General features: G+C 38.3%; 1 protein-coding gene across 1 annotated transcript; it reads right to left on the reverse strand.

Annotated features, from left to right (window-relative positions):
- Positions 1–7,833: 7,833 nt before the first annotated feature.
- rtn4r (reticulon 4 receptor) lies at positions 7,834–58,422 on the reverse strand. The gene is made up of 2 exons (XM_042000653.1): positions 57,872–58,422; positions 7,834–9,950 (listed from the first exon to the last, which is right to left on the reverse strand). Exons 1-2 carry the CDS (start codon positions 57,891–57,893, stop codon positions 8,569–8,571), a joined length of 1,404 nt encoding a protein of 467 aa, XP_041856587.1. The 5' UTR covers positions 57,894–58,422; the 3' UTR covers positions 7,834–8,568.
- Positions 58,423–72,089: the final 13,667 nt, after the last annotated feature.

A 72,089-nucleotide genomic window follows, 5' to 3' on the forward strand; every position in this document is an offset into this window, starting at 1 on the left:
TTAAAGTATTTTCTTCCATTATTTAAAAAAAAGACACTTAGCCAATTGGATCCAGCTCATATCAGCTGTAACTGACAGATATAAAAGAAAAATTTGCATTTTATTCATAAATAATAGCGATATCCTTTAAAAAAGTTCCTTGATCCAGACTGGGATTAGGACCACCTATAAAATCTAATCACTTGTTTCTGATTCCATTTCTGAGATTTCCTGGAAATTTAATCTAAATCCATCCATAACTTTTTGAGTTATGTTGCAGACAGACAGACAGATAGACAAACACCACCACCAAATACACGACCTCCACCATACTTTATTTGACAGACTGAGATCAGTGAATCAATGCCCATGAACCTAAAAACTGAAATTATGAGCGATACATTAGGCACCATGGATCACATTTCACACAGAACAACATGCTCATCACAAACGTGGAGGAACTAACCTGTACAGGTGCTCTTTAATGGTGCGTTCCAGTTGTCTCGTAATTCTGAGTGGCCAAGAGTAGGTGACATCATTACTGGAAGCTGGTTGGTGTTCCAGAAAAAAATGAAGCATCCAAAACAGCCAATTTGTGAGCATCTACCAAAAACTAGAAAATCCCTATAAAACTGGAAAAACACAAACCCATTATAAAAATGTGCACCATGAGAACACCAGCCAATTTTAGTGATAATTATTTATAAACCACACATATTTACACACTTTTTCCACACACAAGCCCACCCTAAGAACAAAATTATCAATATAAACAACTCGTTACTGTTTACACTAGAAACTTAACAGACAGACTAAATATATTATCAAGAATTTTAATACAACAATGGACAACAAGTGGTACTGGGTGCAGCCATCTATTAATCTAGAATCTCGTGGACCTCTGAAACTTATGAGTTCACCGCTTGGAAAAATGACATCACTTTGTCATTTTTGGTAAAAATTGGAACACATGAGTTCATTTTAGGAAAAGCTAATACAGCTCAAACAAGCTGATCCTGTTTAATTTGTGCAACTTACTTCAAATCTGTAAAACCTCAAGGAAACATCTGCAGCAGACAAAAACCTGACGTACTAACCTAACATTATCACTTACTACACTTAGTAAGGATGAATCGGACTGAGTTTAATCCAGCTGCAGATGATGTCTCCAGAGGCAGAGGACGAGGAGGGACGCCCGCCTGGTTGCTGCAGCAGTTGCTATCTTGCTAGGTCTTGTCACATTGCTGGAATCATCCAAACTGCTGGAAGTGGTTGGTTCTTGCACCTGACACATGTTCCTTTCTTCATGTTATTTATGAACCATTTCCTTATGTCCGTTGTTAAAAGGTATCAGTCTACTACTGCTTCATTAAACTTACAGAGCGTAATGCACCCTTTAAATTGGTTCAAGGTTTGATGATTATTTACACACATAGATTAAATATACAGACACACTCAGAACTTTCAAATATCTTGAGAGATACGTTTTGTCAACGCGAAAAGAGCAGAAATAGGAACAGATTGTAATTATGAAGATTTAGTACCACTATAAAAGAGCTGTTAAACAAATGAAAATGATACTTAAAAGTAAACAAATTAAAATAAAAAGGCTAGTTCCTGGATGGGGGGGGGGGCTAGATTTGTGAATGGGCAGGCCGTGCCCACTGATTAAGGCATCTCTCTGGTTGGAAATAAAGTGGGACAATCAGAAACCACATGCAAATCGACAATGTCCAAAAATATCCATTTTCTTTGTACCTTTTGGTTGTTTCTCATCTTTGGATTTCGAGTTCCTTTGTGTTAAAGCACCTTTGTTTAAAGGGAGCTGAAGAATAAAATGAAAGGGTAGATTTGGAGCCCTACAAACCCCATCCAACCTTGGTGGCCATGTTGGGGAAAAAAACACATAGAGAGAAATATTAGAGAAACTTTCAAGACTTGATTGAAGAGCCACCTCTTTTCTTTAGCATTTAATTTGGATGGAGTTTATCCTTGATTTCCTCCATTGTGTTGTTTTGTGTTTTAGTTGGAAAGTTATTTTACAACTTTTAGCCCACTGAATGTGATTGATTTCTCTGGCTCTGTTTTACTGTGTTTTTATTGTTTTATTGTCCTTGGTTTACTGAAGTTGCTGCATGGCTCTTTGGTTTAAAAATTGTTGATTTAAAAGTGCTTCATAGATCAATTTGATTTTGATGCAAACATTGACATACTTTGGCTGTTGGGATTGATTAAGATGCCAGCCTCAGGGAGCCAGTTTAGAAACTAGTTTTAGTGCTGCAAAAACTATGGTACTACATAGTACTGTAGCTATAGTTATAGTTTTACTGCTGCCACATACTCCGCACTGCAGCCTCTTTCTCAGGTGGTCACATCAGATTTTTATCTGTTTACCAAATTTTGGATTCTCAAAAATTAAATTATCTTGGTTTCTAAGTGCAAAAATGTTGAATACTAAAAAATACTAATTTAATCAATTAAAAACTCTTGTTATGACCTCATTTCAAAACATCTCAATGTTAAGGAAAGGTGATAGTAGAAACTAATAAAGATTTAGGAAAAGATACACTAAGCTGTGATGAAAATTAAGAAATAGTACCATTTATCAAGGTTGGTCATACAAAAAAAAAGAAAGAAAAAAAAAGAATTTAAAAGCCATAAAAGTAAAATGCCTACTTATTAAAGGCTGCTCTCACTCAGCTTTATTTTATTTATATGAATCACAATTAGTTTGACAAGCAGAAATGTTGACTGATGCTCCAGGCTGAATGATTCTTTAATAGACAAAAATATCCACATAGTTAAGTTAATAAATCATGGCAAACAACTGAGGAAGAAATCAGTTTTTTTTTTTTTTTAATGATTGCTTGTTGATATTTTTTACAGATGGTCTTAATAATGATGGCTGTTCTACAACTGAAGCCAAGTACATCATCATAATCATTATAATAACATGTCTCCTGATCAAGGTGGCAATTCTATCTCTTATTATTATTTTAAAAATGCTGTATTTTCCCTAACCCTGAATAAAACCTAACTAAACCTAAACCACTGGTAGGAAGGAGATGGTTTATCAATTAGACCCATTCATTTAAGACGTACAAATGCTTTCAGCTTGCATCTGAGCAGTTTCATTTTTTTCATTTCATGCCAGTTTTCATGAGTCTGTCCTCAAAAACCTCCACCCCCTCACCTGCCAGCCAATCACACGACTGCATCCTGTCCCCAGTCAACAGCAAAGACATGTTGGGAACTAAGAGATTCACACCACTCTCCCTGCCCTTTCTTTGTTACACAAAAGATAATGAGGAAATAACATTTGAGCAGAGCATAAATAATTCACTGAATTATTTCATTATTGGTTAATTTTTAAACATACTTCTGTATTAACATAATTATTTTATAATGTTTTATTTATACATTTCAAATTTGCTGGCTCTGAGCCTCAGCAGCCAGGCCGCGCAGACTGGAAACATAACTTGGTTTCTGGGTGTATTATTGTTGTGATTGTGCAGATTCTCTGTCATTCACCGGTTCACCACCACCTTTGTTATTCAGCCTACTTTGGAAGTGGTTGTTTGTAACATCTCCTTCACTCTTTTAAAACTATATAAAAAAATATTTTTATCTTTTTACAGTTGACCAAATTTGTTTTTATGCTTTCATTCAAAACCCAAAAGACCTAAATTCTTCTGAGTTTAATGAAGAGATGTGCCATGAGGTCCATAAACTTTATGAATTTTACAGTTATGGCAGTTTCAAATATATGGTGACAATTGATTCTTCTTGTTTATCTTCTTTACTTTTCCAGTGCTGAGTTAAGAATAAAAATTAGTTTCTTCGACTGAAACGTATTCACCTTCCAACCTATGCCTGTTGATCTTCAGACGTAAATGCAGTTTTCAAATCAGGCTTTTTGAATATTTTGAAAAATAACATTTGGCTGTTCATGTTTTTTTAAACCATGACTCTTGAGGATGTCAGCTGCAGAGTGCAGAAAAACACCAAAACTCAACAATATGCTTTGCTTATTATTTCCCTCTACCAGAGTTTCTTCCATTGCCTGCAGTCTTTATATATATATATATATATATATATACATATATTCGCTGCCAAAGATGCTAATCCATGCTGCATCTGGACCCTCGCTGCAGATGGAGTGCCCATAATTAGCTTCATTTCACTTCATCAATGAAAAGGAGCTTAAAGACCTAGAAATACACCCTGATTGCTGAGGTGTGGATTACAGTTGCTGTACTGACTGATGAGAAAGTTCTTGACATTCAACAGAAGGCTGCAGGCCCCAGTCATGTGGTTGCTTTTAGACACTGTTAAATGGAGTTGTGGCCTCAGCAAGACCCAGTTGTCAGATCTCACAGCCCCGGTTGGAAACTTTAGGGTGTTCGTTAGAGCCAGGGTTAATGGGTTTCTTGTTTACGTGGTGGACAGCTGAGTGGATGTGTTGTAAAAATGTGACTGTGTAAGATACTGTGTGGGTATTTATGTGGTAGAATCAACAAGAAACAAGTTCTAAGTTTAAGTTACTTTTAACTTTGAATAATAGCAGCCTTTGCTTCTTTTTACCTTATCTCTTTTGTTTTTGTTCCTGTATTTGTCCTCCTCCTTTCTTCTTGTTTGTAATTTTTTAGAAACTAGATTCAGACTCAGTTGCCTGTTTTCTCGACACTTAGGTTTATCAAGTTATTGTTATTTTACCTTAAACTGCAAGCTGAGGTAGGAACACACCCTCTGTGTGTTGTTATTGTTGTATATACTTAATATATCTTAAAATTATTTAAACATGACTCAGAAATGTAAAAGTAAAAAAAACAAATGCACAGAGATGAGTAAGAGGTATAAAAAATTTTTATAATCATTAGCTATGTGTGATTCTAAGACAGCAGATTAGACGTAAATGTTAAACAGGAACAGTGAATTGTGCTTTTTAAAAATTCCAGGTTCTTCTTAGCACTTGTCTTGTTTTCAAAGTTTCAAACTCACCAGCCTAACTTAAAAATATGCTATTGGCTCTAAATGATTTTTTTTTTTAATCAAAGATATGCATTTTTAGCTATTATTCAGGATAAAGACCTCACACAGAGGTCACAGAGCTCAGTGATGATTCCTTAGTGAGCACAAGATGAATTTAATATTTTCATAAACAGATATATTTCTAAAATGAGAATGCGCAGCAGGAATTTGTTTGAAATACCATATTATCACAACAGTGTTGAATCACTGCTGAATCAGAGAGAAAACAAACATAGAGTCATCATTAGTGATTCATCCTTTCCTTCCTGAAGGGACATTCTCAAGCAAGAAATAGATTTAGCTGGCTTTCTTCTTTGATGACAGAAAATCCCAATAAAGCTGTAGGGTTAGTTCCTAAATAGTTGTTAAAGCTCTTGTTGGTACAGAAGGGACTTCTTATAAGTTACATGCAAATTCTATTAAGTCTTAAAATACACTACTGTTCAAAAGTTTGGGGTCACTTCCCTATTGAATCCCATGGCAAAGTGACCCCAAACTTTTGAACGGTAGTGTAAATGAAAGTTTTCTTTTTTTTTTTTTTTTGCATGTGATTCTTACATGCAGGTATTAATTTTTACCTATTATGCAAAGCAAAAGGAAAAATGTTATTAAAAACAAGATAAAAAAAAACTGAAAGGTCAGAAAGACCTCCTGCTGATAAATTTTCAGGCATATTTAAAATAAAAAAAATGCAGATTTTTTTTTTCTTTTTTTGACTATATTAAAGAGATATTACTTTCTTTCTACATTAAGTTATGAGTCCATTCTGCCACAAAGTGCAGGATAGAATAGTTTCCTATGACACATCTGACATGACATGTCATTTGAACACAGGAATGGGATTCAGATTGTACTTTTCTTAACGAGAGTCTGAGCAAATACACAGGGAAGGTTTAAATGAGTCATACACAATTACCAGCATCCTTGTTGCTTGCAGACTGTGTATCAGCGGATGGTAGTGGGACTATGTTAGAAGTAGCTGTTGATTTCTATTTAAGATCAATATCTTCTCAGGGCCCCTTCAATCTTCTTACTTTCCATGGTTTATCGACAGCAACCGAACGCTCCAGGGATTTTTCGAGACCCGGGTTTCTATTGCTTTCACTTTGTGCGAGATAAACTGAGGGCTGTTGACACGAACTTGGCATAATTTGGTACCGATCATAACTCTACATTATCTTGGCCTGTGGTCATTTCAGTTAAGCTCTATCTCAGAGAACTTGCCCTAGCTGAGCTTTATCATATAGAGGCATTTCAAAGCCTTAATTTTGGTTTGAATATTTTTAATCTAAAGAACATACGATAGCAATTTTTATTTATTTATTTACTTATTTATTTATTCATTCATTTTGACTGAATGCCTGGCTGCTCCCTGCTATTCTGAGACTCAAGGTTATGTTGTTAAAATGTTTCCATGTGGTTTTCATACACTATCAGTCAGAATGTGGTGATGTTTGCAATATTTAATCTTACTCTGAGAGCTTTATAAATTTCATAGTTTATAGTTTTATTCATTTTATTTGTAGGTAATTCCTTTCTTAATACACTACCGTTCAAAAGTTTGGGGTCACTTTGCCATGGGATTCAATAGGGAAGTGACTCCAAACTTTTGAACGGTAGTGTATAACATTGTATGACTTTGTTATGATATCGAAGTTAGAATAAGTAGGTAAAAAAGGAGGAATTAAAAGTTAATCCTAATAAAACACCATTGATAAATACTGTCTTGTAATTGTTGCTTCTTACTTTAATTTAAAAAGTTAAGATTTAGGAAGAAAAGCCTAAATCTGCACACCAACAGATGTGAAAAAGTTGTCACAGCTGTCCCAGAAATCATAAAAACTGTGAAAATGCCACCATCTGTTTGAAATTGAGTGTTTCTTTGCACTCAACATGATTAGTGAGACATGTTATGAGCTGCTGCTATTCCTAAATTAAAAAGCATGTTTTAAATTATATCCATTTGGTACTCATTTAGGACAGTTTTGCTGATGCAATCTTTGACTAAAGTCTTGTCTAATGTAGCTTTTCTGCAGCTCATTAAAAAAGTGCAGCAGTGATGCAGAACAGATCTTCACGAGTTGAAAGATTTCAGAGCGAGAAGTCCACTAATAGGCTTTTCTTCTTTCTAGAGTAGCAGCAGCAAAAAATGGTCATTTTCATTAATGATTAGTCATATGTTCTTGTGATTGTTTATAATAAACAAAGAATAGATCGTCCACATTTCAAAATATAGAGGCAAAGTCTCAGACTTGAGTAGCTGGAGTCCATGTGTCTGTCGTCAGGAGCGTAACACAAAACTATCTAGGTGAACCCCCCTCAATGCTCATTTAATCACTATCTCTCACGTACATTTTCCCATTGTTTAAGACGATGGTAATAAATATAACCTCAGTTTAACCCTTACGTTGAAAAAAAAATGCCCAGTTGCCAGCATTATTAAAGTCAAAATGGCCAGACTTTTCATAAGAAATGAGTAAGTAGCTTCTTCCTTTCACTTCCTTTTCTCTCCATCTCTTTTCTTTCTTTTCTTTTTTGGAAGTCTGATTTCCCTTTCTTGAGAAAAAAAAAAACAAACAAACAAAAAAAAAAAACATGACTTTTCCCTGCCCTATGTGTCTCTGACTGGCCAATTACTTTTTACATATGCCAACCCAGCTGAATTGACTGGTGCAGGTGTGGACCAAACCATTTTGCACCTTTTAATGGGGTGTAAAATTCAGTCTCTCAACCTCTTCAGTCAGTCTAATGAACCCCTCCCCCACCAGTGTATCAGTCATTTCAGAGTCATTTTAGAAAACACCACATAACATACAGAAGATGTACGAAATAAGAACTTTTATTCATAATATATTCATACTTGTACACAAGTAAAATAAAATGCATATCTATGGTTCAATTGCAATCTCCATGAACAAACGGACAGCATTCTTTTAGTAATGCTCCCCATATATCCTTTCTCTCAAGAAAATAGAACTAAAGTCCAGGGAGGTAAAACATTTGTTTTTAAAAATATAAAAAAAATCCAAAGCAAAACCAACAAAACAAAACAAAAAAAATAAAACATTACCCAACAAATGCATGATTGAATAAATAATGAGAGGGTAGGATTGTTTTTTTTTTTGTTTTTTTTTTTTCCTTCATTAAACAGACCAAACATTCTTTGTGTGTATTCAGTCTCTGATTTCCTGTATTTGTTTTTTTGTTTTTCTCTTTTTTCTGTCCTTCGGTGGTCTGTCTAAGCAGTAAAAGCTTTTGAAAGGGAACAGGGAGGAGTCTCCAAAGTGTAGCTTAGACACAGTACAGTTGAGTACATAGAGAACAAACAATTTTGGGCACCAATTCATTATTTACATTAGATCTGTAGTGTTCTGTAAAGGCATCCATTTTGTTTATTGTACTCTTACTTTGTCAATATTGTTTGTCTCCAGCATTGGCATGTCAACATGACTTCTCTCTTCTCAGTCTCTGCCTGTTGTAGATGTCACTGCATCTTCTGTATCATTGTCATTAGCATCAACATTCTTGAGTCCTGTGTGCAGAGTGTCATCAGGAGTCCTAAGAAATGGCTAGAGATATCCAGGTCATGGGAATGATGAGAAAGTGTAGCACTTGCAAAGTAGAGCCTCGGCCTTTGATGCAGTGGGTGTCTGATTTGGGCTTTTTGGAGCACTTCTTTTTCTTTTTGTTTGATGCTGTTGATGATTCTGGATTATCTATAAACTCAGGATTTAGGTTTTCCAAAGTCTTGTCCAGGTTGTTGGACAAGGTTCCCAGAGGTCCATCATTCTGCTTGTTCTGGGTCTCATTTTTTGTTCTCTCCTGCTGCTTGTATTTTGTCTTGGACATGTTCTCCTTCTCCTTAAGGGGGTTGTTGGTGATTTGTCGACTCTTGCCGGACAGGATAGAGGACTTATCATTATCTCCAAGACAGCATCTGGGAATGCCATCCCCCAGTGGGCTTTCAGTGGAAGGGAATTTTCCTGACTGTGCCTTGGAGCTGAAGAGATTGGTCTGAATTTGTGGGGTTTCCACACACCCCTCCAGGTCTTCGCTTTTCAGTCGTTTCAAGTCCTTTCCAACCAGGAACTCAGGGACATTGCACTCCAACTCGGAGCTGGAACCTTTGAAACGTTTGAACCACTCCCACAAGGTCCTCGCTCTGCAGTCACAGATCCACTGGTTCCCATTTAAACGCAAATACTGAAGGGAAACCAGCGGGTCCATGGTCTCCCCTGTCAAGACCGTAAGATTGTTGAAGAACAAGAACAAGGATTTCAGCTTGCCGAGATCACTAAAAGCCCTGGGTTGGACAAAGATAACTCGATTCTGGTGTAGCAGCAGTCTGTCCAGATTGATTAAGCCTCGAAACATGTTGTCCGTTACTATCTTGATCTTGTTATTGTGCAAGTAGAGATAGGTGAGGTTGGCAAGGTCCAGAAAGGTGTCATCATGCAGCGTTAGAATATTATTGTCCTGTAGGTAAAGGTACTGCAGGGAGAACATTCCTCGGAAAACGCCAACAGGGAGCTCTGACAGGCCACACCTGTGCAGATGGAGAGTGTGCAACTTTGTTAAGCCCCGAAAGGCTGTTGGGCTGATGGTGCGGAGGTTGCTGTTGTCTCCAATGTCCAGTTCCTCTAGTTTTTCAAGGCCATAAAAAGCTCCAGCTTCAATGTAACTGATGTTGTTAGAGTAGAGCCAGAGGACAGTAAGATTATGGCAAGAACTGAAGCTGGTAGACCTCACTACCGTCAACTTGTTGCTCTGGAGGAATATCCGTTGGCTCCGTACAGGGATCTCAGTGGGGATGGAAAACAGTCCTTGTTGTTGGCAAGCCACAGTGGGTCTGGGCTCACTGTAGCACACACACTTGGCAGGGCAGCTGTCAGTTTGAGGCACAAGGTTCAGACACATCACCAGGAAAAGGAGTCGCCCCCCTACGGAAACACAAAAAAGACATAAGTGGATTTGTAAAATGATGTAAGTAAATACCGGAGCAACTGAATCCTGGTTTTAAAATAAGCAGCCTGTCTGGTTGTCACCGCAGAAGAAGCATTTTATATTGACAATTTAAAACATAAATAGCACACCAATACAATATATCAAGTTGCAAAAATACACTGTTTAATGCACAGAACATTGGGTTAAATCCTGTTCTTTATAGGGATTCAGAATTTGTATTAGTTGTGATGTTCTTTGCATCGAAGGCAGCAGGGGTCCTCCCTGCTGTAGGCTAATTCAAAATTAGGCGGGTGGCTTTTTTGTGGAATTTGCTTGCTTTAACAGGCTGAACATAATTCATGCTGTTTTTGTGTTACTTAGCATGACATTGGGCCCGATGATAGGAAATAACATGCCAAGCAAAGACGTTATTGGCTAAAGGCAAGGTGAAAATTTGGTGAAGGGTTTCCAAAGCACAGCTAAAACTAAAGGATTTTTAAGCCAGATGTATTATGTTCTCTCTTTACTGTTCATCATCTCCTGACTGTTAAATCCCACAAGTGCCCAGAAGGAATGTCTACATTTATATTTAGATATATACATGGGCTAAAAACAGATTAGGTTCTGATGTTCAAAATTGAAATTCCCTAACTAAACTATTTTTTCTAACAATAATGGTGTAAAAACATTGAAAGAGCCTTCCAGTCTAAAACAATGAATAAATAAATAAATAAAGATTCTGCTTCCTCTTAGTTGCCCAGATGTGGGAAACTCATGTGACATACAAATGGAGCCTATGGGAAAAACTAATCTGTGACTACTGTCCTGGTGAGTTTACGCTTTCAGTCATTCATGCTATGTGTTATCAGTTAAAGCATATGATTTATAAAAAAGTCTCTATTTGAAGTCAACGGCACAAAAGGTAGGTAATTATTTATGAGGTGTGGCGTTTTTAACTGACAAGCAATCCGATGGGAATGCACACTTCCACGGCTGTCAATCAAGTGTACGGCTCACTCGTACCATATGGTTTCAAAAGAACATGATGGCCACCAGAAAATGTTAAACTTAAAAGTCGCAGACCATAAGCCAGTAAGAAAAAGGAATGAGATAAAACAGCATAAAATATAAATAAAACTGAAAAAAAAGGTCAAGGACAGCTTAACTATGGCAACACAATGGTATGAAAATATTTCTCTGCTCATTGCTCAAACTTATGAAGAGAATTGGGAACGCAGCTCAAATTTGGTTGGGAATTGCAGTGGTGGTACAGCTAATATGCTGCTGGATTAAAAATGTGTGTTATGTTTAAGAATTTGTTAATCTTTTATACAATGCAATGGGGCCAGAACCAGCTTTACTGACTAAAAATAAATGCCTTTTATCACATTTCTTAACTAGAAACCCTCAGAGCAGAGGCCTCTGCCAAGCCTTGTCATTTTTTTTATTATTATTATTATTGTTTTTATTTTATTTTACCAATGATTGTGGGCATTATTTTTGAGTTAGGAGCTCTAATAACAAAATTATCCCTGTCTCCACAAAGTAAAGAATCCTTTGAAAAATTCCCGGATCCTGTAATTTCCAGAAAATTTCATCAAAATCTGTCCATAACTTTTTAAGCTATGTTGCTGACTGACAGACGAACCAATACCGCTTAATAAATGACCTCCACCTGGACAGAGGTAAAAATCTTTATGATATAAATCATGCATGTTGAAGTGCAACAGGAATGGTAGGCAGCAGCATATAACCCCAATTCTAATTTCCAGGAACAGCATGGAAACAAGATATATGGGAGATGCGGTGGCACTCAGAGCAAGGCTTATAAAGATTTTTGCCCTGAAGGGGTCCACATTTAAAAGAGGGCATATCCAGCATTTGCTTGCATTAATTATTTCTGACTTGTCCTCTGTCACAGTTCAAACATTCTTGCTAAATACAACCATTACAACTGAAATAGGCTGGACTACCACACATGAATGATCTTTTGCACTGTTACACAGCTGACTGAAAACTGAAGGTTATCTACTGCTGCTCATGCATCCTTCTTTTAGAGATGAAGGTGTCAAAATGTGACAAGCATGCCTGGAATCATTATATTACAGCAGGTACTCCTCCAAATCTCTGAATCCTCTTCACCTCCTGTCCTTACTGAGGATCTCCAGTCTCTGCTCCCATGCACATATGAGGAATCCAAGGCTTGCAGGCATGACAGGTAGTAAGTCTCTGGGAAAATGCATGAACCTTATTCATCTTTCCATACATGCCCACACTCCCTTTTCTCATTCCCTCTGCAATGTGTTGTGGTGCAGCTCATCTCTGGACCTTGTTAAATGGAGCTCTGGTGTGGCCTGACAGCAGCCCTCTGCTGCACTTTCCCTCCAATCTCCCTGCTCAGCCGTCAGACTGCCACTGGAAAGCTGTCAGGACTTTCCACTCTTTCTGCATCGCAGCACTTTTCCCTCAGCGCTGCCTAACAATAGCAATATTTTACCGCACAGCACGCTTCATGTATTTCCTCTGCCATCTTCTCTCTTTTTTTCCTCGTCTGCTGTCTATTCATTAACAGGCTATTTCCACCCACGCATTGCATGTCAAAGCCTGGATTCCTCAGCTCTTGGCATTATACATCTCGCCTTTGTTAGCATCTCTTGAATGACAGCATAAGCCCCCGATGTCATCGACCCCAAGCCAGTATTTTCTCATTAAAGCATCTTCACATCTGCATCACACTGATCACATTAATGTATGTTACCAGCAAAAATCTGGCAGTCACAGCGTCATGACATCTTTGTAATAAATCTTTTACAATCACATCCCTGACATCGTGACGTCACAGTTAGACCTTTCACCACTCCCACAATTCACTACACAGTTGATCTAAGAGCTCACATTCTGGATGATTAGCTATGCAAGCATTCGGCCCTCTCCTTTTAGTCATAGCAAAGATTACAAAAATGCACTAATGCTCTGCAGTTGGTTCTTAAAGTTGCCTTTGAGCGGTAGACACAAACAAAATCTGACAAGGTTACAAAAAACAAAAAAATAAAACAAACATAAATAAATAAAAAAGTAATAATAAAAAAAATAAGGAATCCAAACTCCTTCTTTTTGTTCTGCCAGCTTTGGTTTTAACACTTAATCTTTCCCAATCTCTTTGGGCAAAACATGGCTCAGAGCATTGTCTCCCCTCTTTTAGACTCTGACAGTGACCTCTTTTCTCAGAGAAAAATCCTTGTATAATCGCTTCACTCTGCTCAGGAGTGGCAACAGTCTTTGTTTTTCATTTCCAGACTTAGTTTTAGAGAATCATCAGAAGCTCAAGGGAAGATATTCATAAAAAAAACATTATGTTCAGTTAAGTGGTTGTAGGTGGCAATTTTCATTGATTATTAATAATTTTTCACTTCATGGATATTTTTCCCAAATAATTTAAAACAACTCAGGACACTGTAGTTATTGGGCCGATACAGTTTAAGAGCTAAATGGTTTTCAATTGTACTCCAGACTTTTTGGGCCAGTGTCCTGCAGGTTTTAGATGTTTCCCTTCTGCAACACACCTGACTCAAATTGATGGCTCATTAAGCTAGTGTAGAGCTGGTCAACAAGGTTTTAAAAAGCCATTTTATTTAAATCAGGGACACACCAAAAACCTGCAAGACAATGGCCCAAGAGGTTCAAAATTGGTGATTCATATCCTAAGCCCTCTTCAGGCATGGGATATGCAGCAATAAAGTGTTCATCAATCGATTATTGTTACAGCATTCGGTCATTCAGACATACAAGGCACTTTTATGTTAAAGTTAATTTCTTTAAGATGGAGCTAGCCCTGTGAAGAAGACAACCACAGTAATACTTTGCATTCACATGAGACCAAGCAATACCTTGTATGAGCTATAACACCAAAGTCGTTTTAGTCATAATTTTCTTCCAGCAGCACAGCACAATGACTAAGAATCAATGCTGTGACTGCATACAATGCAGCAGTGATGGATCAAAGCAGTTAAAAATATCACTTTTCCACATATTGAAGCTTATTAAACAGATGATGTGATGTAGAAGTCTTTGTCATTTTTCCACTGCATGTTTGATTCAACAAGGCTTGCCTCTGCCTCATTTTCCACTTCAGACAGAATCATTTGAATGTTGGCAGGAAAGGCTTGAAGCTGCTGTGACAAAGAGACAGGTCACACCGCTTTTTTGAGTGCAGAGAGTGGCCATTGCACAATATGAGCAAATGATAAACTCTGAGCAAAGAAGTGTTTGGCATGTTTTTAGAGCAATCCGAACAACTAAGGGCTACAGATCTCACCTTCAATCAGCATACAGAGAGAAAAAAAAAAGAATTGCCACAAGTAAATCTGTATTGTTGGCTAATGATAATGCACTTAAAGTCATAATTCGTGGAAATGGATATGCTACCTGTGCACACATATAATAGGAAACAAAAGTCTGAGTAGCATCGACTCAAATTGTGCAGAACTGTGCAGTGGAAAAGGTCCATTTGGCTTAGTAGTGAAACAAGCCTTGTTTCTATCACTTTAAAAACATATAATATTTCACTTTAACTGGTGACACAGTCTCCAACTTCACCTGTGCCTGCTGGGTTAGTGAGAGGGGATGCACAGACTATTCATTAGTTAACATTTTCTTTCTTTGGCTTAAGTGCTGAGATAAGACGCTCAGGCTCTGCATTTAACCCTCTGAGCTTTGCTTAGTTTGGGCCTCCAGAGAAAAACTATATGTACACCAATAATGAAATGAGTATATCTCTGCAACCATAAGCTGTCCATTCACACCAGGATAGTCCACTAGACTCAGTACAATTGGGAACTTGGTTCAAGTTGGGGGGGTGCAACATTCTCCCCGACAGAGTTTGCGTTCAACTTGCACAACTCAGACCAATCAAAACTTTTAAATAATGTGGTCCACTCCCTGCCAGAGATGGCGCTGCATCAAGGATAACTTAAGGAGAAGGCAAGATACACAGCAAAGAAGAAAACTTGTTCATCTTTTGGTTGATGCAGAATAACTTTTAGTTTCTAGTTCCATGTTTTGCTGTCCTAGCGGTCTTGAGTTGATCATATTTCTATCAGAAGTTTTACAGAGTTCTTCCATTTCTGACCACGAGCTATTTTTTCTCAGCCAGAGCCACCTACCATCCCACACAAGCAAGTGTTTTGGTTGTGTTTACCCACAATAGTCCACTTCCTGCATTTCCGTCCGCTTCTCTGAGCTGAATCAGTTTGTTAATAAAAAAATTCCCTAAATGAAGCGGACTTTCTGAGAAAACGGATTCAAATCAAAAAGTGCTGGTGTGAATGCACTCTTAGTTGAATACTTTAGAAATAATAGTAAAGGAGGAATTGTCAAAATGTGTGAATATTAAGATATGAGTTACTGGTGAAAAAAAGGGAAGATGGCACATAGCACAAATGAAAAAGGGTTCTAGCTTGCCTAAAAAAGACCAACACTTGCAGAACGATATAAATATTTCTTTGGAATGATTCAGCTGTAGCTCTAAACCTCAATCAAATCATAGCACAACATATAAGCATTATCTCTGCAAATAACTGATAAAATGAAACAGAACAAAATTAGTGAGGTTTTACAACAGACGGTTCAGGTGAGGTCTCTGAAATGGCTATTTTTGGCACAATGTGGAACCACAGTCTCATAATAGGGAGGTTCTCAGATTTTAATAGGTTAATGTTAGGGAAAACACTGGGAAAGAAAAGTTTGGTCAGTGTGTTTTTTTATTAATTTAATGAGGCATTCCAATGAAAAGCAGACCCTAAACTAAAATAAGATATCACCACTGTGCCCTTGCCTGCCACTGTGCTGTCCAACCTTGTGAGTGTGCTTATAGGGATATAATGCTGGGACAGCACAATACATTAACAAAAAGAAGTGCATGGCTAGAATAAGCTCAAGTTTCTCTCAGTGGTATCAGGTGGAATGACTTTATTGTCCTATTTTTTGATGTGACTACAAAGGTTTAGGAGAGTTTTATGGTAAAAAAGGGGGGGAGAGAAGAAAAGAGAGCAGTTGGTGTTGTGGATAAATAACATCAGCAAAGAGTAACTTCACTGCAAAAGTACTGGAGTCATTGGCTTAGCCGGAGCTAGAGGACACTTTATTCAGCTGCAAAAACATAGAGATGTCAATGTAAGTGGTATGAGTGGTTTGAGTGGGTGCAGAGAGCTTTGTTTACTTATCAGTGAATCACTTAGCCAGATTCCCCGCTTATTTGCATATGTCCCTGGCATGTTCGGAGCTTTAAGCAAACACTCAGTGCTGCTCATTTTTCCAGTGAAAATGCATCCGCTTAAAACGCTTTCCTGCACCCTGAAACCCACAAAAAACACAGAGAGTTTGTTGGGACAGCAAATTCAGGGGGCCTGCGATTTATCACGCTGGCTTAGCTTTGAAGGGTTGGGGATTGGGCAGGGACAGCTAACATGACAGTCTTATCCTTTTGGCCCATAATGGAAGTGATGTCTCTGTCAGAGATGAATCACAGTGGTTCTCCAGAGGGACGTCCTGGCCTCTTTCTAAAATTATACATTATTGTGTTGCTCAGAAGCAGGCCGTCATTTAATTCAGTTATAATTCCTCTTTGTAAGGTCATATATCTTGTGTGAATCCATCCGTGCACCCAGAAATTGTTTTTATATCAAACCGGAATGAGGAACTTAGAGAAATTGTATAAGATATGACAGCTGTGTGTAGTTCAATTTCAGCACAGCCAGTGCAGCTATAAATGAGTTTGTGAGCCGAGAGTAATAAAGGGCAATAACACTCAAAGTCACAAACACAAAGTTATTATAAGAGCAGCCTACAAAGTACAAGTCATTTTTATATTATTTTAAGCACAAAGTTGAAGTTTTATGCTTAACTTTCTAAGGTCAAAATTCAAGTTTTTATTTTGATACTTGCCCTCATTTGACAAGCAGCAGTGTTGCAACACCGTTACTTTGTGATGTGACATTTATCACTAGTGGGTGACTGCTGTATTTATTTTACCTTGAGATGTCAGAGCCATTTTTCACTGAAAACTAGTTTAACATGCACAAGCAAGCTTTAGACTGATGTGAAATTATTCAAAAATGTTCATTAATCTTGCATTAATCCCTCCCGAGGATGCATGAGGGTGACTTAAATTCTCAGCATGAGAGACTGAATCAGACTAATGAGTCAATGCTATCTGTTGGTTTTATTGTATAGACTGTTTCTTGTACCAACTGGCATTACATAAAGGTGATTATATAGAATTATATTCTATTGTCTTGACTGAGTATTTTAAATTTGATTGTATATCATAGATTTGAAATTAACTTGTTTTCTTTATGTCTCCTGTATAGTTTCCTTGTAAAGTATCACAATATAAATAATACTGAACTAGATTAAATAAATTAAAATTGTTACTTAACTACCCTCAACCATAATGCAAATGACTTAGTCAAAGTTAATGACCACTAAAGGCAATTGTGATTCATTTTACTTGCAGGTGCAGACTCAAAACAGAAACTTCTGAAAAAATTAAACAGATTTTTTTTTTTATGGTCAACTTAAAACTTTTTTTTAGGACATTCTAAACGCTTTGCTCCTGCTTTCCCTTATGTAGTTTGTCATAAACTTTTGGAAAGAGGTGAGACTTAAAAAGTTCCCTAAAGTCAAACCGTTATGGCAAACCAGGAAAATATTCCATTTTAGGTTGCTTTGAACCTCTTTTCCCTCCATAAGCCAGTGAAAAGTTTTATTAAAAGGAAGAAATGGTCGTGATTTTCAAGCGCACCACCAAATTGCAGAAGGGAATGGTTGAGACATATGGAGAAGGTTATGATAAAGAAGCTCACATTGACCTTTTTATTACATTTAACCATCATGGGCAGTACAGTTTGCAATAGAGCGACTTTTCCTGTCGCACTTGGTTTTCACTGTAATCTTAAAAAGAAGTTCTAACTATATTTCAGTATTATTTCAACTACTTCTACAACATTTACTGTTGACTTATAAAATAGATCTATTATTCATTTTTGAAAGCGCTCCCTACATTTCTATATCTCAATGTGGACCTCTTAAATATTTAATTCACTTCCCAAAAGACAGTCAAGTAAGACACAAACCAAACACACAGACATGCCCACAAAAACAGATTTGTGCTTGTCCTTACAACATTGATGAACCAGATGCTATGATCTTAAATAAAGATGCAACCATCAGATCAAACAGGTTATTTAGGACATGATGGACCAGATACTTAAGCTGGAGTCCCTCGGCTAATCATGGTGTCTTACAGCGGCATTGGTGGCTGCTTCAGCATACAGACTAAGACACAATTAGAAGACGAACGGGAGGGACAGATGAGGTCCTGTTTGACACACATCTGACACAGCCCCTGCCCAAACAGATGGCTCATGAATAACTGAAGGAACCGGAGGTCGCCAGGCAGAAGGAAAAACAGGGCCAGCCGACAGTGTGTGTATTATAAAAAGGATCTATGCAGATTTACATGTGTCTGTACATACACAGAAGTCTTTTTGTCTGTGAGCAAGATTAAATCAAGTTTAATGCAACATTTTATGACTTCTCCTGGCTCAACATAACTGTGGTAGGCAGATAGGTGGTCATGTCAGACTACTGGGAAGTGACAGCGGTAACAATCAGCAGCAGGCTGGTGATATCCTGACAGTGACTGAATGAGCTCACAATCAGAGGGGTGTCAGATCGAATCCCTGCTCCACTCTCGAGCAGTTTGGGAGAGTTCTTCCTTTCAACAACTGCAATCAAATTACCATTGATCCTTTATTACACTGACCTTCCAGCTGCTTATCATCTCTCAGTGGGGTTTCACTTAGGACTGTGTTCTGCTCAACATTTACAAACTGATCCTATAAGATACAGTGCTGAGAAGTACTCCATAAATAAAGCTAATGCAGTGCAAATGTATTCATTTAAAAATAATAACTACTATTTTAAAGGCATTGGTATGGTATATTGCTGTCTTTGTTGGGGTATTTTATTTTCTCTAATCTTTATTATTCTCATAGCAATCCCCAGTTAAATGTTTATTATTCTTATCATTATTACATTTTTCATTTATCACTACTATATTACGGACGATGTACTCCATATATTTTCTATAACCCTCAAGATTGTGAAATACCTGAGCATGATGTTTATGGGATGATCGACTATCAAGGGACATTTTGTATTGCCAAGACAGCTGGAAAATTATGTTGCTGTGGGGAGGAAAAGTACTGGAAAACCCAGGGCTGTGGTCCAACTTGGCAGCATTGCCTGTGCTTCGAATTCTATCCAATAGAAAACAAAGTAAACACATCATACAGTGAAAAACAACTACCCAGCCTGAGAGGAAAACATGAACTATTTTATAGTGTCAGCAAAAAAAAAAAAAAAAAAAAAAAAAAGAAAAAGTATTTTGTAATATCCAAACTTGTCTCTATGGGTCACAAATGTCTTCACTTTTTCCAGCCATAGAGGGCCATTATTTTTGCTCATTTCAGACAAACATGTAATTTGTCTCTTGCTTATCTTTGTCTGCTCCTGATTGGACATTGCTGTCAATTTAAGCAATCTGATTGGTTGAACTTTTGACAGGAAGTGCCTTCATCACAATTTTTGGGTCAAACTAGAGGTCTTGTAACAGCATAGTAGTGATAATTATATTTTTTATTACGGAAATGTGATAAATAATAGTGTTATCATAGCTTATTCATTGTGGATTTACCAAATAGTCTCTGAATAGACATTACATTTTGAGGCAGAATTGCAAACCTCCTGGATGAATGTCTGAAAAACTTCAGTAGTTTACCTAAAGGGTCAGCTATCAATCACAATTGACACCCCCAACACACTACTGTTCCTGAGAAACCGTTAATATTATAAGCAATAAATATTACAATGAAACTTCCAAAACTTGTTAATTGCAACACAAATATAATATAAATACCAAAATAACCACATGGATCATCCCATTAATTTCCATTTTTTTAAACCTTCAGACAATAATTGTATAACAATGTTAAGTAAAGTATGTAATTACTCTTGAATCCTTCCTCTAATCTGATTACCAAAGCTTTATCATTGATGCATAAAGCCCACTATAGTGAAAAGCTAAATTTTCACCTATATGAAACAATGAGAAAAGTATCTGGGTTGAAATACTGCATAGCTCATCTGAAAATATACATGTGCCCACAGTAGTCGACCTCCTTCATCACAATGAGCAAATTAAGAGGTGCATTATATGTTTTCTGTTTATATAAACTCTGCTCTTGCAACTATCAACTGATTCAGCTATTGAAATAATAGTTGTTTTTTCTTCTACTGCATCAGTAATTGTTGAAATAGAGTTAGATACACCTGCATGCTGCTAAAGTGGATTAATTATCATATGGTGGCAGAGTGCCACTGGATTAGGAGGCAAAAATGGCATATTACTCACAACTCTTTTGTAAAGCTGGCAACACACCAAGAGGTTGTTGGTGTTGATGCTGCAGCTCACTGTGCAATGTTCCACGCAAGGCCTTGGGAGTCAAGTCTGCCCAAGCGGTTTTGCAGAATGTCTCAAATGCCAGCATTACGTCCGCCTCCACATGTCCACAGACATGGGCAATTTCCACATGCGAAAGCATGTAAAATGCATAATTCAAGTAATATATGCTGAAAATAATGCCTTCATCTCCAGAGCGTGAGTGTGTGGAGGTGTCCAGATGCAGTCCTTGAGCCACAGAAGGCCAACATTTCAGAATGCCCTACTTTAAAGTTTCGTACCATGCGGGCTGCCAGTAGTGCAGCCGAGCCGTTTTGCTTAACGGAGTGCAAAAGGCTTTCTCTTATCTACACATGGCTGGGAAGAAAATAACGAGGCTGCTACAGTACATGCCCCTTGTGTGTAGATGTTGCTTAGCTCTGAGGCAGGCTTTAACTCAGGTGTTAACATTTACACAGTCTCCTTTTTTGTACAAAACACAGAGTACTACACAGGATTTGACTTACAAATTATCATGCAAAGGACAGACAAGCAGGATGAAGCTATTCTTAACCAGTTGAGGCTTGAACTTATGTAGTATCAAGCTTTCCAAGGGTTTTAGCAGAACTCTAGGCTATATTTGTTTTATGTATGGAAATGGTGCCATTTACTATTATTTATAAAACAGAGCACAGTACTCTGAATGGCTTGGTACATAAGATGCATCCCCTTCAAAACATAAATCTATGTCAGACATGTCTTCATTGACTGGTTTAGAAGCAAATAAACTAGGCTGAAGCGTATCCCAGCAACCACTGGGCAAGAGGCATGGTACACCCTGGACAGGTTGCCAGTCCATCACAAAGCCAACACAGACAAATGAGGCTCACAATCACCCCTATGGTCAGTATAAGTCATCAATTAAGCTAACATGTATGTTTTTGGTCTGTGGAAGAATAATGGGGTAGCTGGAGAGAATCCAAACAGACATGAGGAGAATATACATCACTACACCATTTTTTCATGAGTTAATTGCATATCTAGGTTTTCTGGGGTTCTTATAACATATGGTAAATATATCGTGTGGCAGTCCAGCGCAGAAACAACTGGTGAGTTACATCATTCCCAAAATAGTTTCCATTCAGTCTCAAATCTTCCTCAAAAACAGGCAAAAACACCTCAGGTGAACATTTAAACCTTTTCTTTAGACAAGTGGAAGTTTTGCATTAACATTTCCATCCATCTTTTCTTATTCACTTCTTCTAATGCAGAAATAAACCAGCAACAGAACCTGACTACGCTCTGATTGTAACAAAATATTTTGGACCCTACAGTCAAACCCTTTTGGTCACTGCAATTAATCACATCCAAGTACAGAAGTGGTATAGACCATGTTATTTAAATATTTGTATTTTTGCCTTTGCAACATAATCCAAGCTCAATATTGAGAGAGAAATTGATTTTTAAATGTCTATTGTAAGCAGATACAAAATGAGTATAACTTGCACGTTGATCCTGTGGGGTGTATCACGTTTTTATTGGACGCCCTTACAAGTCAAGTGCTTTAAAATGTGTGATTCACCACTACATACTAGCATGTATTGTGCTGGTATGTGAGCAAAGGAGGTCAAATGAATCACCCTTGTACTATTTGAAAATGATAACAGCCCTGGTAAATATTGGATGAAAGCTTCAGATGATGTTAACACCTCCTCATGTTAAGTGTCAACTGGGGAGTCAGTGAGCAGTGACAGCACCCACAGGCATCCCCGAATGTTTGTGCATGTGAAGATGAGACAACACGCCGAGGTGGTCTGGCCAGAAAACATGCTGTAATGAGTCAGTAAACATTTAGATGCAAGTTTTTTCTCATTTGAGCCTGCCTTGCTGTATGTATACACAGGCTTTCAAAGACTGCTCTATATTTTTTTGTTGTTGTTGTTGTTTTGCTGCCCTGAAAGTAGAGTGGCTGCAAACATTATCCACTCCAACATCGTTCTGACAGCTTCATTACTACAAAATTCCTGTGTTTGACAGCAGCTCTCTTTGAACTGGCACTTGTGCTTGTCAAAAAAAAACTTGCTCTGGGTGAAGTGTTGTGTTTGTGTGAGTCACAACTGGGGGGAAAAATTACATCAAAAAACATTTAATCTTTGACCATTCTAGACTAAACCAAAGTAATTCTTTCAGTAAACTACTGAGTTGGTTTGGAGAATTGCTGGGTTGTTGCTGTATGGGAAACAGAAAATGACTCAATAGTTTTGTTTTGTTTTGTTTTTTTAATAAAGGGGAAAAAATCAACTTGAATTTGAGGTAAGAAAAACAAGTGTAACACAGGGACACCGCTGCATTGCACTGCAGATTTTAAAACACTATCAACACCTGGGAACTTTGGAAATTAATTGCTGGTATTTCTGCTGTTTAATGAACCTCCATTGTCATAATTTTTTGTTATTGTAGGTTGGCCATAACTTGCTGAAAGAAGAACCTTTCCTGAAAATATGTTATCTGGGTGGCAGCTTATGTTGTTATTTGGAGTCCATGATTTAGCATTCACTGATGTGTAAAGTTTCCCATCACATTTTCTCTAATAAACTGAAAGGTGTGCTAATGACAAGGCAGATGGCCCCTTAGCTCTTGAGCCTGAGAGAAGTAGCATCCATTTTAGATTTAGATTCATCACACCACAGGGCAGTTTTCCATTTCAGCTCGGTCCATCTTAAATCAGCTCCGACCCAGAGAAGCTGGCATTGTTTCCAATTCTTATTATCTTCTTTCCTTTTACAGAGTTTTAAATTTAATATGCTGATTTAGAGAAGAGCTGCGTTCATTGACAATAGTTTACACACGTGTTCTTGAGTTCATGCAGTGACTTACCCTACAGACTTATATATGTTTAATACAGTGCTGCCCTTTGGCCCCAAAACAACTGCCATTCATAGCTATTTTCTGCCATGTCCCCGTTTACAGAGATTTCACTGGATTTTTAAAATTGTAAATCTCCCATGAAATCATGATGTTTGAATGCTTCTTTCACTGTACATAAACAATATAAAACAGTAGTGATAATCTTTAGATTAAAAATCATACTCATAAAAATCAAAACATTATTCATTAAGAGATTTAAGGTTTTTTTTCAAATTTTACCTCCATATTTTAATGTTCTTCAACTGCGTAAATGAAAGCGAAATAAACACAAAAATAAAGACAAATTGGTCTTTTGGCAAGATTTCTATTTATATTTTCTGCTGATATTGCGATGGCATCATTATCATAACTGTTTTTGAGCATAGTGAAAGTCTAATATGATGCGGACTTTCACGAAGTGACAAACCCTTTCCCATCTTTGCTTCTGAAAGATTCAGCTACTCTTGGATGCTCTTTTTACATCTAGTCATGCCAGCGGCTCAGTGCCAGTTAACCTAATCAGATGTTAGATCCACAACGTTTGAATTTGTTCGATTGTTAGTCCACCAACTTAAAAAGAAAGAAATCTAAGCCTGATTTCAAATTTAAAGTTGGTACCGATTGAAGTAAATGAATTAATAAAAACTTTCTCAGTTTTAGCATTTGATGTGCCATGTGTGCTGTGTTAGTAAATGTACATATTAAGTTGTTTGAAATTTGTCTTTTATGCACATTTAAGACAGCATCCCATCTTTTTTGTAATTTGGATTTCATGGATGTTCAACCTAACCTTGGAAAGCCCTCACACAGAGCATAGAAACAACTGAAAGAAAACACGTAATGCACGCCATTGTGTACAACACAGCAGGGTACATTGAGTAGCATTTATGTAAAAAGAAATAATTGAATGGCACATGCATTTTTCATTGCATGAGGGTAAAAATGAGCTTGAACATACTTCACAAGACAAACCATTATCGACACCCTTTTCACAGTAATAATAGGTCATCCAACCTTCCATAGTCCTCTCCTGTTTTGCAGTATTGCACTTTGATAGACTGTCCAGCTGACTATGCAAACTGGCTGCAAAATGTGTCATCTACAATCACCTCCACCTGTCTGAGACTGGGCAAGCCAAGGGAAAAATTCAGCCTGTGCAGCTTCACACACAATGAAAATATCTGAACTCATCTGTACTGTAAATGATACAGTGCATACTGTGCACATACAACATGGAAAATACAGATATCTGTATTTGTTTAAAGGATCTGGATACACAATTGCATCATCTATCGCAACATCCAGCCAAAAAATATCAAACATGTTTTGCTTTTTTTCTTTCTCTCCCAATTTAACACGGTTGAAAATAGCACTGCTGTCATGCGAAAGTAAAACAGATGGGCTGTCACCACACAGGTCGCATAGCCATTTGAAAATACAAAAATCTATATTTTTTAACAATGTGAAATGTGAAAGGGTCTTGTTGTGATTCTCCAACAAAGTATGATCACCCATTTGTGTGGTTTTCCTCATCTCTACAGAGCATTTTGGACCATTTTGTTCAGTCTCCCTGTTCTCATCAGAATTGTTTCCAGCCACAGCAGGCAGCTAGGGCAACACACAAAAGCACCAAGCGACTAAAAAGACAAATTTTCTCACCTCGGAAATTGGCAGAGAACAAAACAGAAGTAGAAGGAGCCATAACTGGACCAAGAATTACAGATATAGCCAGTCAGTATCAGTAAGTGTAGGTTTACATATTCAAACTTAATGTTTTGGTGGGGGTTTTTACCACTGTGTTGATGACTCATATTCATTTTGTTGTTGTTTGGTAGGTTTTAATGATAAAGATCAAACTGTAGCTATTGATTTTTTAATGTATTTATCTATTTGTCTTTTTCATCATCTAATCTGATGAATCCAGATATTATTTTTTTAATTAATGAAACTATGTTTTGCCCGCAGTTTTAAAAAATGTTGGCTAATTTTCAAATTCATAGTAACCATAACTCTCACTAATCTATTATTTTTTTCTGAAAATACAGAGATCCCAACAAACATAAATTAATAAAAACTGGTCCAAATGCAAAAAAGACCTAAATGCAAATAAAGATTTTAGTACTATGATTTTAGTATATTATATCTAAACCTGCTGAGTGTTAGCAAACATAAAACCTCCGTACTTGGGGAGGTCTGTGGGTGCAGATTGGAGGGCTCTCCTGCATCCCACAAAAACTGCACTGAAACCTGAACTATCTGGGGACCACAGCTTAACCTGTGTGAAAGTCTCCAGAAGTTGTTATGACTCTCTCTGTCTGTCAGGTTAACTCAAGCTGAACAAAACATCCACAAAGCCAGACAGAGTAATTTTTAGGCTTTAGTGGTAAAAACACGAAGAAATAGGTGTGCTGGATTCATCACAGAGGACAAAAGAGTGTTGTGTGATGAAATGCAGCACAATAATCACTTTATGTAGATTTTTACTAAACACACACACACACACACACAAACACAATCAATTAATTTCTGAACCTTAGGCTGAAAACATTTTCCTTTAATTATGCGTATGTGTGTTTATCGTGGCTGCCTTGTGTATTTTGAATGTGTATTTGAAGCATTGTTCAGGCATGTCCTCAGAAATTAACACTATGTGCTAGAGGCAGTGTAGACTAATTTGACCAAATGTACGGTCCGAGGATCAAGAGCAGTAAAAATGGTGGAGAGTTTCAAAGACAAGACCTGGCATGCTTGTTTTAGGGGCTTTACTTACATCTATGATCCTGCTTTTGTAGTTTTTTCTTTCTTTTTTTTTTTTTTCTCTCTTAAGCATAAGTATATTCTTGACCCAAGTTTATGTATGCATGAAAAAAAAGATGTCCAACACTTGTAAACATGATTGAATGTAGTAGCTTGACTAAACTAACTGTTTACCTTTGGTGGCTTAACCTTAACGTAGCACTATGGAAGTTTCTGTATGTGTTTCTGACTCCTTTTGATAGCACAACGACATTTTTTATTTTCATCCCTGGAGCATTATGAGCCTGAGAAACCACACTTCACAAATTTTGCTCTCCAGCCAGTAAAAGTCAGTCCAATGTTTTAACATTTTATTTATTGTACTGTCCCTTTCGTTCTTTGCTTTGCTTCCTCTGATAATATCCTCTTGGGTTGTTATGCTATCAGCCACACTGCATGTCCAAAACTACCAGTGTGTTGATATCCAGTTGCTGGCATGTGACATGGTGAAATAAAGCAAAATGCTGCTGTAAAGTGATGCAAAGGGACTGAAAAAAAGTTGTGTAGTATAATTTCTCAGCTTCAGGACACTGCTGGTCACCAGCGGTTCCAGGAATCTGCATAGTAAATGTGTTTGTGCCATCAAAACATGTAAGAAGCACAGAGTTTCAAAGACAGATAGTTATGTAGCTCTACTTTAAGTTTGTTTCATAAAATGATGGCCTGGCACTAATAATAAGCACCCACTTAACAGAATGCAGGTGTTAATAACTAATGTCACTGTCATGTTTAAAGATTGAAGAGCCCCACAATGATTTCTTTTTGGATGTTTTTGCATGGTAAGTAATGGTAATGGTAATGGTAAGTTTTTAGCAGGGTCATTTTTATTTTGCAAAAGACTTCAGTTAAAAGAAATTCCTGCCTTTTGTCTGGTTTCTTTTACTTTAATTTTTTAAGTTCCCATCAGTGGGTTGGACATAAAAAGTGTGAAGTGTCAACATGTATGAGAAATTACAGAAATACTAACAATGACAGCCTGACATAAATCCTAATTTCTGTATTTGTGTCTCTGAGGTAGTTTCAGTCATTTTCAATGAGGACCTGTAATGTCAAATTTATTTGCTGACAGTGAGACATTCCTCAGACAACCATTTGCATGACTATCCAGTTAAGATTATGAAAGAACTATATTTTATTCATTCTGTTAGGAAACAAGTCAGAGAGGTTTTGCTACACTACAATGTGACATGGCTCTTCATTTAAAGGGGAGGATAAATGGAATCATGTGGGATATAAAGCCTGTGCATTCTAAAAGACTGCGACACTTTAATGACGTGAATGACAAAGAGTGACTGGACTGCCGCCTTGGAAGGAAAATCGATGAGATCTCAAGAGGAAGAAGATGAATGAGACAGACATATGCAAGGAAGAGGGCATCCAGTTTTTTAGTTTGCAGTAACTGACTGCCTTGCATGCTTGTGGGTGGTATTTACGCGGTCTATCCTATTACATGAGAATGTCGGCAGGTTTAATCCCTCAACTCATATTTACAGCAAATTTGATTATTGCATCTTGCAAGACACATATGGGTGCCACCTCATAATGGAGCCAATGGTAATCATTATCTCTAACAACGGCTGTTTAATTCCTGTTTAGCAGCTATGTGACTCATCAGACACACAGTGAAAGGAACCCAGAGACACAACATGCCCACAATCATCCATAAGAAATCACCAGAGGAAGAAAGATATCCTGAGCATAGTAGAAAATTAAAATAATAATAAATAAATGTGGTGGATCATTGTGCAGATATTTACTAACTCTGACCAGCTTTCTTGTAGATCCATCTATTTTGAATGTGTAGGGTGCCCCCGAGGCATGTTGACCTGGAAAAGACAAACCTCTCCCTTCTTTCCTTTCATCTTTTGAGTCAGTTCCTGCAAGCTAATGTATTAGGGCCAATATCACGAGGCCTACTTCTGATACTCTGCCCTGTAACAACAGCGGGGTTCTCAGCAGTGTTTTCCTTCTATCACATTGGTTTTTTTAACAAGTCTTTCCAAAATAGTGTTGTCAAAGGAAAGCACTGGGATTTTATTGCACAATGAAAACTGTTGAGAATCCTGTAAATATTTGTGGAGGCTGTAATACTCTGTGAACATATGTGGGAGGATTTTTGACATTAGTGAGGTATAGGATCACATACTGTTGCCTGCCTCCGCTTACATCTGATTCATTCTGTTTCTGAGACCTTCTATTTCAACCCAAAGCATGTGAAAACTGGAGCTTTGGAAGTGAGTTTGCCTGGTTTCTAACAATCCAGGAATTTATGATAAAGCTGAGCCAAGAACAGAAACCTTTATGCACTGATAGATTTAAATTCTCCATTATGCTTTATCCATTCTGCTTTAATGATGATCATTGAAACATCTTGTCATAAAATGGAGTAACACTGATGAGGAAATATTGAATAAGATAAATAAGAGTAAAATTTTTTCATTATGAGACACAGAAGAGAGAAAAAAAAAACAATAAAAAGCACTTGTCAGAGTAATACTCAACCCTTTTATGTCAAGGTTACAGCGTTGCTTTTGAGGAGAGGTGAGCAAGCCTGAATTTCCTCAACCATCTGCTTCTCATCTAAAATTATCAGATGTAAATGCCATGAACCGAAACTTCCAACATCAACACTTTCTGGGAATCCACAGGAAGGTCAACCATCTTTTCTCTCTGCAAGGATTCAGGTACAGACAGAATGCAAGGCTACTTCAGTGCACTATACTTAGTGACCGGAAGAACATCCTCCATTTGGGTTCTGCTTTTAGCTTCAGTGAGTAAGGGTTGAGAGAGTTGGATAATGGGGGTTTGCAACAGAGGGACATTCTCATCTTCCCTTCACCTTGCCCCCGAAAAAGGGAAAGAAATGGCTGCAGCCATGTTGATTTAATAAGCCCACTTCAAAAAGCCTCTTTAAGTGTGCAAGCCTCTGTTGGAAGAATAAAAGCAGAAAGACTTGTGCATTATTTACCACCCAACTCAGTACCACTGCACCCTGTGCAGACAAAGCAGCCCACTGCAGGAAAATGGATTTTTCTACAGAGAAGCTCAGATAAGAAGTGTAACAAGATGAAAAGATAGAGAACAGACAAATATTGAATCAACACAAAGTGACATTAACTAAACACAGAATCAGTTAAATTTCTTCATATCAGCCAGTCTGAAATTTCCTCGTTTTTATCCCAGTTGGTCTAATAAGAGCAGTTCTTTGCTTCTTTTTTTTATTTTTTTCCATATTAGAAAGGTCAAGCATTGGCCCAAAGCTCAATTCATTCAGGGATGCCATCCTTCTTCCTCTTTATCGGTGGAGAGAGGAATGATCTATTACAGGGTGCCATGCCATTCTACTCTCAACATGCCCCCTGACCCCTTCAACATCTCCCCCATACCTGCTTGTGCTGCATCTTGAGCAAAACCAACACCTGACAGCCGCCATCAGATAAAAGAAGCTCCAGTATTGGCAATCCCACCATGGCCTTGCCCTGTCTGACTGCTGAGTTGGTCTGGTTATCTTTTAACACCACTCTCTTTTAAACAAGTAAGTCTGAAGGTGAGTAGAAGGGATAAACATGGCAGCATATGGCAGCCACCTGAGACGTTACCCTGCCTTCTAGAAAACAAAAACCTCCTGCAATTTACACGCATCACATAACATAACCAATACAGGTGTCCATGTTTATGTTAGGCTATGTACAAGTATGTTTATGCGTATACTGCTACTGTTACAGTCCCCAAATGACGATAGCACTGTAAATGATGTGCTGGCGCTATTTGAGTGCCACTGTGCTGTGGGACGACTCAGCTGACAAGACTTCCTGCTTTGCTGCCTGGGTAATGAGTCATTCCAGCCCCGGAGAAAAAAACAATCTGGTATTTTTAAGCTGTTCCTTCCTCCCTGGAGCTCCAGCTTGTAAGCTCTTGGTGGGTAGTAAAATGAATGCCATTTCTTGTCCTAGTACTAATGGTCCTGATATGTGTGAATAATATAAATGCATTACAAAGCTTTTAATGGTACTCTTGGTCCATCCATGCCTCACTGGTTTAGACTTAGTGCTCAGCACAAAGCAACAAAATGCCCCATACATGCCAGCTCAAGCAGAAGACTGGTGCTATTAAGTCTTTTTAGCTTGTAAAACTCTATTGTCATAAAATAAAATGAAAAGAAAACACATTTGCTCAGTCCCAAGAGTGAATTACTTTAATTTCTCTTTAGATAACAATAAGAATCTTACATGTAATCCTATAGTTACTGAGATAAAGGAGACCAGTGTTTCTCGTGCACTTTCACACAACCATAATGTAAAGAAATGTGCAGGGTTTTGAATGGTGCTACTTGACTACAAAAACCCCACAGTATGGCTGCGTCTCTATTTCAGGAGATACACAGTACCGAGCGGAGACAAGGACTGTGTTCTTGTTTGGAAAGATTACAAATCCTGGTTTTCTTCAAATGTAGAAGGTTAAGAATTTCACACATGACACAACCGAATCCTAGTTCGGTATTAGTATTAGATAAAGTTAAGGTTACACCATTTTTAGGATTATAACAGTGATGAAACTTATAGTTTGTTTTTTTTTGTTTGTTTTTTTCTCTTTAAGAGAACATATTAATCTTCTTTTTGTCCCCCTGTCTCTTAGTTTTAGCTTTTTTTACATGTTAGATTTTTGGAAAGATATAAGTTCTAAGCCCAAAAAGGAGAAATTTATTCTATCACAAACAGGATATTAGTTACTAGTCTAAAACGGAAACATTTTACAATGCTGACAAAATGAGGATTCTGAATATTTTCATCCTGAAAAGAAATACTACAATTTGCATGAACAACAAAAAGCCAAAATACAAAGAAATTGCCATTTATTTGGACAAGGCTCATATCTATGTTTTAAATTGGACGAGATGTGCAGCCAGCTGCTAACCAGACCTAATCTCACTGTTAAATCATAGACTTAGCTAATGGTTTAGTCTCTCTCCAGGCTTTTCCCCTTAAAACCAGAGCCTTTGGATGTCTGCAAATCCTGTTTTTCCATGAACAGAGTGGAGTTCACCTCAGATCGAAGGTTGACCCCTGTCACTACTCCCTCCCTGCTCAGCCTAAAAAGAGACACTGGGTTAGCTTTGTTACACACTTGTTCAGCTTGGCTCAGACTTTGGCTCCCTGCTACTGATTCCCTACTGCTCGCTGGACTCTGCTCCTGCTTCCGCCCCTACCTTGGAATAAATCCCCCCCTGTTACAAATGAAAAAAAAGGTATGACGTATCTGGATATCCCTCAAAATTGCACACTAATAGTACTAAATTGACCACATTTATTTGATTACTTTTTAGTGCATTAAAAATTTGAATTATAAAGCTTAATGAAAAAAAATATGAAATTAGAACAAGAAAAGTAAAATGGGTCACCTGACAATTGAGAAAACCATTGTTATCCCTATCTATGTAAGCCAGTGGCTCTACAATGTTGCACACTTGGCTTTGACACATACACGAGACTGTAAGAAGCATAAAGTCTTTCAAGTTAATCCTCTTTTCTAAACAACCTCCTTTCACAATTTGTGTTATATATATGGCAGGAGGTTCTCTTCTGTTCTTGTGTTCCTGCATTTGTTATAGCCAGTGGTTTGTATTAGCGAGCGGTTTGTACATGTGCCTCCTCACATTATGCCTAAACATTTGCATGCTCCATGACTTGGGGCCCTGCTAACAAAAAAACCAAAGGGACAGGCACTGGACAAAATCCCTCCTGATCCCCCTTCAAATAAAAACCTTTAAAGTCTTCTCTCTGTCTGTGTGGATTCTGCTTGGTGAGGCTCTCGCATTGTGCAAGATCACCTGCATAGCCTTTACCTGACGGCAGGGATTTCAATCACTGTGCTAAGCTCGTATCGCCGTCTCCTCCACCACATTCCTTTTTACATCACAGCCAAATGCCACTGTCGTGCTAATTTACGAGGGCACGCTGATGTAAGCAACCACATTTTAGCGCTTCTTCACACACATCAATCATTGGTGGCAATTAAAGCTTGGCTTGATTTGAAAAAGTGTATAAACAATGACAAGTTCAGCCTCTTTGTATTTTGTTTAATTTGAGGTCATAAGACAATCCAACATGTTTATACACATGTTTCCAAAGGAGGAAAACCTTCGAGTCAGAAGGAGCTACTGTAAAGACAGCTACTGTAGCTTCACAGGTATATGAGTGTATTTCTACAGGGCATCCAGAAATAGCTGCTGTGCAGCAACTGAAGTGGTTAACAATAGATTATGTTTGTGCTTCCATTTTTGTTGACTGTATCTATGGTAAACAGCCTCTAGTGAAATGGGGTACACAAGAAAATAGAAGCTCTTCATCTGCTCTGAGCAACAAATCATGCTCCTACAGAAGAATAGTCTCACTACAGTCAGGTAAACATGAAGCAAGAGTCGTGTCCTGGAGTTCACAGAGAAACAAAATGAAAAGTCCTGGTAGTTAACATAACCCTTTGGCTAATCTTCCTACAGGATCTATATGGTACATAGACTAAAAAAAAAAAGGCTCTCTGCAATGTTGGAGCTCAGTTTGTGGAGCTTACATACTTCCATAAAAACATGGGCTGCTATTTATGATTAATGGCATTACTGGCCAGGCCAAGATAAGAGCTCAATTAGCTGTGTGGGCAAGGACCTTGACTCCAATCTCCAATGACTAATCCCATGGCTTTTGTTATGATTAGCAAGAGCAGAGTTTTAATCTTGGCTTCTGAGAGGCTGGCATGGGACCAACCGTGATTCATTATTGCTAAAAAAATGCATTTGTACTGGAAGGGACACAATTCAGTGCTGCATGTGGTGACAACATGAGTGTTAATATCACCCAATCTACCAGTCCCTGCCACTCATGTGCTTTGGCTACATCACTAGTAACAGCCATTGGCAGGAAATTATACAAAGTTCTTTAAATGAAATGAATTGAGCCACCTTGTTAATAATTTAGCAGGAGTTGTCTTTGGAGAGTTGCCATTTGAGCTAAGCCTGCTTCATTACCATTGTGGGGAGTGGGAGGTGGTGAGGGGGTGGGGGGTGGAGGGGTTTCTGTCTACATGCTTGAACTGATGTTAAATTCCTACAAATGTATTTTCAGCTACATCAGCAATGCCCAAGGAGATCTGCTGAGGGCAGAACAACGGGGGAATCTTCAAATAACCATGAATCCCAGATTAGAATATCACAAAGAAGTTTCCCAAAGAAAGCTCTTTAAAAATGTTTAAATCAGTCAAATTCGGATTTAATGTAGGAAATCTGTGAGGTTTCTTCCATGAATATTTAAAATACTTTTAAAAATGAAAAATAAGACAATGCACTTCCCAAAGAACAATTTGTGGAAAAAACTTTGTTCATGGAGCAGATTATAGTAATATTTACATGATATGGCTCACAAAGTGTAAGTGATTTCTGCAGTATAACCTATCTTGCATAATGCTGCACTTTGTAGCACTCACCCTCTGCAGGGGGAAATATAGCACACCATCTGTTCTCCAATCCCAGGCAACAAACAACAAACACACCAGCATATAGCAGACACACCAGCAGACGCCACCTCTCTTGCACCGGCAAAGAATTGTGAGAAAGCTGCTACATCAATGCAAGGCAGCTCAATATGGGATGAAAGTTCTCATCAAGGGCTACGATTTGATCAGGAGGGCCCAAGCTGACACTGCACCTGGAGATATGATGCAAAGTGAGGCAGACACTGCAAAGGAGCCTCCTGCGATGAGAGTTTCTCGATAGTGAGGGAGCTAGATAGAGAAGGAGAATCCATGGGGTGAGATGGGAGAAAGAAGAGAAAGGAGGAAAATGTAGACACCATGCAACAAGGAAAGGTTCAATAGAGACTGTAGAAGCAGGAAAGAGGACAGGAGGAGCGACCAGTGACTGTAAAGAGACAGCATGCAATGCAGACTTGACTGAGCATGGAAGGAAGGGGTGCACGTGGAGAGGGAGAAAAAGTCAAATCAGGAAATATTTTGAGATACCATAATTTTTAATCCAAGTTGCCAGAAGTCCAAACAACTCGCCTCAATCGGAAGCGCCATGAGTGTTTTGGATTAAGATTAATGCGGGTGGCTCACCCCCCACGAGCCCGCACCCAAACAAATGAGCAAATGTGAGAGTTCACAGTCTGTCACGAGCATGTAGCCCCTATGACACATGCACACACACACACAATCTGAAGTGTTAACAGATGGAAGAGGAAGGGAAAGATACCTAAATATGCTGCAGTATGGACCTGTGAGACAAGCTTAAGCTTGCCCCCTAGTGTTTATCCCACTTCCTTATCAGAACAACACAGTGCATATTGCTGAGCCTAGGAAGGTAACAGCACATAACAGGCTGCCAGAAGGGTTGTGTTTGTACTTAACCTGATTTTAACACATACTGGGTCAAGTTTTTTTATCTATCTATCTATCTATCTATCTATCTATCTATCTAGATAAATAGATAGATAGATAGATAGATAGATAGATAGATAGATAGATAGATAGATAGATAGATAGATAAAGCATCAAAGACCGTGAAAAATGATGTGTTGCAGAGGGGTGATGAAAACAAATGAATTCATTGAAGAGTAGACGGCGTCTACTATCGTGGATCATCAAAGTCAGCTCAACTTTAAGAGCGAGATTCATTATTTGAAAGATAAAAAAGAATACAATCTATTAGCAAGACTTTCTTCTGCTCAACTCTGGAAATTCGCCATTTTGTACTGACAGCAGCAGATTTGATTAGTATTAGTGTGTAATGGCTTAATGTTTAAATGCCAGCACCAGGCAAGCGAAGTGAGGAATACACACAAAACGCCTTCACACTGAACTTGTTTTGACTAAGGAAATGACAGTGTAATGACAATGAAAATGGACTGAAATGGCACAAGAATAATGTGACTCAGCCTCTTTAATAATAAAGTTAAATGGCCCAACAACTCATTAGAAAGTGCTGCACTTTAATTGGATAACGACAAGCATCATACGAGCAATATTTCATCATATCAACATAAACTTTGCTCAGAGAAACATCTGAGGCATGCTTTGTCAGCATGGATTCCAGTTCTCTTTTAGTTTACCCTTAAAGGAAATGTCTTTTGGCCTGAATGGAGTGATGTTATTGCCATGCAGTATTCAGCAAGAAGAGAATCAAAATAATGGAAACCCTGACTGTTATAGATCCTGGCTCCAAGTCAAATTGTTTGGTTCCCGATGGCCAGCTCTCCTTCAGGAAACACCCACGTGCAGCGTGAGTCTATGCCAAAACAGGCTGCTTATTTTCTTTGCACGATTCCGCAATTAAATCCCTTAAGTTCAAAAAACTTCATATTAAAAATACCAGAATGATATTTTTTAAGAAGCTGACAGGGAGTCGTTAGGTCAGGAATCAAAGTCATAGATCCCTGTGGTAACAGCATGAAAGAGACAGCCGTCTGATCATCTCCTTATAAATCCTAAGCTGAATTTCAACATTACCTCTTCAACTTTCAGGTTTTAGTCGTGTTTTTTGTTACTGTTTAACAAAGCATAGAAAACAATACTGAATCCCCCTGGACACATATCATCTAAGCACTTTTGCCTCCTGGAGGGGAACAAATTGCTTATCTTACCAATAATTCCCTGATACTGTGAAAGAGAAAAGGAGGAGAGTAAATACAAAAAAAAAAAAAAAAAAAAAAAAAAACATGAATTACGTTTATGAAAGCATTTCATTAAGTGAATTTCTGCAGTGTTTCCTACTTTCTTTTAACTAGAGGGCTTGTTACACCCCAGAGATGGTTGATACAGAATTGGACATGAGGGTTACGACCTAATGTTTCTAAACCAGAAGGATCTTATATGGACAAGATAAGGAACTGGCCTTTATAAGTGACGAGTCCTATTACATAGTGTTGTACAATTTGCTCTGTGCAGGCTGCCCTCTGATGGAGCTGGCAGAGCTTTGACGTGAAAATGCAAAGCCATCACCTTATTGCTAGCAAAGCGACTGTGTTGATTACTCTTTGTATTATATATATATATATATATATATATATATATGTCTCTAAACTGAGACCCAAAGCAGGGATAAGCGAACAGCAGGAATCCGCTTATACATTTAAATGTACTATCAGAGGTTTGTCACCTTCCAAAATGCCACTGATCAAAACTTGAACATTTCCTGCTCTTTCAATACAATCTCACACCCCAGAAACAAACACAGTTGGTTTGTACCTTTTCCTCAAGACTAAAATTCTACCAGAAGAACTTATCTGATGGGACCTTGCACTTAAATGGACACTTTGAAGATCAGGCCTAAGGTCACCATTTGGAGTCTATTCCCCAAAAGAGCTTAGACTTTCTTGTGAGCAGTGAGACTTGACACACTCGCCAAACGAAGTTGATAAAGTATCTGCTTATCAGGAAAGCGTGACAGCCTGAGAGATGAGACCACATCAATCATGTGGACTCCAGTAGCCACTCTGTGGCTCAGATAAAATAAGGAGAGCAAACTGGCAGCTCCTTAAATAGGCACCAAAGGAGCCAACTAGAGAGAACCTCAGTTTCTTGGAGAGGTCAAGATGGCTCAACATTTTCACACGGTGACAGAGCTAGACTTTTATACATGGGGTGGCTAGACGGTGGGCGAGACTGTATGAAGGGTGTCGTATAGTAAGAAGGCAAGGCAAGGCAAGTTTATTTGTATAGCACATTTCATGTACAAGACAATTCAAAGTGCTTTATATAAAACCTTACAGCAAGGTGCAGAAAGCAATACAATAACAAACATTAAAGGAAATAAAATTAATTAAATAAAAACAGAAAGAAAAGGCTAAAATAAAATGGATAAAATACAAGAAGTTCCAGTGGTGGGAAAGACAGTATTAGAAAGAGTATTAGGAAGATAAATTATTGTTTTCCTCTCTCTTACACACACATTCACATGCACTGCTGTGATAACAGTAGTCACATTAGAGAGACGTGAGAAATAAATCATCTTTACGTTCATAATCTGTCCATAGAAAGGTAAGCTGGTTGTTTTGGGGGTGTTAGATGTGTATTGCAGCAGGGAAACTGCATACCCCAGCCTCAGCAGTTCTGGCTCACTGTCTGGTGGTGGTAATAGACTCGTGTCTGAACATGTCATGAACTTGTGTGGCTAGTTCCATGTTGGGAGCTTATGACACTGGGGCTGGGGTCTGTCTCAGCCTTTCTCTTCATTCTTATATCTTTTTGTACAAAATAAGTCTGGTTAGAGGATATATTTCTCCACAGTTCCATGCCTTAGCTTACTTTAAAGGTCCCATATTATGCAAAATTCACTTTTTAATGGTTTTGGAACAGTCATACTGGTCCCCCCGCATGTGTAGGAGACCCGTAAGTGTGAAACTCTTTCAGGCGCTCTCTCTCCCCCCTGCTCCACCTCTAGGGAAGTAAGCGCTGAAATGAGCTTGTTTGAAAGCGTGTACGTTATGACGTCATAAGGGACAATAACCACTCCCCACAGAGCGATGGACCCGTCTACCGGCTCTCAAAGCCCGCCCTCTAAAAATCACCTAGCGCCCAATGTTTTTCCCTCTTCGGCAACCCTCGTTAGCGGACATGGCTAAGCGACAGAAGCACTGTTCTGTTTGTGGCTGCATAAATGAACACGAAAACGTTTTTTTTACTTCCATCCACTGAACCCACGAGGACTGAGTGGATTAATTTTATTTTATTTTTGGAGGAAATGTACCTGGAAAACTTCCAAAGGTTTTGCATGTCTGTGGCCAGCATTTCAAAGAGGACTGTTTCCACAACATGGGGGCATGGAAAGCAGGCTTCGCCGACCGTTTGAAGCTGAAGCCAGGTTCAATACCAACTGTCCGTGACACAGCTGGAGAGGTAAGAGCTGGTAGTTATTTTATCGTTTCGGCCTTATTAGTCTGATAGCTTGAAAATATATTAACCTGTCAATCACCTCATGACGGGCGATGCGATGGGCGGAGCCAACAGCTGAGCTGCTCCACCAGGGTTCCGCCCACCATAAACGGCACATTTCTGAAGCTGCTAAAAAGAGGGAAGTGAAGAGAAGCCGCTGCACTCAAACTGAGGGTCGATTTGTCCATACCATGGCGGAAATATTTCATTTAGATATTAATGAATGGTCTCAGATTGGGAATAAAGTGTATAATATGGGACCTTTAAAATCTGTAGGATCCTTGCTAGCCTCCTGTCTAAATTAAGCTAGCTCACGTAGCTCTAGCTTAGTCAGTGCTAAGTAACTTGGATACTGAGGTACATTTGAGCATATTTATAGTTTATTCTCAATCCAAGTGAAAACTAAATATGACATTGTAAATGGCTAACAGATTAGTACTGCTATGTAGCTTCAGGCTAACATCTAGTTAGTAGCCTTCCATAGCATTAGTAGTTGTACTTGCACAGAGACAAAATCTCTTCTAGAAACATGCAGCCACCTCCAGTGAACTGCCAATCACCTGAGGTAGCATCTAGGGTGTCCTATCAGATTTCAGAGGTAGTCAGTGCCACCCTGGCCACCCCTCTAGCTTTGCCCCTGCTTTCACAGGCTTTTGTTGTAAAGCACATTTTCCAGAATTAAAAAAAAAAAAAAAGAAATCCACCATGCACGTGATTAATTCCATCACTTATACTAACAATACAAGCCCACTTTCAGCTTGTGTTTAGATGAAAATGTTGATGGGCACTCCAAACTGCATCTGAGGCTGATTCTAATAAGAATTCAAGATCAAGTTTGCTCAAGATTGTTAAACAACTGTGTTGTGCAGCAAAGAGCTGAGAGGGATTACATCTGCTGCAGTGTAAAAGTGAGCGCATTGGTTGCTGACAGATTAAACATTAAGAATCTTCATAGAAATAGACCTTATTCTTTGTATTTAGCTTCTTCCTGTCTCAGTTATGTTGTCCCTTTCAGTGCTTGTGTAATTCAAAAGAAGAAACATGCTATGTGATATTTACAAAAGGAGAAGTCATCCTAATAATAGCAGATCGTTCATTTCATGGTTCATAGCCACAGAAATAGAGAAACTGCTGACATTAATTAATTTCAGCACTGAATATTTAATTGATTTTGTCTATTTGAGAAGGGCATTTGAACTTGATGGCCATCCCCTTTTGTTTGAGCCAAAGTGTACAGTACAAAAGAGGACAGTGATAATGAGGACATGGAGAGACAAGCAAAAACAGCTGGAAGAGAAACTTAAGATAATTAAATTACTTCCACATAGTCTAAAACAAGCTTTTTCCCCCCTAGAGCAGTAAAGTAAAAGATGATTTCCTTTGTTTATTCTTCTACTATTTGACTGTTGATGGTCATTTCAGTTCTTAAATCCTTTTGTGGAACAATTACCCAGACTTCAGCACATCCCACTCACCAGTACATCCATTGAGTTTTCTGCTCTGTGTAGCATTATTTTCTTCTGAAGAAAGCACTGTGCCATTATTTCCATAATGTTTTCTTACAGTTGTGTTTTCCTCAGACAACAGCTCACCTCCTAGGTGATTACTGGGTTGTTCACATATAACTGATGTCATTCAGCAAGACTTCAGTAAAGATCCTTTCTGCAATCTTAAAATAACTATCTGAGCCTGTCAGTTGAATTAACAAGCATTTACTTTCTACAGACACACCCAGGTGAAGGTTTTCTGCTTAATATTTTACATCCAGTCAGCTGGGAAAATAGGTTCAGATGAACTGAGGTTTAAATATTTTATTTTTTTCTTTTGTTTGTCTGTTTTAAAAGCTATGGCTCTGAGTAATCTTGAAGCAATTGCTCATGTCTTCAAATAAAAAGCCAAAGCCTATTTCTGATTAAAAATAAATACAGCAATGATAAAGGACCGATTCTGCTTTCTCTCAATTTTTATTGTCATGCCTCTTTCCTGAAATACAAAAACCTTGCAGAAGTAAAAACCTGACCAACCAAAATTTTTTCTTCCACTACATATTTGTCTATGGATGTCAGACAAAAACATCTTTGGGCTACTCAGAAGAAGACTGTCTTTTTTCTGTTGGGAAATCTTGTTTTGAGGCATTGTGTTGCTGGTGTGAATGTCAGGGACTTAGACAGAGGTCCCATGCCAAACTCTGCCATGCTCTCTTGTTCAGAGCTGTATTTTGACATTTTCTGTCCTACATCCAACCCTGCAGTTAAACGTTGCCATTTTTTTTCAGTGTATGTCAAGTTATCTTTTTTCACACTGCAGTCACTTTAAAAATACATCCTAATTTTTCTGGGTTGCATTCTCTACAGTTAAAAATAAACAACAGTATTTTGAGGAGGTATAAAGAGACTAAATATGCCTTGTATTTATTTGTAGACTTTCAGATGTTTTCCACTTATTGTACTTAGTTTGAAGATTTTGAGGGGGTCTGATGCTGACTTGTGAGGACTTATTAACACACGACACATTATCTTTAATTTTTTCCACTGCTGGTCTGACAAAGCAAGGTGGTTTGGTGGGCTCATGGAAATTTAGATATTCTCTTTATGGTTTGTTTTCATATGATTTATGGACCTTAATTCTTATTCATATTTTTTATATAAAAAAATAAACACTGCCATTATTAAAGACATGATTGATAGTCAAAGTTATAGAGTACCTCAACACATCAAGACTATATATGACCAAAGGGTCTCAGAATCATTTGCTACACCATATCTGTGCCTTGCTATGCTCCAAGCTAATAGTTATTACAGTCACCTTCATTAGTTTTCATCACCTCCTCTCAGACAGATAACCCATCTAAGCAGCTCTGCAGGTATTCACTGTGTTACAGTATACAGCTAATGTCATAAATATATTACAGACACCCTGTAATTTATCTTCTTACTACTATCATTTCTGAGTCAATTAGCTGGGTCAATATGCTGTGTCACTTATTATCCACATAATATCATTGCTAAATGACTTCTGTGTGGTGCAGACACCTCTATCAGACTAACACCAAGGTAAAGTCAATTGGACGGGAATTGTGACGACAGATTGATGAGAGAGATTGGAAGCAACCTTAGACTGGTGATTCATGAGTGCTTCATATGGTAGCTGGAATACGCTGAAGACCCCATAAATAAAGATAGTGAAATTCAAAACTAAAGAAAAGACCCTTCTATGCGAAGTAGAAGGTAGAGGGTTGAATTAGTATGCATGTTATCCCTTCCTGTTTCTCCCTGCTTTTCTCAGCTCCCAGAGCTCCCCACCGCAATCTGATCTTATGTGCCATCACCACTCCTGCTACATCATTTTCCAAGGTCTTTCTTCCCTGTTTTATCTTAAACATGCAATGTCTGTGACAGCGATGCAGCATGGGGAGGAGGCAGCTGAAATCTTCCTTTGAGAAGCTGTTGTGACACTCGATCTTCTACACCAGGCTGCTGCTTGGCAATGCAGAGAAGGAACAAGGATGTGTACTGTAGCCAAGGGGACATGGTTAAAAGACACTTTTTGTTTTCATATGAAGCACAGCTCAAAGACATTAAAAAAAAAAACTTTCAAAGACACATAAGGCCATTGAAATATATTCACATGGGGTTGCTCCTTGGGTTTTGTCTTGCAGTCATGCTGTTAGATGTACTGTAGGTTTTGTTATGTGGCAGCTGTTGATCCAAAATAGAATATTTTATTTTGCCTACTGATTTGAGAGATCTGTTGGATGCCAGAAGATTCAGATGTGCTTGAAAGTTTGTAACCACTTTTGAATTTTCTGTATTTTATATCTGAGACCTTAAACAATATGACATTTTCCACAAATGAACATCTTAGTCAGATACAGAAGGCACGAATTTGACATTTTGAATAAATAAGAGAGAAATGATTTCAATCAGGTGATAATCATTCATGGGTACATGTGCCAAGACATCTTGATGCCCTGATGGAAGTATGACCAGGTAACTGTCAAGACACCTGGGATCTAATCTCAAGAGACACTGGTTTATATAGACATTGGCCTTGAAAAACCAAACTAGATTCCAAACGCTCATGTAACTGAAATGCTGTTGAAGGACCTGGAAGTCATTATGTATGAATGTAATAAATACAATTCCTGTAATAGCCAATTTATTTATAATTCCCGCCTCAGATTAATAACATTTTTATTTTATTAAAGATCCACAGAGCAAAACTTTGCATTTTCATAACAAACACTTAAAATGACATGCCTAAGACCCATTTATGCCCAACGCAGAAGACGGATACAAAGACGGACAGACAGTTTTTGCCGTCTTCTGCAGTGGTTGTTTGGTTTGTTTTTAGGGAGCTTAGCTATCTGTCGCTTGACGCAGAAGAGGCACTAAAGCCCACAGTATCACTGGAAATCACGGGGGCAGTGTGGAGCAGAATAGCTGACATGTGACCAGAGAAAGAAACAAATCAGAGAAGAAGAAGAGAATTAGGAAGGGAACAAAAGAGCAGAAGAAGAATGAAGATGAGCACAACAACTTAAGGAATTGTGGGAGCTTTTGAAGAAAGACTATATGCGAATGTTTAGGGTATGTTGGGTGGTTGAAAACTTTCTAGACATACATTGCCAGTGCCAAACGGTGTCTGAAACTGAAGTCAGCTCGTGGGAGTGAACCCTGAACTTAGCACTGCCCACTAGTGGAGGAACTGACGCGAAACTATTTATCCACATAAGGGAGCATAAATGGGCCTTATGGAGCTGGGTAGCTCAACTTGTTGAACAGAAGTCCCATGTATGGATGGTGAAAGTTCTTCCTTGTTGCATCTAGCACAGGTACAAGATCCTCGTGTGACCATTCGCTACAACATACTCATCTTCTCTAACTGCATACCTTCCTGTCCTCTCTCCAGCATTGATAATGGCCACTAAAGCCCACTACATGATAGCGGACATGATAACGGGCAAGTTTAAGGTCCATCCAAGTTCCAAAAATGTGATGATGTTCAGCCTTTGATGCGGAGTTTTTGGACAACATGTACCCATTGCATATAATTAGAATCACTATTTACAAGAAGATGGAGGATGCAGGACTTCATTAGACTGCTAATCTTATAAAAGAGACTACGGGACGGACATCCATCTAGCACAAGCTTTTTTAATTGTCATTCCATCTTTCTACAACATATACATTAAATATGGCTAATCACTAATTAACTAAATTGTATATTTTAGTTTTCTTTGTTTACTTACTACTTGAAGACTTGTCTAATACTCTGATTGTGTCTAAGATTACATTTAGGTAGAAATATATTAAATGTTGTAAAACACTTTTATTATAAATCTCTATTAGGAAGTTTCACAATTTGTTTTACATTCCAAACAACATTTGAGAGGAAACATTACTTCATCATCAGCTCACTTTTCAACAAACTGACTTGATAACAATGCAAGTCTGTATTTATTTATTTAAAAAATGAATGCACTTTTCAAGTGCTTAGTTCAAAACTGTATGCATCAATTATTATGCCACATAAATGTTAATCAACCTGACAGTTCAACTAAGCGACTAAGTACTCTCAGAGGTTAAACTCACGTATCTATTATATATATTGTTTTGTGAGCATCCTTGACTATGATTTGGTTTCCTTCCCATATACCAGAATGAAACAGCGGGACAGTATTCTTCTTTTGTGCCTCTTATGTTTTAGTTTTATTTCAGTCACACTGCATTTTAATTTGGGAGAGCATCCTTGAAATTAAAGGAAGATAAAAGGGAAACTGGTGCTGTGTTAATATCTCTTTGAAGATGGAGTCAATTTGGCAATGAAATGCCCCCCACCCCTTACTTTCCTCCCTTCCTGTATTCAGCACAGTGGATGAGAGATAACTGCATACTCAGCTTAGCAACAGCTTACCTTAGGTGAAGGAACTCTTAAAGCAATCTCCTTTCATCTCGCTCTTTGTGGCAGAAATGAGGCCCTGTTTTGTCTCTTGAATCGACATCTGGATGGTGAATATTTAGCTATATAATTTCTGCTTATTCGTACAACACATCCTGCAGAGAAACTCAGATCACACCTGTCTCGCTGGATTTTCAAAGGTGTAAATTAGCATCACGGTTTGTATGATGGGCATATGGGTATCTGAAGAAGAGGATATAGAACACTTTGTGCTCAGAGGCTGTTGATGGACAGAAATAACTATTTGTGCAGAGCCACAGCCATTATGCAAGTCCTTCATGCATTTAACCTGCATAATCCTCCATTAGAATGGCAGATAATGAAAATAGGATAAAGTAGAAGCAACTTGGTACATTGTAGGTCAAAACCAGACTATTTTGTATGTTAATTTTGGTGATGTAACATGCAATTTGTCATAACAGCTGCTTTTTATGGTTGTTCTGGAGAGAAGCTGAGTTTCAGCAAATACTTCAGTACATGCGTCTACAAAACTGCAGTAGAATCTGTGGTTGTAACACATTTGAAAACATAAACGCCATATTTCCATCTTGGTGCCAGCTTCCATTTTATATCCAAAAGTTTGTTTCTTTTCATTGCTGGCCTGGGTTAAAGAAAAAGAAAAAAAAAAAAGAAAAAAAGAAAATGTAGATGCTAATGATTAACTAATTAAGTGGAAAACGGATCCACTCATCCAATACATGCACTCTCTAAACATCCAGTTTTTTTTATAATAGTTTTGTCTTTTGTCTTTTTGTTTTTTTTTACTGTTATTTCTTAAGAAGAACTTTTGAGCCAAATAGCATTATGCGTAAGAAGCAATCTGTTACAGATTTGATGACACCCATATCAGCACTCGGCACCCTGGCCACCATCTTGATGAGTCTCTAGGATGTCACGCTGTAACTTTAATATCAGTTAATTACAGTTAATCACTCCTGTCTTGACCTCCTGGTAAAATGAACTCATGTTTCTGTTATCTGTGCAAAAATGCATTAGTGTATGCCCCTTTTAATGGCTTTAATTAGTTGTAAACGGTGCAGATTCTCCATTAAGTGGATGAGTCGATACTGTAATACAGTCTCAATATGCACAGCTACAACTCTGTCTCATGGAGAATGTGTTGCACATGAGGATAGTTCTCACAACAACAGCAACAGCAAGGGGCCAAGTGGATGAAGGCGGTATTGCATACAGGCGGGTAAATAATGTGAGATAGTATCAACATAAAAATCATTATGGAGGAGCTGTTTCAATGCCAGTCAAAAAAATGTGGAAAAGGTTTCCACTGGAGTACATGAAACATCAGAAGGCCTGTTATCAAGAGAGAAAAGGGAGACATCTTCTTGTCAGAAAGTAAACATATCCTCGGGTTGACATGAAAGACCAATAAATATGGGTTGAACAAAATAAGAAGGGAAGTAACAAAAGCTAAGAGAAGCCAGTGTTTTCAGTCTTTCAAGAGGGAAAAATGTCAAAACATCAAACAGATCAACATTATTTCAGCTTCGGCTGACAATGTGCACAATAAAACCCCCTGCAGAAAACACCCCGCAGATTCCGTAAATAAGACAGCTCCGAAGCAAAGAGACCAGTAAACTACATCTCCTCTCACTCCCTCATCTGTAATAAAGTGTCCAGTCCCCAGTCATTCCTGACAACTCCCTCATATGAACTGTGATGAAACGGAGTTCATTCACACTAGAGGCTAATAGCTGTTTATGGTTTCTTCTGCATGCTGCTGCAGCTTTTTAATTAGCAAGTTTCCATTACAATACCATGTGCAGATGGAACTGATGCAACAAGTGACCCCAAATCATTTCCGACTTATACCTCAGGTTTTACAGGTATAGTAAAACTTAGTCTTGGGAAAAATGTGTGTGTCGTCATATGATAAATTCAATAAATAAATTAATAAACATGCAAGTTTTCAAATATGGGCTGTATTACACATTTTAATATGAGACTGCATAGAACAGAGACTATGAACTATGTCTAAGAAATTCCTCATGGTGGATGAACTTATCAGTTTAAATAAACACCGCTTCATTGTGTCTGATGATCTATAGGAACCTGTGGAGAAAATTTACTCATGATCTTGATTTGTTGAAGACAATTACAAAAAGCAGGAAAATAAAAAGAAAAAGAAAATTATCAAACGAGTTATGTATCCTAAAATATGTTTTAATTTTTAGTTAAAAATGGCAAAAAAAAATGCAACATACCTGTTAAAAACAGGTTTAGGTTTTCATAATCAAACTTGACCATGAAAAGTATAGAAAATAGTGAATATTTTGTTAACTTCAGATTAGTTTTAGATTATAAATCATTTTCAGTAAAATTTAATACAATAATAACTTAAAGAGCAATGAAATGGTGCATATTTTTAAATTAATTAATGGACCTGATTATCCCATATTTTGGGGGTCTTCGTTATTGACAGGTTTTTATTTATTATTTTTTTGTCAAGGTAAAGAAAATTGGCACAGTCATTTTGCCGGATATATCACCTCCACTGGGAGCAATACATCTTCTGTCCAAACCACCAGCTTTCTTTTCCTGTCATATTAATCTAGAAGCTGCTTGAAGGAAGGTCAACTGAGTTTGATGGTTGGCTTATTTATCCAAAACAGAGCTCACTGATGAAAAGGTGCACTAAATAAGGCTCAGAGAATTGCCCAACAGGGAGGTAGACAACAGGATGGTTTGGGAAGGTTACATTAACAAGAAACTATCAGTGAGACATGTTGAGTCCATGTTACAAAACCTCCACACTGATGATAATAAATCCTGCTGCCATGTCAAATAGATGCATTTGCAGCTTTGATATCATCCAAGAGTTGGTGTTTCAACTCCTTCATATAAGGTGGTAAAAGACTTGCTAGATTATGTTCTTGCAATCTTAAAACACGCATAAGATATTTTATTCAATTCAATTCCTTTTTCTCCCTGGAGTAAAATTAGTGGTTTCCTGCTCCCTCTGTCATGTATTACAAAACCAAATACCTTATGTAAAATATGTACAATGGCTAAATTAAATAAAATTACATATAATTTGGATGGAGATGAAGGAAATCTTTATTCAAGAGCCACGAAAGACAGAGAAAAAATGGGGAATGGGTTGCAGAGGGATTTTAACTTAGAAGTAAAGGCATAACTTTTTCCTGACTGTTTCACCAAAGTCAACTGTGGAAGATCGGAATGTAACATGAACCACTCACCCGTCCTCAAAATATTGTCCACCTGCTGAACCTTGAATGAGTCAGCATGTAGCGAGAGGTTCAAGCAGCCAGTGTGTGCTTACCTCTATGCACAGAGATGTTAAGCTTGTTCTGCTGAAGTGTGTATGAGCTGAGAGGAGAAGTGCCGGAAGAGTGTGCTCTTTCTCCTGTCTCATATTTCTCTGTGGTATAATGTGCCGCCTATTCTTGCGATACCTTTTAAATGCAATGAGGGAATCACTTCACAGTCAAGGAACGAAACTCAATATGCTAATGCCTTTCACGGCAGATACGGAAAGGGGATAAAACATAACCTGTCAATTACCCACAGCAAAACCACCCAAAGATTCACTGAAAAACACCAGACAATTCCACAAGACAGACAGAAGGGCTTAAACGCAAGTCGACAGTTGCTTAACTAACTATGAAATCACGCCGGTAAAATTAACCTTCTATGACTTATTGGCATCAATTTAAATCACATTATATCTAAGGAAGCATACGACAAATGTACCTCCATCAATTATATCTTGAAAGTGCCAGGTGGAAATTTCAGGCTTTGATTTATGCTTCCAGAGGAAAGGCTGGCTCTGTCAAAACTCATTATCCAAACAAATGGGGAAGGGCTACATTTTTAATAACAGCTAAAAGCGTAAAAAAACAAAAACCAAGAAAAAAAAAAAAAGATCACGCCATATTTTCATCCAGTTTGGCAAGTTTCCCTCCCACAAGTATCTCCTGTTTGAGGACCATAGGACAAGTGCGGATTGGAAATCTTTTGTTTTGTCGTGCAGACATCAGGAAGATCCCCTTCACGTAATTTGTTTACAGCTCAGAGATGGAGTGTTGGCAGTGCTCCTCTCTCTCACACACACAGGAATAATTGCTTTGATGATAAGCTTTGTTGGACCCATGCACGAGCATGTGAAAACAAGCACCATTTTAGATTAACGGGTATGGAAATTGAGACAACCTGACACATCCAGAGCAGTGACATATCACTGGTGCAATCTTATGCTCATCAGGTGAATTTGTCTGTTCATTGTGCTGCTATGACCTGTTAATTTGTTGTCATCACTCGTATCAGAAAGGCCAGTGGGATTCCTCCTACTAGGCTAATGGTGCAGTGGAAGTGGGAATGACTTCACACCTGAGTTGATGATGATCCATTTAACAAGTCTGAAAACCAGCTGGGCTTGCTTAAAGACTTGGACCAAAATACCAGCCAATAACAAAGTGTTATTTTACAAAATGTGCACACAAACACTGAGAATATCTTAACAGAAAGAAGCCACAATATGATTATAAAATGATGACTGATTGCATTTTTTTTTCCTTGTGAGATTACTTGATTACTACTAAGTGACATGGTTTCTCACATTTGTTGTGACAAACAAAGAGAAAAATCTTGCATCTACTGGTTAATGCAGGACAATTTTTGTTTTCACCACGTAAGAGCAACACATGGGACTCTATCAAATCCTAGCAGTCTTGGGTTGACCATTTTTCTAGATGAACTTTACTGCATTCTTCCACATCTGACTGCAAGCCATTTCTCCCGGCCAGAGCCGCCGATCGTCTGACAAGCGCAAATGTTTTGGTTGTGTTTACCCTGTAGTCCACTTCCTGTATTTAGTTCACTTGAAGCAAAGTAAGAGCTACATTTGTAAGCGGACCAGAGTTCACTTCTTTGATCTGCATCAGAGCTCGTCCGTGCATTCACACCTCCCCAAACCAATCTGACTTTCTTTGCAAACGAAGCCACCAATAGAAGCCGAAGTACTTCTACATGCTCGCTTTCAGTTAGCTTTTAGCTAGCATGTAGAAGCAGAAGGTGCTGGTCAGATTCTACACTTAGCCATTGTGTCTGTTATGCCACAGACTGTCCAGGTCTTTTGTGTTCTTCAACATTGTGTTAATAATTAACAGCAAAATATATATATATAAATTTAACATTTACACATCAATTCTGAATTGCCCGCATCAAGATCGGTCTAAAAAACTACTTTTTTTCTGCACCCCTATTGGGCAGTAGCCTACTATGTGCAACTACTTTTACTGAAAAATGAAGAGCAGATTACTTTAGACTTCTTCGTGTTCTATGCATGGATGGATGGGTGAGCTTTCTACCTCATTTTACAGATATTTTACATGCATACCTTCACTCAGCTGCAAGGGGTCACTGAAATAATCTCAGCCTCTTTGTTCTTATCAGTGATCAGAATGCATAATACGCACCTTCTGTCCCCCATTAGATAGAGTTTTGTGAGTCTGAAGCATAATTATGGGAGAGATAGCAGCAGATAATGGCTGCACTATTTAATGGGTTGATAGCATTTAAAGTAGGTGTTCGCTCTATGATCCTGAATGGCAAAAGGATTCTATGCCATTGTTTTTTACAGGTCTTCCGCTTATTCTTGTGGGCTGTGAGTCGATTATCAAGATGTTGTTGTTTCAGCCTCTCAAAATGTCCTGTGTAATCATCTACAATAATTTGAGTTGGATAAAATTAGTCACATGAAGGAATCTATATTTGTGATTCCTAATACTCTGTGCAGAAGCTCCTTAAAAGAAAATAACATATATTTGTTCAAGGTTTTATCCAAGGATGTTATTGCAGTGTTGGAATGGAACTTTGGTACACATAACTTATAACAAACTATACCATATGGTCCATTTGGACCTCACCAATGGCAAAAGTCCATGTTCACTGCCTTCCTGCCAGCCATCGGATCTGTACTGAATTCCTCCCGCATCATCATCTTCTCGTCCCTCTTCATTCCTTCCCCTGAGCCCAGCAGATTACAGATATCATTATAATGGACATCCTGGCAGGCTAGCTGTGGTCACATTTAATTTTCCATGCCCTGATATCTACACAAGATAATCAGCATTTACACCTGAGAGTGAAGGCAGAAAGATGAGCAGCATATGCGCAAGGCGGTAATATGATTATAAAGAGAAGAATGATCAACACAATGTAAGTTGGAGAAAGCAACTGCAAATGAAATAATGCACAGACTGAAAGAAAATGTATTCAGCATAAAATTCAAAAGGACAAAAGCAGGGTAGAGTTTAAGCACACTTGTCAGATTTGCATTTAAATAAGAATAACCTACTTCAGGCCCATGGATGACTGATGGCAAAATATGATTCACTTGGACATCCCTAAACACACACATTACATCTAGTATACTCTGAAAGCAGTTGCCTTTTCTTGATATAGCATTTTGTATTGTGGGAGCAGCCCTGTCCAATTGCTTGCAAATAAAAAGAAATGTTCTTCTTTAAAAGCGAGGGTTAAATGCTAGTCTTACTGTAGTGGACGAGTGAGATCATCACTGATTCCACTGTTAATCTTGCATGTTCAGAAATACGTATTTTTCAATAGTGTTCGCAGAATTATGAATTTCCTGCTCTTTAAATCATTTTACTCTAACTTGCCACACTTGTTTGTGTATGAAGCAGGTCTGTAAACTACCTAAAGTTGGTAGAATTCTAGTGTAGAGCTGCTAGAACAGGTATTTATTATATACTGTACATTTTGCTCCTATGGCATGAGCTTTCACATCTATAACAGATCAATTTCCCCTGAGCCGAGGAGTGACGACCAATTTCTTTTGAAGGGCTCCACATACATATTTCAGCTGTGAACTACCAAGCTCACAGGGAGACGTATTACCACTGTAAATGCATAGCAATGTGACCGAAATTACAATCTCTTACAGAATTTCTGCAAGATTTGTTCTATATGGAAGTTTATTCATCTGTCTAATTCAAGCTGCCCCCCCACTCCCTCATTCACCCCACACTTTTGAACTACCTTTTGAAAGCTTGCTAATGCATGCAGTCTTCAGCAGACAGCGTTTGTTCTTCTCATAAAACACACCAACGCATTCCTGAGGAATAAAAAACGAGATGAACAGAATCCAAAGATTCATACAGTAGAAAAGGTGACTCCTTTAGCTTAAGTGCGTTAACAACTTGGTGCCAGGGATTTGAGGCACAGCATCAAAACACCAACCCCCATCTGTCAAGTTTGCAAACTAATGGAAACAGTGGGCACATTCACAGGATGATCAGAAGCATTGGTAGGGAGTTCATTTCATGTCACAACTGCTAATGAGATCAACATTGGCTAAAAATACCAATGAATATTTATCTATCCGAGGAGAAAAAAAAGGTTCTTCCTGAGGATATCCCTTGTTAAAAACCTCCACAGATGAACATTTTGCAGCCCAGCTATAAAGGTACAGCAGCCAAAATAAGAGCAGACTTCAGATCATGGCTTATGTTAGCTAAATTTGGCATATTATATTTAAAGCCCTCAAGTTCTGTGGATCTCCTGAAGCTGAATATTCATAATTTAACACAACATTTACAGGGAGGCACACTTTGATATTTTTGGAAACCAATCTTTTGATGCTAAAAATGTAACCTCAAACCTCTGCTACTTTTATCAGTGTGTTTTAGTGTTGATGCTAACCAAAGTTAAAAGCTGCTCATATCCAGGATCAGCCAGACACTTTATCAGAATGGCAGCTCAGTCTTCAGTAGAGGAAGCAGCGCAGGCTTGACTTATAAGGCTGACAATGTCTCCATTCACACATCTAATTTAAGAGCGGCTTCTCCTCTGCCTAATTAACAATTTACTAGGCCATCAGTCAGCCACCCTATTGTGGTATAATCAGCGTCACCAGCTTTCAAGTCGCTATGCACACACTTTCGTATCTGCAAGGAGATAAGAAATATCATTCAACTTTCAAGGAAATGCAAACAGAAAAGTGGTAAATGTTGCTTTAAAAGGATTCAGAGAGAATAACAATGAAACTGCAGACTGGATCTGCACAGCAGAATGAGATGGTCTGCGTGTTTGACAAATTAACCAGCTCTGTTTGTGCATGTTATGAGCTGCTGCCGTATAATGTTATTGCCATGTTTAGAGAATCAGCAGAAGCATGTTCATTCCCATGGGGGTTTGGGATTTTTTGCTGGCTCAGTCGGCCCATTTGTGTCAACACAGCTTTGATGCAATGCATATTGTGTGCAAATTTCACTTGCAGTTTTTTGTCCATTTGTGTGACGGGGGGGTTGGTTTAGGCATAAGCTATTGAAGGGTTTAATGCTTTCTGTACTGTATGTGTAGGCACCTTTAAAGGATTATTATACAGTGTCAGAGTGGATTTTACTAAAATACACAAATAAATCCCCTATAAAGACTCTACCCGCCTCACCCTACAGTTGCATAACTCTTTCATCTGGTGCGCCGTGTCTCTAACACCCTCCTCAAGACAAGACCCAATGCTTAATTTTATTTTCTAATTTGGTGAAATGAGTGTGTGTGTGGTGGGTGGGAGGAGGGGGGCTAAAAGTCAAATCTGCAATATATTTGCCACTGGTTGTCTCCAAATTTTCTCACTGTACAATAATAACCCACAGAGAGGATTAAGAACTGGTAATCTGGGGGAATAGTGTATTTCATTTTTGACTACTTGCTGCTTTATATTTTCACCCCTTAGCTTCCTCTGAAAAAAAAAGAAAAACAATTGGAATTTCACCCGTTTATCCACTTAGTCCTCTGTCTTGCTGATTAACAGGGAAGGGCTGGGAGAAAGGGATAACCTAGAGTGGATGGTTCCAAGGATATCTGAGGCCAGCATGCCTTCCCGTGTGTGTGTATGTGTGTATGTATTATTGGGGATCTATCTGCATGTGTGGATGCACCGTATAAACAAATTCAGTACAACTTGAAATGTGCGGCCAATTAAAAGTAGCCCCCTGAAGCAGTGTGCTTATCAGGATGCAGTGAACATAGCAGATCCACTCTCAGATAGCCTGCTGCAGTCTGTAGCTGTAACTAAGGCATTAATACCATCTACCTCTGTAGCACATGGGTTTGACATCTTTATCCTTTAGCCACAGAGAAATCCATAAAATATTAATACAATTGATCCCAAGCTGTTCTCACTTCTAATCCTTTGCAAAAGCCCAGATTTGAAGTAGAAAGAACAAAATGCCAAATTTAAATAAAATGTCAAATATGAAATAGTTCATTGGTCCACCCCAAAAAATTATGTGATTTTAGAGAAATGCAAAGTATTTGCAGTAGAGTTGCCATGCATAAAACTTGAAAAAGATTAATAATTGCATGTAAGAACTAAATCTTCTTATTTAAATTCAACAACTCCCCAAAGATGCTATTATGTTGCCCAACAGTGCATTACATGAAAAGAGCATTTTAGACATTAATGGGATTAAAAGTCTTTATCAAACAGTTACTTTACTTTCTGCTGCAAAGAAATATGAAATATGACTCTCCTAAGCAGGTGAATTGGTAACGATTCTTTGACTGATGAAAAAACAAAGAGATGATTAAGTTACTGAACTAAAATTGCTGTGTTTACATAGAAGTCAAGTGCAACTGAGAATCAATATCTGCACCATCTGGAGCCAAGGAAGGCAACTTTCTGTATGCATCCTCAATGCCTGGTCAAGGCCATCTTGAAAAAAAATGAAGAAAAAAAAAAAAAAAAAAAAATGCTGCTAACTTTGTTGCAAACTAAAACCAAACCATGTTGAAGAAGATAGACGGAAGGTTTTGTTTGTCAGACTTGCATCCTGCAGCAAAGTCTTTGTTGTGCTAAACATAGTTTTGGTGGCTTCTGTTCATCCTAAAAACTTTACCACAAAGGTGCAAAAACTAATCAACACACTTCTGAAGTAGTTTTGATTCATTTGATGTAATAATGTACTTTTAAGAGGCTTATCTTTGCTAGGAAAGGGTGATGCCTAAAATTAACCAGTCAGTAAAATTAGAAGTAAATAATGAACGAAAGACAAGGAAGCAAAGAGACAGCTCAAGACTCGTCTTTGAGAGTGCTGTGGCTTCCTTCCACTCCCCATCAACTACTTTGTTGCTTATTTAAAAAAATCTGGCATTTTCAGCGTTTGCTGTCAGCATGTCACTTTTGCAACAGACTCCAAGAGATACCTTAGGCATATTTCAGTTACACCATGAGCTATGACAATAACATTTGATGCCCTGGGAATGAAAATGGAGTTTAGAAATAATGGAGCTTATTAGCCCTAAAAGTTTAACATTCTAGTATGGTTCTCGACTGCTAACGTTCTCGTACAGTGATCTACACCTACTCTTGTTTTAGGGGTCGTTATACTCCAGGTTTTAGATGTCTCCCTGGTGCAACACAATTGACTTAAATTAATAGGTCATTGTGCAGAGCTTAAGCTGTTGGAGAAACATTTTCCTTTCAATCAGATGTTTTGCAGCAGCATTTCCACCAACGGGGGCAGGTCGGGTTGGGGCGGTGAGGGTCCAGATTTGGTTTGTAAGCTGTAATCTCGTTGCGTTCCCACAGCCAACCTTAACCTGAGAGGTGGAGTATCAGTCGGATAGGGATAGACGCCTCAGCTACATAATAGCATGACGCCATCGCAGCACAGCGCCTTCCTTAAAGTAGAATCAAAACACGACTCAAAAAAAGGAGGAGAATGGTGGTCATCCAACAATTTGTGTTCTTTCTTCTTGGTGCTGCTTCATGACGCCATTTTAAGCAGAGATTTAATCAACAAAAAGAAAATCTGTTGCTCTAAACAAGGAGTCATACCCACTTTGTTTTTATGCCAGGCCACACATGGAATGACTTTTCTCAACAAGTCAATGGATTGTAGTGTCAAGCACCACCCTTTTAGGTCGGGTTGGTTAGATTGGGTACCCCAACAGAAGGATCCCAACAAAGTAGGATGGGCTGGGTCAGATATTAGGATACCTTTCCCGCTTTTCGCATGTGGAAACACCAAAAAAATGTATCCTGACCTGACTCGCCCTGACCTGACCCATATCCGTTATTGGAAATGTGGCTTTAAAAATTTGCAGCAGTTGAGGACCAGAAATGGAGATCCTTGGACATTTAGCTGCAAAACCCCAGACTGCAAACAACTGAATGTTTACTGGTTTATCATCCTCTTCAAAGGATATAAGAAATATAAACGGAAAGAAAATAAGGATGTAACAAAGACACATACGAACCATGTTTAGTTTCTCCCTTCTGGTCAACTGAAGTAACACTGCAGTGCAACATGGGTGTCTGTAATGAAAAAGTTTGATTCTAAAGTAATGAAAACACAATGACTTGTGGTTATGTATAAGAATAAGATATTTCTTGATACTGGGGATACATGAATATTCAGGCTGAATAGCTTTGGAAGAAAAAAACTAAAAATGTCCTAATCTGGAAGCATATAGAAAATATTTTCCTAATAGTACAAACTTTAAATAGAGCATATGTCACAATATTACGAGTTTTGGGCTGATAACCTTAAACATAATTTCATCTGTATTATTGCTGAAAAAAACTTAATTAGAGCCCACATGACTGTAGATAGAATGTAAAAACATTCTATCTACAGTCATTTTGTTGCATCCAACACAGCATTACAAAAGACAGCTAAAAGAAAAATTCTCTGTTTCTCTCTATGACTTCCCCTTACTCAGACCACCCAATAAACTGACAGAGCACTACACCCACATGCACATTACCCCTGCAGCCCTCCCCCTGTGCTTGTGTAAACATCCATACAAACACCAAGATGGATCAATTTCACATTCCCTTTCAGGAGGCTAGAGATGCCTTGTCTCATTGTGAAGTTATGGCACGGTGTTTGATCTCACCTAAAGCTGCTATGCAAATCAGCTGTTCTACTCCTTTTTCCTTTTACATCCCTTTTTTACGCTCTAATAAATTCTAAACAATTATCTTCCTCACTTCAGATGTTGCATCTTGTGGCCTATTTTTGAAAAATGGGTAGAGTTTAGAGGGGAAAAAAGAGGACAACAACAAAGCTAACTAATTGAGCAAAAAAAAAAAAAAAAAAAAAAAAAGAAGAAGAAGATTGTGCAGTGGTTGAAAACTCCAAAAGAGAAAGCTCTTAGTTCCACCATAATGGTTTTAGCCATTCATTTGCACTTTATTGGCTTTGCTTGGCAGTAGACAGGGACCAAAAGCACCCCCGAGAAACAGCGTTCCCACAGAGACATTTGATCATATGCTGACTGCTTGGAAAAGAGTGTAAATTAAAGTCCCTCCCCACCCTGACACTTAAAACGCAAGACACGATATAGGCCGTATTTTCTCAGCTAAATCAGGCGCCTGAGAGATGGATACCTACTATAATTGCAGCAGGAAAAAAGGAATCAGACATAGGTGTACGTTAGTGCCCTGGTGCTAAATCACATCAGCAGCTGGGTGATGAAAACTTGCCTGTAGGGGTTCAAGGGACTCATAGCCATTCTGTACCAGTGATGGGGTGTGCACTTGAATTTGCATCACTCTGTGACATATCAAAGAGAATGCACAAGCAGATGTGCCTCTTTGATTTAGCTAGTTGTGAGATGCAGTTATTCTGTAGGCCTACAATAATCTGCAGCTTTCTTACCCTAATCCTCCAGTTTTACCCAAGTAATGAACATCGTGAGGAAGATGGTGTGTGTGCAGCATGTTGCATAATCACTGTGCATGTGTATATGTTGAGGCAGTTTATGCACGGGTGGGGCTTTTCCCCACATTCTTTTGATGTAAGAAATCATTTGCTATGAAAACACATATTTATAGTTCTTATCACACACCACTCATCATACCTGTCAATATATGCACTGCATTAAATATAAGTTATTTATTGACTCAAGTACAGGCTGGGGACACGCAGGTGCAGTAAAAACACGCATGCAGGTGCTTCACCCTTCCTCCTTGCCCCTCCTCTGACCAATTATCAGTGCACACGCACATACACAAACGCAGTTTTGACATTGTTCTGCCAGAGAATTAAATTCTTAACCATTTCTGGCGGGAAGGAGAGAGAGAGAGAGAGAGAGAGCGTCCATGCTCTCATTAGAATAGCTCCACTCCCAGTCCAAACCCACGAAGCCCAGTTTGCTGTCACTTTTGGCGGCACCTCTGAGTGGGATGCCATAAAAACACTCATTAGGAAGCCAAGGAGCTTGTTGTGTGATGCGGCGGTGTTACTGAGCCGCCAAGCGGACCATCTGCAGACTTCACCCAAAGCTCTACCTAACAGCGTCCAGACGGACTGAAGCGGATGGATGCCCGGGTGAAGTTGCAGTATCACGCAGAGCATATGTACCAGCACAAACATAATGACCCCATAGTCTGTCACACGGATGCTAATGGAGTCTAGGTAGAAAGAGTAGCTATTTTTTTTTCTCTGAATCATGAGTCAGTTAAAAGCTGCAAAGTCAAGGTCGTTTACAACAGCAAGTGATGAGGGATCGTTTTTCTTTTTCTCGTTCATCTTCTTCGTCTTCTTCTCATTCAAATGTAAAACTACGTTTTCATGCAAGCAGATTAGTGGTATCTTTTTTTGTTATGTGTCAGTTAAACACCAGTTTTACCAACCCGCGGGGAGCCAGTGGAGTAAACTCCAATTAGGACACCTGGTTTTATCTTTTTTGCTCTCCACAGAGCGGTGACACTGCCCCGAAGGTGAATTGTATCTGTGCGCAGTAACCCCCCAAAAATCTCCTGTCTGTCTGCTTTAATGAGGAAACTTCACAAAGAGGTCCTGGTGTCTAATATTTACTCACCATCAATAATGACGGTCCTCATGATTTAGATGGGGGTGAAATCCAGAAGCGCTATAAATCCAAACCAAATGAGTCCCACCCGAGTGCGGAGATATTTAATGCAATTTATGGGTGATTGCAAATCCAGTGTTGTGGTGGGGGGAGACTGGACGCACCGAAGCACCCTTCAAACTTTAGCCGTAGGTTTTCCCGAGTGGGGAGCCACGTCTCCGGCTGCACCCTGGCTCAGTCATGGACGTGGACGAGGGATTACAAAAATCTGTCAGCAATAAACATCCAAATTGGGATCAGTATACTCGACACCGCCCTCCCCATCCAAAGGAAAAAAATAAATAAATAAATTAAATTAAAATGATCAAATATGGGACGCGCACACAGCTCTGGAGACAAGAGCTGAAAGTGCAATTACAGAAGTAGAGAATCAACGAAAAACCAGCGTGAAATCCATCTTTTTGTAATAGTAGCTTATATCCAGTCCGATCACTTGTTCCGCTGTATATTTCCCCTCCAGGTAGCTTCACGGAGGAAAGTGCGGTGTGAGCGTGGATGTCGGCCGCACTGGCGCGCGTCGGTGTGCGCTCGACACAGCGAGGTGGAGAGCGAGGGAGGGCGGGGCAGGGAGGTGCGTCTGGCAGAAAGAGACAGAAAGACTAGAGAGGGGGGGATTCAGAGATTAATCTTTAATGGGTCTGTGTCACGCTACAAAAAATATCCCTCTTAATTCTCAAAAGTTGAGTTTTTATGTTAATAGAAGCAAAAAAAATGCAAACAGTATTTAATGATTAAATCACTAAAAGAAAAAAAATTGACCCCAAACTAAATTATTAAGATAATCAAATAATATTAAGCAGTCTTAGTGGTGAAATTTTATTATTTTTAAGTGTGACTCTGGAAGCTGATGGTATTTCTTGCAGCGCAGGGATGCGCTCTGATGAATGTTTTATGTGCAGGGCTTTTGGGCTGGTGCTGGTGTGGGTGTGTGTGTTGGTTTGGACGGTGACGTGAAGCGAATCTATTTGTATCGGACACGGCCAGGCACGCACATGCATGGGATAACAGCCCCAAAAAGAAAGGCACGAAGCCCAGAATGATGCCAGGACCCGAGCTTTTTCTGCTAAGGTGGGACTGTTTGTGGCTGATGTCTCTGATTGAGTTCTTGAGAACGGACAGAAATAAACAAGATTTCACTTCTTACTGGTTAACAGAATAACACCTTGGATCCTTTGACTTCTGGAGTTTGTTTTCGACTTTACATCAGCCGGAAAAACATTTCCTGATCTACCAGGGAATCACTTTTTTTCTCTCTCTCTCTTTTTTTTAAATAAGGCGTTAAGGTTGTTTTGTTTGTCTTTGTTTTTAAGTTATTAGACTATTGACCAGCCCAGTCGCACTGTCAGTGCACATCAATGCTGGTCTGCATCAATGCTGGGTTTTGCTGAGTCCCAGTGGGATTGGAAACTCAGCAACCCATTTATATGTAGGTACCACACGCCCCCAACAGGCGAACATTAAAACAGATTTTCAGCATCATAGAGAAATAGAGAACTTTCATCTTTGGATGATGATTCCTTCCAGAGAGACAGCAGGAAAACAATGTTTCTAACAGGGAAATGATTGAACTCCCTGTGGAGATAATGTTTATGTATTTATTTTTTTTTGTAAGATAGTCTTAAATATGTGGCTAAAAATGAAATTGGCCTACACTGTGTGTGTTTTGTAGTTAGAATAGTCGTATATGTGAATGAAAACAAACACACAGTCCTGCCAAGACACATTAAATCCAAACACTTGAATTTATTACCCTTTAGGAGCCTAATTCATACAGTCATATAGATACTAGCCAGAAAATTCCCAATGATGAGCAGATATGTGGAAAGCGCTGCCAGGTGGGTGGTTTAGTTGAGTGCACTGGGAGGACGCAGTAGTCTAATCCCAAGCTTACAACTACCACCAATATTGAGTCACACCATCAGAATATGTCAGTGAGCCGCTCGCCTGGTATTTGCTCTCAACAGAGAGCGGCAGGGCCAGATGGCCGGTAGAGATGCGGGCCAAAGACGCCACAGCAACCCGCTGGGAACGAGGTCACCCCACATGAAAGGAAATGCTATAACCTTTCACAGTTATCGCCATCTCTCTTTCTTTATCCAAACGCATCCGTATGGGTAAACACATGTATGTAACTAATCCTGCCATGTTTTTGTACATAATGCTTTTTGTTTTGCCATTGCTCTTGCTGGAGCTGTAATTATAATATTTTTCTTAAGGAACAAATAAGAATAGCCTATGTGAAAGGTAACATTCTTTTCTAAAGCGCCTTTATTAATGCAGGATTAAACCAAACAGTTAAAACTGTATCCCAGTATAACCCAGTTTTGGAGAGATGTTTACATACTGCAGAATAACCTTTCTACTTGTGGTAAGCATCTAGGACAGAATAAGAACATTACATACTTAGAAAGAATCTCAGTTAAGTCAAGCTACATAACGTTGACATTATCACAACAATACATTCCCAGATCATAACCCTTCCTAAATTTATCCCCAGAAAAAGGAAAAAAAAAAAACTTAATTGGCTCACTGGATAAGATGTCTTCATGTGCCAGGAAATGGAGGACTGTATTACAGCTGATTACTTCTGTCTTGCTCATGATATAACATGCTCACGAGGCCTCTGCCCATGCTGTCACAGTATATCACAAAGACATGTGCCAGCATGTGAAAAGGACACAGGTAAATTGCCATGGGAGCTTAGAGGCTGGAGGCTTTGCACAGCAAGTAACAAAATTAACTAGGGGCAGATCATTTCCATGTGAATTGAAAAAAAAAAAAGAAAAAAAAGGTGATTGGGGATCTTTAATTCATAACAGTAATGAAATGAGTCAAGCTGTTGAGTCTCAAAGGCAGTGGGTCCCTGCAGACTAAGGTTATACTATTCTTTTCATCACAAGTATGACATATCAAAAGGCAAGCATGGGTAATAAAGGACTCCCTTTGGTAATGGGAAAGTTAACTGTGTCCCACTGCTACAGGAAGTACAGGGACTGGTGTTAATCAGGTTTTAATGAATGAAAGATAAGGATAACTTTAGATTAGACAATGAGCAGGTAGAACCTGATATTGGTGGTTTATAATATGTTTATGTGAAAAGTCCAGTAAGTGTCTCAGGACCCCCCAATCCTGTAGCAAACCTATATTTCCTCTTGACTATTTCCACCTCATGTTGAATACTTCTCAAAATTTTTAACAATGGTGCAGAAATTTGCTCTCATACTCAATTCCCTGCTACATTTTACAGTCATTGGAGCACAACTAAGCTGTATATTTGTCATTTTAGACGTTATTGTCTCTTAAGCCTTCCATCAAACCAACAGCATGGGTTGACATGCTCCAATAAAAGAAAAGAAAGTGTTTTGTTAAGGAAAAGAAGGATATTATATGTTCTTATTACAGTAGGAATCCCTACTGGTTGAGTTTCACAGTCTGTGTGAAATATATAACAGTTTAAAGGTGGTGATATAAAATATATTTTACATTAATTGTTAAAATATAACTTGTTTTAATTAGGCTTGCATTTATGCACATAATAATTAATAAAATTGCTGGTGTAGGCCAGGTTAAACAAATTAAAAATAATTAAAGAAAAGCCCTTTCAGAGGACATTATTCATCAATTGAGCTGATTTATTGAAAATCAATTGTGTCACCATCATTTAAACACAATTATTCATAGATTTTCTCATTTTTTAAGCTTGATCTTGTCCAAAATTTTAATTAACAACAAACTTGGATTTATTTATGTATCTTTTTATTGAGGAGAGGTGAAAAAAAAATACAAATAAAGCCACTGTTTTGTACCTTTGCACAGGTTACAGACTCCAGGGACGGACATGAACCTGACCAACCACTTGCACCAGTAAAGGCAAAGACATCCACGTAGAAACACACACGACAACAAAATCCATAAAGACACTATTTAATCTAAATCTAAATTTAAATAGATTGTCACCATATATATGGCTCTTTCTGCTCATTTTATGTCTAATTTGATCATTCATGCATAATTTTTTAATAAGTTTTATTAACAACCACCACCCCCCACCATTTGCAGTGATGACTTTTTCCTCTCATCTGGCTTGTTTTCAGCCCAGTTATTTTTATCAGTAACACATCATGTCGTAGTACTCAGTGATCGTCTTATACCTCAGTATTATAATTTATTTATCTACTGACATCTTTTGCAATAATTTGGATGACTTTGTGTGTGATTGTGTCATTTTATCACTGAAAATCTGTCACTCTATTCCTCTCCTCCACTGTTTCTCTCTATCTTTCTATATCTCTTTCTATTTCCATCCATCTTTCTCTAAATGAAAATCCACTTTTTTGAAACCTGGTTTTAAGGATTGTGGTTATTTAATTTTTTAATATCACGCTGTCCTTAATCGCTTAATCTTGTATTGCTTGTTGTTTTTTTTAATATTTAACAATATAAAAATTTTCACAAAAAATTCTTCGTTCAGATTTGCAGTGACAATAAAGTCACATTATTTCAGTCTATTATTAAAAGAAACATAAAAAACATGGACACAATCTAAAAATGTAAAAAAAGAAAGAATAAAAAGAAAAAGTACTGTTAAATATTCATATGAGCAGTTATTGAAGGTCGCAGGTCCTGGAAGGCCAAACAGACGAGGAAAGTGAGACGCAGGGAAACAACCAGGATGCTGTCGGCCCTTCAGTCTAATGTTGAAACTGATCAGAAAAATATTTTCAGAAAATGAGCAGAAAACAAAATAAAATCAAAATAAGACAATTAATCAGCCTTACACGTAAATATAAAACTGATTAGGGAAGTAAGTACAAACTGCTCTAAAGTTTATAGTTTAATAACATTAAACATGCAGACTTGTACAGCACAGTGCAAATGTCTTGAGCCACATTGATCTTTTCTTTATGTTCTGGGAGGAAAGATACGGCACTAAAAAGAGGTTCAGCAGTTTACTGAAACATGCAAACATGCATATAAATGCAGTATTTAAGGCAAAAAGTGAAAAAATCCATCATTGGTATGAGCAGGCTTCTTGAAGAACTTTCCAAAGCTCTTCTTTGGATGTTGGTGCCCTTTGTTCTGCTCTCTGTCAAGATGATCCCACACTGCTTCAATAACGAGGTCTGGGCTCTTGGGAGGATTCATCACTCCAGCCTTTTTTCCCTGTTTCACATGCAATGGCCACCCTTCCATGGAAACCATTTCTGATAAAGCTTAGTGAAAAGTAGATCAGTTTGGATCTCTTTGAGTGCCAGATGCAAGCAAGACCTCTCAGGTACTGTCGGATCTTTCCTGGATTGATTGATTGATTGATTAATTGATTAATTGATTGATTGATTCATTGATTTATATTTTTTAAGGACATTACTTTCACATAATGTTTATATGCTTTCTTTCTTTTTTTTAAATAACCAATTTCTTCTTTCCTTCTCCATTTGTTCAGTTTCATTGGTTCATCCCTTTAGGTAGATGCAGCTTTATGCTAAATGGTTCGTAGGTCTTTGTTTACTGGATTAATTAAAGTGGCTCTATTATGCTCATTTCAGGCTAATTTAATTTCACAAGTCCACAAGGGCAGGAATCAGTCTAGCTTTTTTCACAAACCACTTTATTTATTTTAAATGGATCCTTTCTGGCCCTCAGATCAGCCTCTGCTAGAAACAACCAGAATGAGGCTCTTCTACCCTGAGCCCAGCCTCCCCCGATGTGGGCTGCCTCTGATCGGTCATCTGCTGGGAGTAGTTGTTGAGAAGGTATACTGTTTTCGTCATTAAACACCAGCAGAACTCATAAACAAACCGAACTGATATAAATACTCAGTAAACAATGTCAACACAAAACGCAGCCACACTTATTCGAGCCTGAATTAGACCCCGAAAACGTGTGTGAACAACTCAGCAACCTGCAGCAACGAATGCAGCAGGACGTATCTGTTTGGTAAATACTCTGCTTACCAGCTATAGCCTGATATGACGTTGTTTGCCGCCCTTCGCTCGCCTTATATATTTTTACATGGACATGTTAATAGGTGTACATGTGGCAAATGTACCACAATGCCAACAGAGGTGGAAAACGTCTGTTGCCAAGAAATAGATAAGCTAATTGATAAGACTTTCATGCATTGCTACACTATAGCTGTACATACAGACGTGGACAAAATTGTTGGTACCCTTCAGTTAATGAAAGAAAAACTCACAATCAACTCATGTTTCATGAGTTTATTTTTTAAAATAATTCTGTTGAAGCATGGTTGAAAAGCATTGTCTGACTTTCATTGGTTAAATTTCATAGAATTTTTATTTATTATTATTTTAGTCAGATTCAAGTTATTTCTGTGACCATTGTGACTTTTTCTTTCATTAACTGAAGGGTACCCACAATTTTGTCCATGTGTGTATAGCTATAGATTTGTTTTTGTTTTGGGTTTCACATTTGTCCAGACTACATTGTTGATATTGTTTGATGAATTTGTGATCTTGTATTTAAACAAAATGACTTATAAAAAAAAAAAAAAAAAAAAAAAAATAGCACTGCCTCTAGCACTACATGACAGCATCTTGGTCCAACCACACTCACAGCAGTCTGACTAACACTTAATTATGATGTCCCATCTTGTTTGAATTCTTGCTTGTGTTGTTCTTACTCTCAAATGTAAGATAAAAGCGTCTGCTAAATAACTGTAGAATAGATTAGAATACATTGTGCTGCTGCTACAGTAGAGAGGAGGCGGAGTAATACAAGTGAAACTGGAGATTACACTCAATAGAAGAGTTGCCATGAAGTGTTGTGACAAGCTAAGTGGGTCCACACCATTTATCGCAGAGTTTATACTTTATTTAAACCAGGCGATCAGCCGGGCATCAGCCAGACAACCCACTCAGATCTTGATTGGCAAGAACGTCCCTAACCACAGAACAAACAAATCAGTCAGTTTTCCGATAAATGTTCCAATCTGATGAATAATGTTGATGTGTGGCTTTTATTTATTCAGTAGATAACTGCAATAATATGGTCTTCAAACAATTTCTGTTGATTTTATTATTCTTTTCAGCTGTTTTAGGCAGCAAAGCTCTGCTCCAATCCAACTAACTGTCCTATGGTAATTAAGAGACCTCTAATGGACCCCTTTTCCAGACTACAACCAGAAAGAAATGTATACAAAAGTATGGCTTTATTATGAATTTTTTATTATTTAAATGTCCAATTTCACCCTGAAAGATGCATGCCTCTTTTTGGTTTTACTTACAGCATGTGGGTCAGGATCAGAAATGCAGTTCTTGATTGTAGAAACAGACCTTCTTTTTTTCTAAAGCCTGGTCGCAAATCCCTTGTTATACCGGCCCTTAATCCAGCAGTCTTCAGTGAAGTGCTGGTTACAAAAACAAAGTCCATCCATAGCTTTGAGCAAATGTAGCTTTCCCTCATAGCCAAAGAAGCATTTCTTGTGTCACATGTTGACACTGAAAACATTGCAGTGTCTTCTGTCCTACACTGAGCAGTGACGGTGTGTTCACGTTCACAGTCTGGAGAAGATCACCCATAACTGAGTACCCCCCCGCTGGGATGTCCCTGAAATATCGATGTAGAAATGTAAAAAAACTCGCTAAAACCTATTGTTTTCAGTGCAAACTGAATGTTGAGACACACTGAGAAATTCAAACATAGATGAGTATTCAACACTATAACACTATAGGAAGCTCAGAAAAGTCGAAATAGCATAATAGAGCCCCTTCAACAACAACTACAACAAAAAAAAAAAGGCCAGCATTGGGAATATTTTTAGACTAAAATGGCCCTTGGAGGCAAAGTTCAATTGCAGCAATGTATCCAACTCAAGTTCCATACTCAACACCATCCATTTCTTATTTCCATGTTTTTATTTTCCTTTTTTCTCCAAACTTGCAGGACAAAGAGTTCATTCTGTGCTCCCAGCTCTTGCTCATTAGGCCTGAGAGTCAGATATTAATTCTGGCCTGGGTGAAAACCCTATTGCCATTAAGATCGGGTGACAGCTCATTTTCCTTGGTGGCCTACAGAAGACAATAGAAGCGATGGAAATTTATTTTTTTTTCCAGTGTGTAAACTCATTAACTCATTGGAATAAAGACAATGTGGAGTTGTTTGCATTAAGCTGTAATTATGCTGATTCACTCACTTTCTGCCTCTCTCACTCACTCTCTTTTCTTTTCATTTGCCTCGTTAATTAGATTCTCTTCTACTCAAACACTGACAACATGGACTTGTTTGTGACTCATAAATTGAGCAACCCACCTACCCGTCACTTCTTATATATGAGCTTAAGTGTCATGTGTGAGAGGACAGAAGAAGGAAAGCAGAAATGGGGGGCAGACCGTGAAGGAGGGCTCCACGCAACATGCCAGCATCTTCAATAGTCATATATAACCTGACCTGACAAGGCTACATTCCTTGAGACTGTCAGTGGGTCGGAGAGGACAAGTATGTGTAAATTTATTCTCCTGCTGCAACTTCACGTGCTCAGTTGCATGACCTTGATTTTCTCCCTATTTTTCTTTTCAAGTGAGAACCAGATAGATGGGGAGAAAAGGAGAAAAAAAGAGAGAACGAAAGAGTGATGCTTGGAAGAACACAAGCTTTGTGCATCTGTCTTGTGTGCATCTGATCTTGTTGACTTGCTGATAGAAGCACAGATAGTTAATGTCAGCCATGACTTTTTCCTGCTGCCTTCAGCTCGGTTCACATCAGCATAACCTTACATAGTTTCTACACTAAATGACAGAATTTCTGAAAGTAATGATGGATGAAATTCGCAAGTTAGTTTGGAATCAGTTCATGCCTGTACAGGAATCATTTCCAGATGACTAATAAAATATGGCTCAACATTCCATCTGATCACAGGAAACAAGAAAGTTGAGATTTCCAGTCATTTTCATTTGATGACAGTGACATCTAACATGTGCATTTCTGGAGCCGTCGCTGCCCAGGATCATCCCAAGGAAACTATAAGCACTATACAACTTCTTCATCCGGGAAGTGACGTTGGAGTAGAGTTTCATTTCACAAGCTAGCAAACAGATATAAACATCATGACTGATTCAGCAAAGAAACACAAGAAGACATTACCAGAGGAAGGAAGGAAAAGAAAGTTGAAAGGGACAGAACAAATGTCAAGATAAGACTGTCTTTTGCTGGCTGTAGATATCTCAAAGTACAGGTTTTACATTATGCAAGATGGATGCTGCATTAGCCTGTTTTTCATAAGGTCTGTAGTGTGTCTTTAAAACTTTTTTCAGCTTGTGAGAATATATTAGGCTTAAAATGAAGCACTGATTCCCAGTGGCCACTTATTTGGCATTCTTCCTGAATATAGTCTCATCTCTGAACTCTCTCCAGCCAGTAAAAGTCAGTTTGATGTCAATTCTTATTTTATCGTTTGCTCTGTCACTTTCTCTTTTCCTCACTTCCACTGAAAAGGTCCTCTTGGGATTTTTGATATCCAGTTGCTGGCATGTAGCACGGCGTTATAAAGCAATATGCAGCTGCTACGTGCTGCTCTAGGCTGGAACACAAAGTTTCTCAGCCTTGGTACTCTGCAGGGCAATGATGGCTAAAGGAATGTAAATAATGAATGTCAGTGAACAAAGGTCAATTTCAACCATTCCATGTGTGGAAAAAAAGGCCGTGACCCTCTGACCGGTTAATGACATGTTTACAGAGTTCAGAGATTGCAAATCTGAATGGGGGCTTTTATTTATAAATTTACTGGATGCTACCATGTCTGATTTCCTGTATCTGCTCATCTGAACTACTGAACTTGACTTGTTCAGGAACTGCTGCGGCGCAGCCGGAATGCGGTTCCCAAACCACCAATGTTCTGCTGATGCTGAAATTTCAGCTTGCTTTTTAGGTTATTTTCAAATTTAAGCTCACCTGTTGTCATTTTTTTAACAGTCAATGGATGAAACCTACTTTAAATCCTGCATTTAAGCTACTCTATAAATGTAGAATCTAAACATTGTTTGAAGCAGATAACTGAAATTACCACCCCCCACACTGCCTTTTCCACCTGCCATCAGCTGTCTCTTTGGTGTGGCTGAATGACAAGCCACCGAGGTTGCTACTTGGCTTGGTAAAGCCATTGGGAGAGAAAAGAGATTGTATGGGTCTGCATGCATGCAGAGATGTGAATGTATCTTTATATGTTTTAAAACACAATTGCTGTGAATCAACATAGAAATGGCATCTCAGGCTTTGTTCCAGACTGGTACTGTGAGCCCTGAAAAGGTACAGAGTTTGATTAAAGGCTATCTTCATGCAGTCATGGAAAATTTTTGATAGACCTCAGAGGCTAAAATAGCGTTAAAATATACAGCAAACCTATAACATCTCATTATAACAAAGCATTTGTGCTGCGGCTGCAGCCAGAGAGAGGCCACATCCAGTTTAAGTCCTACTTACCACGTTACCCTGTCCTGACATACAGACACCATGTAATTATCCTTAGACCCGGGTTCACAGCAGGACAATCATTAAAACATTTTGTTCAGGTCATTAAATCAGCTTATAAATATTCTGTTAATCACATCTCTGTCCTCTGTTAAGTGAGAACTTTGTCTCAAGCTTTCTTAATTTCACATCTTTTATTCATTAAGGACATGAAGCAGCTTGTTTTATAGAATGCAGTGACCACACACACTCCTGAATATGAGGAAGAATCAGCCTGTCAACCTTGAGACTAAGCAAGTCTTTTAAGTCATCTGTGTATCAGTTGCCCTCAAATGTCCTGAACAAAGAAGCTGTGCTGCCTTCCTTCAGATTCTATGTTGATGAAAGTCGGATTAAAAGTCTACAAGGTTAGCTGAGGCACTACTCCCTTCGTTCCTATTTTTTAAGTCCTTCTCATCCCAGATTATATAAAGGCCATAATAACTTCTTCAAAGTCAGTTATACATGCTTTAAAATATTAAATTAGGCAATTTACTGTCATTCAATCCCTATAATCTTACCAACAGCTTCGAATCACCTGACCCCCTCATTGGTTAGATTTTTTTTTTTTTTTTGGTTTATTTCTTTGTTTTTGAATCAACAGTAGAAACAGAAAAGTATCAGATTGGGACAGTAGAAAGTTGTCTTTTAAACATCCCACTCATCACATTGAACGGCTAAAACACAGTGATTGCAGTCACGGATTTGCAGGCTTCCGTTCACATGCTGAGATCTCATTGTGGTTCTGAATCTGATTGGATTATAAGCTTAGTCTATTTTTCTCTGATCTCTTATTGTATTGGTCTTGGGAAGTGCATCACAAGGAATGCAATGATGGAGAGATTTTTTTTTCCCCAGCGATATCCGGTTGTTGTATTCCAGTTACTCCCTATAGACATTACTTTTCACCAAGTATAAAACTATACACCAGCTAGTTATTTCAAAGAGCTTTATCGAAGATAGATTTTCCAGTCCATCACAGTCCCATCTTAAAATTCAAATATGAATTAGTTGCTGAGACAGTTATTACAGAAAAGTCATACAATGCAATCTGTTTTACTTCCTTGATATATAGATGTTATCAAATGACAGCATCAGTAATGTGTAGCATGAAAGAGTGATGGTACATTCACTTTTGAACTGAAATGGGTTCTGCTGGTAAATCTTTCAGAGTATTATGGCTCTCTGTAAAATATTGGAAGTTTGTGAAAGGATATAATCAGCTGAATCTTAAATAGAACATAAATCTTTCTCCCTTAAGCTTACAAAGGATAATAAGACATGTACATCAAGATTGCAGTGCAATGGTCAATAAGAGAATGAGCCATGTGCTAAAATTGCAAAGGAGAGAGAAAAAAAAAAAGAATAGAAAACATGTTGTATTCTTCCAATATAGTCAGAACATTCATTTTCCTTCAGAAATCTCTGCTTGCACAAATCTAAAGCAAAATAAGAAAGCCTCTTAAAAGAAAAAAACAAAAACATAAATACACATTATTTTTACATAGTTTTTCCTAGAAATGCTTTGTGAACCTTCTTTAATCATTTCACAGGTGCACAGGTTGAAAAAAAAATAGAATATGAGATGAAGCAGCAATTTCATTTTCAGGAACTTGCACATGTACAAGGAGCTTCAAAGCAGCCCTGAGGAGAGAATGAAAGAGGATGCTAGGTAGCCCAGCATCTGGCAGGATGTGCCTGCTTCTCTGCCAGCTTTGTGCATGAAATTGATAGAAAATCGCATGGGTTTAGCTTCATTTTAGATTTCCAAGAAATGGAACAATGGTGAAACCAAGATCTTTCCCTCCTTTTTATTTAAAATAGAAGCTGACAATGGTGGTGGCTTTATTTCACTATAAGCAGATCTACTGTTTTTCCAAATAGATGGGAGCATCTGCATATCCACATATGGCTGCCACCATTCATATTACAAATATGCTGTAAATAAAATCTCTTATTGGATTAAAATTCCATGATTTTTGAGGATGAACATTAGGGGTGAAGGAAAAGTAGTTTTTTAAATGCATCATGATACGGATGGTTCTACTATTGAAGTTTATATGTTCAAAAAGATTATTTTAACTGTTAATTAATAACACAATGCTGATTAAAGCAGAAGTCGAAACTTGAAAAGCGATATTTGACAATGTGGATGTTCAGCACCCGGACCTACAAACATAATGGCTGAGTGGGAATTTATGTCATCCTCCGCATTAAAAGCTAGCATGTTGAAGTACTCCAGTTTCTCTGGGTGGCTGTGTTTACTTGGAAAGCACAAACATAGCTGTCGGTTAGCTATGAACCAAATACAGGAAACAGATTACAAAGCAAAGGTCTTCTTGGGTTCGAGGCATTGTGGGTAAACACAACCAAAACAAACTCATGTGTCAGATGATAGAAAATCACTTTTTCTTCCTGGCTGGGAGAAATGTGTTGTGGTCAGATGAAGAAGAACATGACATGTTTGATAACTGCATCGCTGTCATCTGAATTGTAGTTTAATCAGATCATGGTTTGCCTAAAGATTCTTACCCTTATTGAATGTGCTATTTGGCCATCTAAATACAAAGCATGTAATGTAAAAAGCACTTGAAATGAAAACAATGACATGATTCAGTCATAGCATCAAGTAGTTTTATATATATATATATATATATATATATATATTGTTGCTTCTACATCAGACAGAGGTATGTGCGATTTGCTTTGCAATATTGCACAGTGGTTGTGCAAAATATCTATGACTCACAACACTACCAGTTTAAGCTTCAAATAACAGTTATAAGACAGTAAAAGGTAGGCAAAAAGCAGGCAAATGAGTCAGTCAGCAGTAGGATGCAATGCAGAGCCACTGTGCATTCTTTTCTAGGCTTTTACTGGGTTAAAGTCTGTCTTGTTTATCTTATGTCTTATGTCTTAAAGTTTTTTTTTTCTTTTTTTGGACAAAGTTTGCACCTCTGAGGCCTTGCTCTGAGTAGCTGCTAGCTTCTTCACCAGGATTCATTGCTGATTTTCCAAACTGTTAACACCCTGACCTCTGTCTACAGCAGGTCAGGCACCAGGTGCATCTTGTAGTCAGACGATCCTAAATGGCTCCTTTTTTTGGTTGCCATGTCATAATGTCTCACCAAAAGTTCTTGTGTCAAGAATTCTTTGAAGGGCTGAGTCCTTTGTGTTTTTTTAAAGCACCCAATATCCTCTGGACCATTAAAAACAATGCAAAAAGAAAATGCATCTAGGTTGGTAGAATATTTTTCTTCACCATTAAGCATAATATTATGTTCCATCAAAGGTCAGCAAAGTATAAATTGCTTGTATAAGTGGCTGACAGGCAGTCAGTTAACAGCTAAGAGCTCTTTAGGAGCCATGCCAGTTTTTCAGCTGTTTTGTGTTCAGGATGTAAGTCACAGTGGGACCATTGCAGTGAACTCAGCCCACACCAAATGTTCCCCTATGAAGTTTCCCAATTACAAGGAAGTTTTTTTGTTGTTGTTTTTCAGTGCTATACAAATAAACCTAAATCTCAAACAGATACATCTCAGAAGGTCCGTCCCTCCAAAGAAGCATTTTTGATTTTGAGAACTACCCACTGTCTTCTAAGAAACGTTTTAAATATGTCACACACACAAATGAATAAAAAAATAAATGAAATAAAAGGAATATCCCTTTAACAGCCTACATTTGGCAGAGCTAATTTTTCAGT

The sequence above is a fragment of the Melanotaenia boesemani genome, chromosome 11 (assembly GCF_017639745.1).
Source record: "Melanotaenia boesemani isolate fMelBoe1 chromosome 11, fMelBoe1.pri, whole genome shotgun sequence".
NCBI lineage: Eukaryota > Metazoa > Chordata > Actinopteri > Atheriniformes > Melanotaeniidae > Melanotaenia > Melanotaenia boesemani.

What these genes read in the sequence shown, in the direction of transcription:
- rtn4r (XM_042000653.1), bottom strand. Translation starts at nt 57,893, where the DNA reads ATGAGGACCGTCATTATTGATG. An exon ending in GAGGACCGTCATTATTGATG is followed by an intron (nt 9,951 to 57,871) that starts GTGAGTAAATAT and finishes GTGTTTCCGTAG; the next exon opens with GGGGGCGACTCCTTTTCCTG.